The sequence below is a fragment of the Aphis gossypii genome, unplaced genomic scaffold (genome assembly GCF_020184175.1).
Source record: "Aphis gossypii isolate Hap1 unplaced genomic scaffold, ASM2018417v2 Contig00563, whole genome shotgun sequence".
NCBI classification, from domain to species: Eukaryota; Metazoa; Arthropoda; class Insecta; order Hemiptera; family Aphididae; genus Aphis; species Aphis gossypii.
In genome coordinates, this window is record NW_026083164.1 from 1 (window position 1) to 61,576 (window position 61,576).

At 29.1% G+C, this 61,576-nt stretch overlaps 1 protein-coding gene and 1 pseudogene across 1 annotated transcript; one reads left to right on the forward strand and one right to left on the reverse strand.

Annotated features, from left to right (window-relative positions):
- Positions 1-39,207: 39,207 nt before the first annotated feature.
- LOC126554632 (putative nuclease HARBI1) lies at positions 39,208-41,003 on the forward strand (annotated as a pseudogene).
- Positions 41,004-41,105: 102 nt separating this feature from the next.
- LOC126554633 (uncharacterized) lies at positions 41,106-42,693 on the reverse strand. Its single transcript, XM_050209694.1, has 4 exons — positions 42,579-42,693; positions 42,167-42,293; positions 41,683-41,891; positions 41,106-41,617 (listed from the first exon to the last, which is right to left on the reverse strand). Exons 1-4 carry the CDS (start codon positions 42,685-42,687, stop codon positions 41,106-41,108), a joined length of 957 nt encoding a protein of 318 aa, XP_050065651.1. The 5' UTR covers positions 42,688-42,693.
- Positions 42,694-61,576: the final 18,883 nt, after the last annotated feature.

Below are 61,576 nucleotides of genomic sequence, written 5' to 3' on the forward strand. Positions count from 1 at the left end.
TTCGCCAACACCGTACTTACCTTTAGTTGGATCGTGAACGGCGATGACTCGTGTTCTGAATAGGGAAGGGATGGGAGATACAAATAATATATATATAATAAATAAATAAATGAACGCAACTTATACCATAACAAATAAAAATATCATATTCAAATAAATACAAACAAAAGATAATTCGTACGAATAATAATATAAGAATTAAATTAGCTGTTTTTTAATAACAAATAATACTTAACAAATGATAAATAAATATAGTAGAATGGTACCTTAAGGAAAGAGGAATAGAAAAAACTGGAGCTCTTCAATATTGACCGGAACTGGCAAAATATAACATGTATCACTTTTGACCGGAACTGGCAAAATGTAAGATGTATCACTTAATGTCGAATAAACCTGAGCTGGTCGTATCCAAAACTGGATTGAGACGATCGTACCGGAACTGGCGAATGGTAAAGCGACGACAACGGGTTGCCAAAAAACACAATTAAAAGGCTTCTTCGGGTGAGAAAATATACCGATTTGCAAGAAAAGCCAATATATATGAAAAAAAACACGTGCTTCTTAACATAAAGAAAATACTAGAAAACACACGAGACATGAACTTGTCTACGTGAGCATCGAACAGCAACAACAAAACGGCCGGAAAACAGGTTTATGATTTCGTCGCACAGTATTGCCGGACGCCGGACGCTCCAGCTGACCGGGCGGCGCTGAACTCTCGACCAAGGGGGACATTGGTGGCATGTATGCCAACTTGCATAAACAAAAAGAGTAGCTTTTCCACTCATTCATACATATGTATAGAAATAGAATTTAAAATGTCCACAACAATATTGACTATATGAATTATAATACCTAAATGTATAACACGTCTAGGTATAATATACATATATCATATTATAATGAATTAATAATGCATCCATCGTAACTTTAAAAATCAACAAATGACTGGCGTTGAATATGTATTTATGTAATTTATATAGTATGTAATTAATTATTTAAAGACCTATAATAATCACTAAATTAGTTTGTCTGTAATTCATAAAAATTAAAAACTATCCAATATAGATATAAATTTCATAATCAATTTTTATTTGCTTAAAATATATTGTCACTTTTTAAAAATGTTATTTTAATTAATTATCCGTGTTGTAGCTTATTACTTTTGTACTTATTGCTATAAACTTATTATTATATTTTACTATTTCACTTATTCTTTAATGTTTATATTCTAATATAATATTTTAGACTTTTAATAATATCAAATAATAAAGTTCTAATTTGTGGATAACTGTTCAATTTTTATATTTTTTCCTCACATAATGTATGTTACATTATGTTTTACCTGATGGTAAAACATTACTGGTAGTAGTAGCAGACTTGGTAAATTATCATATAGGTATTTTCATTTTTTTTCTAGTTGAAGGGGTACCTAAAAAATAAAAATAAATAGCTCAATAAGTTGTCACCAATAATTCATACTATTAAAACTTTATATACTTACTAGTTGGTGATATTAAGGTTTCATCAGGTTTGTGCTGTGATGAAGAAGCAATATTTTCATTGTAAAGTCTCAATTCTTCTTCAATCTCTTTATGCAATTGATCAATCATCAGTTCAGATGTCACTAATAATTCCTCAATATTATCATCCTATGATGGATTTTCTTCAACAGTTTTGTCTAAGAACAGATCATCTTCATGATTGACGAAAGCACAAAAACTAGCATCAGAATCGCTGGGTATATCAAAATTTAAGAAAAACTATATATCTTTTTTCCTAAGATTCATACTGCCCTATGAAAACACAATAAATCGAGAGTATTAGTAAAATTATATAGGTACTAGATAATTATTATACTTGTTCACTAATTTTATTTTCAAATGCATAGTTACAATGCAATTTAATTGTAGATATTAGATAACTACATTATTATGCTTTGATCTTATCCAAAATGAATTTAAATGTAATTTCACACCATAGAAGTATTTTATAAAAATGGTACTTACCTATTTTATTAGTATTTTTTTCGATGTTACAAAAAAAAGAAAATTACTTTTGAACATGAAGAAACCGTTGATTGATATGATATTATTCGTATTACGATAACATAAGTGATAACACGACTATAGAACAGGCGCCTGCAACCCGCGGCCCACGGAACTTTTTGTTGCGGCCCTCCAAATATATTTCATGGTGTTTAAAATTTCAATTTTTGTTATTATAATATTTAATCATGATCTATATTACAGAACGTTTCGTAACATTCCGTACTTCAGATGAAAACATGATTAACAATGCACCTATGCATTCTCGATTTTATACAGTTATTTTTATTTAGTGGTATACCTACTATACCTATCATTATGATACCGCGATGATGTGCATAAAGAGATTAATGGTTATATAATTAACATTATTATTTGTATTTGTTGTTGATTGACTTTTAGTCGTTATAACTTCGAACATACTCATAAATATTATAGTATATTAAAATTTAAAACAATAAATCTATATATATATTTATGTATGAGCTGAACTTAACGTATTTATCTTTAAAAACAAACCTAAAACAAAGCAATTATTATATTACTCTCAGAATTGATAACGATATAACACTGAGATTCGAATAGATATTGTAATCCTAAATTCACAGACTTCTATACAAAGACATAATACTTTCTATATATAGAAATCTGTGTTGTAATCAGACAATTTATTTATTTATTATTAATAAGCATAAACCTTATATTTTATTTTAAAAGCAGTAAATAAAGACTTAAACCAATTCATTAACAATGTAATTCAAATTGAATGTTTGGATAATGTTAACTTAGCAATCTAATATTAATGCTTATAGATCTATGCCTAATAAGCATTATTTATAATACTCTATTTAAATATTAGTTATTGTAGGTTTATTCAGCATTTAATACGAATTAACTTTTTAATATTTATAATCTAACCTAAATCGAGTGTTTATATAGCACTAAGAATTTTCTTTAATGTAAATGTTTAGTAATAAACACTTAATCTAGTATTATTGAAACTTATTTTTCGTATCTTTCAATTTCAACTCAACTTCAACATTTAAAGAAGTTTTAACATTGGAAAATGCTATGTGGGTATGTAACACCACTAAATTAAATTAATGTTTTTATAATTACTTGAACATCACAGCTATGAACGTCCGTGAAGTTGGCACCCCAACTTTGAGGTATCGACTTCAAACCAGCGTACATATTTTGCAACTGATTTGCAACAATTTGCAACGTCCCTTTTGAAATTTGCAACTTCACCCATTCTCCGCAAAAACCAATTTCCCGATGGGAAAGATGAATGTTTTTTTGTTTGTGTCATCACGTTTTGGGAGTAGAGATAATGTGGCCCCTCTTTGAAGAGGAAAATGTATTTTGTTGGGAAAGTAAAAAATTTCCATCGCTTTTCAAAAGCGTCAGGAATAACCCTAAAAAAGTAACGGAAAAACGGGAATTTTTACAATTAATAAGTTTTTCGACAAAATTAATTTTTTTATTTTGCTGTAATTCAAAAACGAATCATTGTAAATACTTGAAATTCTCGCCAAATGTATATATTAGCGTTATCTATAAATGGTTGAATTTTCAAAAAAATTTGTCTTTTTTAATATATTTATAGACAATTGAAATTTTTGATTTTTATATTTGGCATTCTTAAAAATCTTTAAAATTAAATAGGTTTATTATAAGCTGTGCTATCGTCGTAAAAATTAACCAAAAATCGTTTATCTCAATTTTTTTTTATTAAGCATTTAAAGTTCAAATGTTGATGAAATATTTAAATATCTCAAAATCGCAAAACGTGCAAGAAATTTTGAAGCTGAAACTTCATAACGTTTTTGTGATTTATATCGAAGGTTAAAAAAAACCAATACAAGGTTCTCTAAAACTTTTTCCTCGAATAACTGTAAAATAAAAATTTCAGCGTTAATACTGAAAATTTTTTATAAGCATATGCATATTATTGTTTAACAAAATCGTGTAAAATAACGATATATTGTAATTTAAATATAGGTAATAATATAATATAACCTACTAATCCTAGACACTATCAAAACATCTCCGTTCAGAATCGTTTTTCGTTTACAATGATACTTGTCATTGCATTCAAATCTAACACATACATTATAGTGACCTACTGCACTCTCCATCTCTAGTATATAGCAGAGCGATAACCATCCTTTTTAAAAATTATTTTCGAGTTTTTAATAATTAATAAATACAATTAAATAATATAAACAAAAATAAAACATTAATTAAAAATGTTAACCAGTCAAATTCATTTTTTAATTTATACATTTTTAGATTCTGAACGAAGTGATGAATGTATTGATTTTACAATGATGTGTGTTTTTTTTTTTTTTTTGTCTGTGTACAGCATAACTAGTCGAAATAATGCTCAAATTTCAAACAATGGGGGTGGTTTCCGATGTAAAAGTGAATATCCTGGGTGCATTATAGAAGTAAAAAGTTAACATTTTCCAACAGTTTTCAAAAAAATCGAGAAAAACAAAAAAAAAATGACGAAAAAACGGCAATTTTTACGCAAAACCAGTTTTCGACCAAATCGATTTTTTTTTATGGTTGTAATTCAAAAACTAATCATTGAAAATACTTGAAATTTTCACCAAATGTTAATGTCAGTGGTATCCGTATAAAGTTAAATTTTCAAAAAATTTTGACTTTTTATGAGTTATTTATAGACCACTGAAATTTTCGATTTTTTTGAGAAGTTTTTTTTAAAGTGTTGATAAAAAATTTTTGGAAGACCAAAAAGTTTTGAAAATTTAATAAAAGGTTCCTTATGAGTTGTTTTTAATGTAGCTAAAAAAATTAAAAATCGTTAGTCACAATTTTTTTTTATAAGCGTTTTTAGTTCAAATTTTTACGAAATCTGTCGAAAACGCGAAAATTTGCAAGTAATTTTGAAGTTGAAAAATCATAAAAAATTTTTCTTTTATAACTAAGTTTTGAAAATTTGGTACAAGGTTCTCCATAAATTTTTCTTCAAATATCTGTAAAAAAAACTCTACCGGATTGAGACAAAAAATTTTTATGAGTGTTTGAAGTTTAAATTTTTACAAAACCGCGTTAAATAACGGTTTAGCCTCAAACGATTTTTGATATTTGTTATAATTCAAAAAGTATAAGTCGTAGATACTTGAAAATTTTACCAGTTATTTAGATTGGCATTTTATTTACTTGATTTAATTTTCAAAATATTTTGAGTTTTTTTGAGCTATTTATAGACAACTGACATTTTCAATTTTTCTGAAATTTTTTTTTTGAAGGGTCGATAAAATTTTTTGGCCCTATCAAAATACTTGAAAATTTTATACAAAGTTCCTCATATGTTATTCTTATAGTGATTAAAAAATTATAAGAATACATAGGCACAATTTTTTTTTTATTTGCATTTGAAGTTCAAATTTTGACGAAAATTCGTCAAAATTATGAATATTTGCAAATTATTTGAAGTTGAAAAATCATAAAATTTTTTGTGTTTATAACTAAGGATTAAAAATACAACACTAAGTTTTCCATAAGTTTACCTTCAAGTATCTATAGAGAAAACTCGAAGCATCATTATAGGAAAAATTTTAAGTGCGTTTGAATTTTAAATTTTAACGAAATAGCGTAACGATAACGATTTATCCTCAAACGATTTTAAATATTTGTTATTATTCAAAAAGTATAAGTCGTAGATACTTGAAAATTTTACCAGTTATTAAAATTCGCGTTTTCTTTACGTGATTTAATTTTCAAAATATTTTGACTTTTTTTGAGCTATTTATAGACAACTGAAATTTTCTATTTTTCTGAAAATTGTTTTTTTATGTGTCGATAAAATCTTTTTGGCCCTATCAAAATACTGAAAATTTAATGCAAAGTTCCTCATAAGTTATTATTATAGTGATTAAAAAATTATAAGAATACATAGGCACAATTTTTTTTTATTAGCATTTGAAGTTCAAATATTGACAAAAATTCGTCAAAACTATGAATACTTGGAAATTATTTTGTAGGTATATTTCATAAAAAGTTTTGTATAAGTAGCTAAGAGTTGAAAATTTAATACAAGGTTTTTTATTAGTTTAGCTTACAATTATTATAAAAGAACTTAAATTTTGTTGTATTCAGGCCATTAAAACATAAACCACCTTTTTCACCAACCACTAGAAATTATATCCTAGGCTGACAAATCATCTTCGTTCAGAATCGTTTTTCGTATACAATGATAACTATCATTGGATTCAAATTTAACACTCCTATAATATATAATAATGATCAATACGGCACCTAAGGTACAGCAGAGCGGTACTCACTTGCCCGCTTTTTAAAATTATATTGATTAATAAATTATAACTCAAACATAATTTATTATATAGATTTATTTATTGTCCATAAAAAATAATTCATTTTACCTTCTGGTTAACATTTGTTGATTGTTTTATTTTTATTTTTAATCGTGTTTATTAATATTTTAATATAAATAATTTTCATTAATTTTTGTAAGAAATCATGTATTTATAATTTTTAAGAAAAATAGCTCAAAGTTAATTTATAATACTAATTAATATTAATAGGATGTGGATTTATATCTAACCTGTACCATAATGAATATCCCATAATCCATATTTCAAATAATTATTCTTTATTGAAATTATAATAATATTTTAGGCTTACTTCTGAACATGGATTTTAACAAACACGTTTTCACATAAATAAAATTTAAAAAAAATATAAAAGGTCAATTTTAAATTAGTGTTTTCTTTAACATTCTTAATAATAATAATAATATAAAAAAGCGGGCAAGTGGGTACCGCTCTGCTGTACATTAGGGGGTTGGGTGGACCTCGGACTAGGGTAGGTTAAATTTGAATGCAATGATAGGTATCATTGTATACGAAAAACGATTCTGAACGGAGATGATTTGTCAGTCTAGGATATATTATATTTAAAAATTGTCATATATTCTATTTGAAACAAATATTTTATTTTTCAATTAGGCAGGACCAGAGGCGAACGCAGAAATTTTTTTTTTTTTTTTGGGGGGGGGGGTTTGAACAAATTAGAATTTTTTGAAGATTCATTAGTGAGAATAACTACGTTTGAAATTAATCATCCATTCATTTCGGAGGGGGTTTGAACCTTTCCCCCCTCCGCGTCCGCACTAGGTAGGACACATTGCATAGGCAGGTCACGGAAACATAGTACGGGGCAGGTAATCACATTGTGTAATCATTGTTAATCAATTTTTCCAATACATGTGAGTAGTTATCATATAATTAACATAAACGTCCTGGTATACAAGCAGATTGTAGCTAGGTATGTAGTTATCTCATATTATATTATATTATATATTATTATATACAACGTGGTTTACACACAAAAGGAATACCATAATATTATGTAGTTTGTATAGTACACGGAATTAGATATAATCACTTTATTATAATATTGTTATAGATAATAAAGATCTTTATTTTAATAAGAATCTTTATTATCTATGAATATTGTACACAGCTGCCGATATAGATAATAAACTTTATCTATATCTGTGATATTTTATGTTTTGTTTACATTCCGTATGTTGACGTTGTTGGTTGATTACGGTTTTTAAAATTTTATTTCTATTATGAATTAACCATGTATTAATACTTGTAATCGTTTTAAATTAATATAATTCTACGTCGTGTTGATTCCTTGTGTAACAATTACATATTAACATCAAGACGAGCCATTTCTTAAAGATTTCATTAATGTAAGTTTAATAAGTACCTATCATTAAATTACTTAATATTTACTTATAATTATGTATTTTGTTTATTGTTTAGATATTACTAATGGTTGATTGTATCATCAAATGTGCATATTATTATAGTGTAACCAAGCTCAGCTGATGTTATACTCAGTGAATTGTAGCACAAATTGTTATTTGCCTTCAACTGGTAGACTTTAGTATAGAGGTATTGCAAATAAATTTGACCAGATAACTATGGACTATTTACAATATTATTAATTCAAATTAAATCATTAAATAAAGAATTTTTTTTTTTTTTATATTTATTATTTCATAAAATTAACAGTGGATTAATACATTTGTTTAATTTTAAGTTCAATAGATACAGAATTGTGTAAGAGTTTTGTATCACACAGCACATTGTGTAATGACAAAGTCTTTATAAGATTCATAGTTCTTAGTACATCAACAATATCAACTAATAAAAATGTTTGCATTGTTAAACCGAATGAAGGCCATTGAAATGAAAGATTCATGTACTTTCAACCGTTAAATTGATTAATATTTTTGAATCTGTAAAAAATAACAAATTTAATGTAATAATTAATTAGTATAAACATATAATAAGTGGCTTTTTAAATATTTACTTTTTACCTTTAATGTATTATATGTATTATAATATATTCAATAAATTGTTAGTATTCGAGTTGTATCATAGTTAAATGTACAATGTAAAATATGAAGTATTATGAATAAATAAATTTAAATAAACTCTAATTATTTATTTTTAGTCACTGTATATTATTATTATATACTTGGCACAAAATTACAAAATAAAATGTCCTAAACAATTTAAATTATGTATGGAAAATAACATCTTATTATACAGGCTTAAATCATCTAAATACTTAACACTGGAAGATAGGCTTTGCTGTATAACTGATATTATATAAGTTATTAAAATATGTTATGATCCTAGGCGAATACATATAATGCATGTTGATAATCTTAAGACCGCACAATTAAAATTGTAGTTTGTATTTGGAGGATTGAATACAAACATACATAGTATAAACTATAAGGTATTAAGGTCAGAAGTGAGAATAATAATATATAGTTCAATATTATTTAAATAAAAATAAAATCTAGGTTTCAGCTTATGTTAAAAAATAACAATTATTATAAGGTTAGTGCCCTCACACTTTTTATCCAGGCTTGGGACTGGCAACTTATACATATATTATGTACCTAAGTGAATAGTTGGCGGTTTACACGTTCCCTTTTAATCCAATAACAGTCAGATTGTATACAGGTTAAGTTTATAATTTATTTTTAGCTGTGTTATGTTTTTTTACCATTGGAGAATATTTTTACAATCTTTTTAGAATGATAACATATACATCCTTGCTGTTGTTTGGCCATCTTTTTTCTGCAACTGTTGTGTCATTAGCGCAAATCCAATTGGAAGTTCCTTGTCTCAGGTATGCAATGTAATGGCCAGAGCTCGTGTTTTCTCCCATATGTAATATTGCAGCTTGAGTTTTGTATTGTGCTCCAGCAATTTCCAAAATAGAGGTGGGTACGCCACTAAGTTTTAGATCTGTTATCTTTTTGGGAACAAATTGACCATTTACAAATGTTGGAATAAATAGTTTTAGTTGAATTACTATATACTCATTTGCCTCTATTATCTGATGTTTATCTTCAGAACCTCCGATGTTATTACAATTATTGCATTTGTAGTCATTTAATGTATTCCAAACATTTTGATTTGTTGAAAATAATGTTTGCAAAGTTTGTGATCTGTGCTGTGGAATCTCAAAATGTATAATCAAACTTGTAGGTGCATGGTTGGCCGTTGTATGATTACAAGTATTGCAACGAATGGTATACAATTCTCGAAATCCAAATAAGATTCAAATGTAGGTCTACTACGGTCCATAAGTGCTTCTAAAAATTCTATACAATCTTGTTGCTGTTGCAGAGTATATAATATTGTCTCGTTGTCCAAATATTCTCTGATTGTTCGAGTATCACATGACCCACTGTTACTTGTATATTCGTGTAAGCTATGTTGAAGTGTTGGTCCGAGTTGATTATTGCGAATTTCATTTACAAGAGATTGGCAATTAAAAAGAACCTGTATGACAGAATTAGCATAACATGATACACCATCAGTGTTAGTTAAGCCACAAAATATACTACTTGATGTTATTTCAACTTTATTCTTAATACTTGATATTTTTATTGTTTTTGGATTTTTTGACACAGTTGCATTATCACTTATTGTTTCTAATAATGAATCTGACCTTATGTTGCAATTTTCTGGAACTTTGAGAGTATTACTATTGACCTGAATAAATTGAATATCATTAATTATGAATTATAATCAACTATTTTGGTTGATTTAGTTTTAGTTTCTGGAACCAAAATAGTGTCACTATCAACCTGTATAAACTCAATATCGTCCAAGTTATTATATTCAGGACCTTAGTTGATTTATTCGATTTTTTAGATTTTTCCACGGGAAATCCATCAATTGCAGGAACGTTTGGTTTAATAAAATTGTTTTTGACTTCTTCTTGTAAAATTTGGTCATCAACAGTCTCAGAATATTTTTCTATTTCCTTGAAAGTATCTATGTCCATAACCAGAATGTGATCACTTATGAGGGACTCGTACACCAAAGCTGCAATGTCAACAATTGTAATGACATTGTCAATGGTTGTTCCGTGATCTGTAGTAATACCGTCAACCAATATTTTGTAATTGAAATGTTTTAATATTTGAAGAAGTTGTTTTGGCGGTTTGTTGAAAATTATATTGAAATCACCAATAAAGATAACATTGTTTTTGGTGGAAGCTACCGATTCAATGAAATCAAGCTTCTGTACAGGAAAATTTGGCGATGAATATATCCCAATATAGGTAATATTTTCAATCATAACTTCAATTGCTTCTAAGTGTGTCTTTTTCTTTTGATCTTGAAGCAATGTTGTGCTGCAGATTATTTCTTTATGATTAATGGATTCTCCAACAAAACAAATTGAACCACTTATACCATTTGCATGTATACTGTCTGTTCTACAGCATTCAGTATGGTTCTTAATGGTATATGTGCCAGATGATTTTAAACCAGTTTCTTGGAAGAACATTATTTCAGATTGTAAAAGAACGATATCCCCATTAATGTGAGCTTCATATTTGTTTAAAGACCTTATATTGTGTGACATGCAGGAGAGTGGCATGTTGTGTGTCATAATTCTAGAAAAACGCGGAAAAATAGCACAACTTGGTGTCCTGAGTCTGCACATTTCATGTTCAACTTTTGCAGAAGGTTTTGATGGCTTTGCAGGAAAGTAATCTATACGCAAACCTTGAGCAGAAGATACTCGACTACATCCTACATATAACATATTGCACTTCAAGAATTTTTGGGGTATATGAAATGCTACAGATTGATATGTGGCACCTTGACTTTTGTGTACCGTCAATGCCAAAGCTTCCACTAAGGGCAATTGCATTCTAGTTACTTTATGGTGCTCTGCATTACCGAGTTGAAATTCTAATTTTATGATTTCAATTGGTGTCCACTTGCACATATCATCTGTGTGTTCGCCTTCGGGTTTAAGTTTGTCTCTTATCTTCTGTCTGGTTAGTGACCCAACCCCTGGCTCATCAAACTTGATCCAAACTCTTTTTGCAACTTCTTTACCTCCTGCAGTATGTCCTTTGTTTATTTGCATGAGGTCTCCGTTTGCACCGTTCACTATGCCGTCTTCGGTTGAAATGTTTACTATCACCATGTATTTAGCTGTTTCTTTTAAAACTAACCTTAAAGTTAAACCCATAGTCTTTTGTCGTGGCAGTTTCTTGGCAGATTCAATATCCGATCGTTTCGCAGACGTATCAATGGCTTCGGATATGAAACTAACTTGATTCATAGAGTTAAGCACTCTCCTGTTCATTTCGTCGACTTCGTAATTAGTAGCCCAAAGATGCATTACTTGTGGTTGAAAAGTAATGTCTAGGTGGGTTATAAGATTTTGGAAATATTTTACATCAGCTTCCTCCAACTGTCCTCTGGCCAACTTTGTTAACATTTTTGCAAATTGTTTGTCATCTTTTTGGCACATTATTTCAGTCAACTCATAAAACTTGAATGTTTCCCAAATAGATTTAATCGATAACATTTCTACAGCACTTGAAAATTTAGTCAATATTTCTTCAAAACTATCGTACAATGGTGTTGCTAATACCGGTGCTAATTGAAAGAAATCGCCAAACACTATTACATTTATGTCCCCAAATGGTTTATTTATTTTTAATATAGACCTCAATCGTTGATCAATGTATCCCAGTGTTTTTATGCCAACCATGGAAATTTCATCAATTATCAAAAGTTTTACATTGGTAAACTGACAACGTAGTGTACTTGAAATATTTGAACTTAACTTTGGTAACAATCTGGCAAATTGATTCAATGGTAATTTGAATGCGGAATGAAGTGTTAATCCTTTTATTCCATATGCAGCTTTAGGTAAAGCTTGGTGCTGTCAGCAATACGGGAGGAAGTGACAGATCATCTATATGTGGTCTAAGATTTTCTATTCGAATTACAGATTGTGCTAATGCACGTATAAGCATTGACTTTCCAGCTCCCACTGGTCCAGTGACGAATACCTTCATCGCAGGATGACCTTTTCCCTACAATTGACTTCTTATGACATTAGTTGTATGATATAAGAGTTGGCGTTGACCGTCGTTTAGACATCCGATTAAGTCTTTAAACTGTTCATTGTCTATCAGGTACACTATTATCTTACCATCATCTTTAGGTGAATCTACATCTGACGTATTGGTATTTTCAACATAATCTCCAACATCATTTATTAGTACATCGTCTGGTACCCAATCTTCATCGTCTACAAGCTGATTATTGTTACGGCCTTGTTCTCCTTCTATTTGAATTTCATAATCGTCTAATTGGGTTTCTTCTACTTTATTGAACTGTTGATACAACTTTTTTATTTGATCAATGTTTGTGTCATACACTTGTTTACAGTTAATATCTAACAAATCAGTTTTTTCATCGCGCCATGTTAAAAATAACATAATATTTTCTCTGTAAAAGTCTTGTTCATTTTATTTACATTAAACCTAACATACCGTATGATTTTTCTGATTTTATGTTTATGTATATACTTGTTTGGTTTTCCGATTAGAGTGGAGTCAATCGGATAAGTGGTATCAGGTTCATTATCAGTGTCAGAATCAGAACTGTTGTTAGCCGGTTTTTTTTTACCGCGGACTTCATAATTGGAGCCAAATTCTGCTAAAGATACATCTTCAAGACTGTGTGGTCTACATGAATAGTATTCATTGAGACCGTCAAAGAAAATGTCATCAGATTTTGGATCCATTTCTCCTCTAACTGCCATTGGTTTCAACATTCGAGTTCTTTTATCAGGATAGCTAGTGTTTATAAATATATACCCAGTTGAAGTATTGCATTGCTTCATACCTAAGCAAGTGTACACTGCTTCCTGTGCAGAGACTTCTTGACTCCCTGAAAAAGTTGACGCTATTTTTTTCAGTTGTTCTTTAACCGATAAATCAGTAGAAGACTTAAGATTTTCGACAATGTCTCTCATTAGTTTTGATATTCCACGTTGGCTTTTTCTAATATACTCGATTACATATCTAACACAAGAATAAACGTCCAATATAAACTGTATATCCATGTTAGATTGCCATAACGGAAATAATTTTTCATTGAATCCAGAAACCATTCGTTGTTTTATTGTACGTTTTAGAAAAACTGTTGGCCGTCTGACAACAGTTCGAATAATGAATTTATATTCATTAACATCTTTAATTGACAATTTTTGTAAAATATCTTCTAATGATGGATCTGAAGATGAATCACTGTCCTTGAAGTCCTTGAGGTATTGCAGAAGTTTTTCATATTGTAGTATACGAATTTTTCTTGTGTTCGGATTACTTATGTCTTCTGTTAGCGGAGTCAATATACAAGTTTCATTCATTGGCGGATATGGTGTGTTGAAGCGACACTTTTTCATTTGTTTGTCTTTGTCAGTTCTGTAACAAGTGTGTGTATGGCTATGATTAATTTTATGCAAATACTCACGGGCCGGACTGCCATCGTCTACCATACACGTAATGTATTTGTTGATAAGTGTTACACATGCACCAAAAGTTTCTGGTTTGGCTGGGTCGAAAACAGGTGCATTGTCTAACCACAATAGCATGTGTACATGTGGACTGCCCCTATGTTGGTATTCGACACGATAAAAAAAATGTTTCACACTGTGTTCTTTGAAAATAACATTTTTGGATTTGATCAATTTAAAAAGTGCTCTAAACCTATGATCAAAATAAGTAGCACAAACAACTGGGTCTTGTCGAATTAAATATGATTTTTGAGCATAAGTTAGGACAGTATCATCAGACAACGTTTTGGAGTAACGCAGTTTATACAAAATCTTTAACAGATCAGTCCAAGTTGATTCACTAGGGCTAAATGTTGACACGGTCGTGTCTCACGAATACCGCGATCTCACCCGCTAGACCCCCTTGCCTAGGTATCACCACTCGTTCGATAATCAATCGGGACACCCGAGCGATTAATCGAACCAGTTTCTGAGTCGGCGATGAGCCCCGAAGCTCCCGCGACGTGGGTGACGACCACCGAGAGCTTCGGCGGCGTTTTTTGTCTATCGTTAACCGTCGTTACGATCGATCCCCGCCCTCCGCCGTTCAATTCAAAGTCCGTGTGATTTTCCGCGACGTATTGCGTTTTTGATTTGTTTTTTTTTTCTACGTATATAACTAATACTTTGCATTTAAAAGACAATTTAGATGAGTCCGATGCAAACCTTCGATCTACATTCAGCAGTTCAGACCTTACTACTTTTGAGTAATTTTTTAAAGGTGATTTATTTGTATGTGGATGCCCACCAAATAAATCAGGAAAAGCTTAGTAACACTAAATAACAAAAAATCATCTTCAGATTCACTTTCTGTATGTTATTTAATTGATAATGAAGTATGTGAAGCAGTATGCACCTAGTCTTCTTCACCAATGTCTTCAATTAAATAATCAATTAAACGTTGCCTTATAGCTATCTTTTCCTGAGGTATTACCCAATTCAATTTAAATTTTGGAACTAAAACCGCAGCGATTTGATAATTACCACAAGTGATATAACTCTGGAATCTAAAAATTAATAGTAAAATTTTAAAATTAATATCTTATAAGTTATACATAGTTATGATTGTGTCAACCGTTTAGAGATTGCTATACTTAAAGCCCGGACTAGAGGTTTACAGTATTTAAGGTTTCCTATACTATCATAAGCTCTATTAATTGCACTTATAGTAGATAATAAAAAACCAATAGAGATTTGTTTATCTCCTTGCAAGATATCTAAACCACGAGCAATAGGTTTCATTACCTAAAAAGAGAAAATACTTAAATAATATTAAAGAATACACCTAAATATTTTAAAAATTACTGAAATAAATGCAATACATTACACATATTCCATACAATTTATTATTATTAGTCATTTTTCATTAATCAATAACTATTACCTTACAATATTCATTTAAAAAATTGATATCCTGAGGTTTTGTAAAAAAAAGGCACCTGAAGTTTAGCACAGACTTCACCATTTTTTCAATATTTTCAAACAACAAGTTTATTGAATCATAAAATGAATTCCATCTAAAAACATAGTTTGCAAAAATAGTCAGAAATATTATGTAGGCATAATAAAATTATTACTGAAAAAACAATTAAAAATTAGATTATAAACTAACAAATTTAATTATATATACCTTGTGGCATTTGGGGTAAGTGAGTAACGACCAAAAATAGCTTTAATTTGATCTGCACATTGACTAGATTGGTTTTGTTTATTAAACAGTGATTGCCATTTTCCAAACACGCGTCTATTAATCCTCTTGTAAGCCCCTTCATTTTCAGCTGCTAAAATATTTACTGTTGCAATAAGGTTCAATGTGTGTGTAGTATATCGTTGGTGGGGAGGTAAAGTTAAACTATCCATTATAACATTATCCAATATATCAAATATTTCAACGCTTCTAACAACTTCTTCATTCACATCTTCAATTGAGGTAATTCCAGTAATTTCAGAATATCACATTAAAAATATAAAAAAATAATGTATATTTTAAGTAGTAGCAACTAAGTAAATTGTTATCAAGTAAAAAATTTAAAATAATAAACACATTTGAAGTTTAATTAAAAATTTAACTAAGGAATTAAAAAATAAAACATACCTGAATGCTTTTACAAAGTTTGATGCATTGTCTGTCACAATTAACGTTATTTTATTTTGTAAATTAAACTCATTGATTATACCATCTAGAATTTCAGTTATGTTTTCATACGTGTGTCGTCCAAGCATTCGCCTACAAGCTAAAGCTTTACTGTATCACTCCAAATTGTTGTCAAGCCAATGCATAGTTACACCAATATAAGCCCTTTAAATTTTAATAAGCATTTACTATTTAGTATATTTAATAACACTAGTTAATATCGCTATAGTTTAACTAGCACATTAATAGTAGTATAGTAGGGGAACACGGGGCAAAATGATACTGGGGTAAAACCGATATAGCTTATTACGCATTATTGTATGGATGAAAATTATCAGTTTTAAATTTATATTATTCCTTATCGTGAAAATGGTTGGTATCACTGTTAACATCTACTGAAACGTTGTTATTTGAATTATTATTTAAACATGATCATTTTGAAGGTAATTATTACTATATTTATATTTATTTATTTATTTATACATAATACGGGACAGGCCCAATTTGAATGTACATTCACAAAGAGAAAAGAAAAAAAACAATTAAATATATATTTTAAAATTAACTTAAAATTGAACACAATGTGATACTGAAATATAGGTAAAACATTTATTTATAAATAACTTATATTAATAACAAAATGATTATGTAATAAAAATATGGTTTATTATAAAAAAGATTGGTCTTCGTTGGCCAATTTCATCATTCGGATAATAGGACGATTCAACATATAATTGGAGGAACAAAAAGGGATAGAGAATGGATATACTGAACGATAGTTAAAGACAGGAACATGAAAATTAACAGTCTGTAGTAAGTCAGGAGTACCTAAACCTCCACTAATAAGTTTACCAAGAAAAGTAAATGCGCTTGATCCCTCCTATCTGTTAGCGAAGAGAGGTTTAGTCTGTGAAGCACTTGCGAATAGTCGTGATGTGGGCAATCTATTTGTAGGACATATGCAGCATATTTTAAAAATTTCCGCTGTACTCGTTCGATTTTGTACTGATCATCAATAGTATTAGGACACCAGACTAAAACGCCATATTCCAAATGAGAACGCACAAATGAGCAATAAGGAGTCTTAAGTGAATTAAATAGTTTAAAATGAGATAATGTTCTTTTAACAAACCCAAGCATTTTCAAGGCCTTACATGTTATTTTTTCAATATGTAAATGAAAGCACAAACGTCGATCAAACGTGATACCTAAATCTACAACACTCTCACCAGAGGTTATCAGACTAATACCATTGACAGAATATATAAAATTTATATTTTCACGACGACGTGTAAAAGTCATTACAAGGAATTTTGAAAGGTTTAGGTCCAATCCAAGATTAGTGACCCAACTTACCATGCACTCCAAATCTTCTTGGAGGTGGATACAGTCTTGCAGGGAATCGATTTTTAGAAATAACTTAATGTCATCGGCAAATAGCAGAAAACGACAGTTCCGCAAGATTTTATTTATATTGTTACGGACCTATACTGTCCGTATCGATTATTTTATATGCATAAGATCATACAATGTCAAATTTCCTAACTTATAAAATTAATACTACAGGCACACGAGTACAGGACACGAGAGAGTAGAATATTATATTAATATAATAATTTGACAATTACATGTCAGTAAAATCACATGTCTCTTTACAAAAGTCGAAACTCGGTGTCTTAACGATTCGATAAGAATCATGGGTAAGAATACACAAGCAGTCGTTTCGGGACCCCTCATATGACGAAGTCACCGCCCACTCTTGTAAGAAATCATATATAAGAGGGATCGAGACAAGAGCTCGACAGACGGTTACTGTATAACCAACGAATAGGGATATCTATGACACTCAGAGGCCGGTCGTAACACCACTCAAGTCATTTTGATATCAGTTTCTGAGGCAGGTCGTAACACCACTCACCATCTTATTTTATATATTTTACTTTAAGCTTATAATATTTGTATTCGTGCAAGAACTATTTTAATAAACAATTAATTTATACTTGAACAACACGACGTATTCATTTTGTACGTTGATGCATGAATCGACCTAGTCGAGACGCAACAGAAAAATTGGCGCTGTGGACAGGGTTGATTTCCGAGAACGAGACAGATCAGAAATATTGCTAATATTTTCCTGTCAACTTCTTCAACCAGAGGCAATTTCACCAAGTGGATCACCATTGGATTGAGACGTCTTTCCAACAACTCTGTGGAAATCTATCTACAATCATTGTTGCAGTTCAGGCACGGCGAGAAGATCAAGCAAGCAAAATGAAAACAGCAGTCTTGTAAGCATAATTTATATATGTAATCGTCTCCTTTGGTCTATTGGTCCATCGTAGTAGGAAAAATTTTATTATTTTTATTTTGGGAGTATATAACAGTAAGGTTATTTGAGATTTTTTTTTATTATTTTGAGATTTATATGAGATTATTTGACAATTTTTACTGAGATTTATGAGAATTAATTATTTGAGAGATTATGAGATTATTTGAGAATTTTATTTGAGATTATATATGAGAATAATTTTGAGATTTATTGAGAAAAATATTAATTAATGAGTACGGGTTCTGCAGAAAAGGACGCCGAAATTATTGACGAGTTTGAAGAAATAGCTCGAGAAACATTAGATAAGATAATAGGTATAATAGAAAACGATAGTAGTATTGTAGATTTAAATGTTAGTAGTAGTGAATTAATTACTGAAGCAGAAATAAGTAGATTAATTAAGGAAGATATAGAAATAAGTAACCCAGCAGATTTAAATAAAAGTATTAGATTAATTAATTTAGAGGAGTTTGAAAAAAGTCCTATTACAAATAATACGCGTACAATAGGATTAAGAAGCAATAAAAATATTGTTCATTCAGAATATATACCAGTAAAAAGGGCGGTAAAAATTAAAAAAATGGCAACTCCAAAAATAACTACACTTAAGGTAACCGAAGCTTTAAAAATAATTCCCCAATACTCAGGTCTAGCAGAGACCACTTATCCGTTTATTTCCACATGCGAAACCATAATTGATGCAGTAGAACCCGATCAATTACCACTTTTATTAAAAATGATTGCAGCAACTAAATTAACTGGTAAGGCTTACAACGCGACTAGGTATAAAGAAATTAATGCCTGGGAGGACCTTAAACAAATAATTTTAGACGAGTTCGAGTCACCATACGGTGCCGCGAATTTACAAATAGAATTAAATATTATAAAATTAAAACCTACATATACATATGTAATTAACATATACCTATACATTCTTATAATAATAGAGTAGAGGAAATATTTCAAAAACTTTGCAATGCGGTAGCCGTAGGAAAAACATCGTCTCAGACAATGACATTACGCGAAAACATTGGAGAACAGTCTCTGATTAGCTACATTAATGGGTTAACAGGAGAAATAAAATTTGAAGTAAAAGCAAAAAATCCGACTACTCTTGAACATGCTATGCAAATAGCTCTAATGGCCGATAAAAATATTCGAACTTATAACGATGTACAAGACATTTTTAAAAATAATGAACTAATAGACCTTTTAATAAGAATTTTTCTTATAATGAAACACAAAATATGTTTAGGAATAGCGACCAGTACAATAATAGACCGTATAATCAAAACTTTAACCACGAACGGAATAATAATCCGCCGAATTATAATAGATACAATAATATTAATAACATTAACAATGGGAATACTAATGGCAACCAAAATACTAGGTACAACAATTTAATTGTTAGGCGCTGTTTTACGTGTAACCGCGAAAGTCATTTCGCATTGCAATGCCGCATGAATGTAAGACCACCCAATCGATATAATCAAACGCACGACGGAAATGGCTTCGTAACATATGCAAACGAAACGTGTTCTTATTGTAATAAACGGGGACATATGGCCGATGTATGTTTTAAAAAACAGCGCAACGAACGTGGAAATATTATTAACTCGGGAAACGGACGGGTGTCACACGTGACTCGCGGAGCGCGTGCGATAAATTACGTATCCGTGAATCTGACAGAGATTGCTTCCCAATCATACTCACAACAATAAATAATAACAACCCTGTTAAATGCATTTCACCTGCTTGTATAAACGAGTTAGAATTTCTTGTAGACACAGGTAGTGAAGTGAACGTTATAAAAATTGATGTTTTACGTAGCAAATTAACTATATACGATACGCGAAAATATATTTAAAAGGGATAAGTGATAATACAATACGAACTTTAGGCAAAATAACAATACCTTTAATAATACAAGGACAGGAAATAAGTACAGAATTTAATTTAGTACCTAGATAAGCATTTTCCCATAAGGAAGCATGGTATAATAGGTAATAGTTTCTTAACAGGAAATAATTCTATAATAGATTTAGCAAATAAAACATTAGCGATTAATATAAATGTAGACAATAAGAATATAATATTAAAACCTAGGACAGAGACTATAGTATCTATACCTATAGCTGCGAAAGATGTAGAAAATAAGGACATTTTTATTCATAGTCAAGAAATTAAGGAGGGTGTATTTTGTGGAAATATTGTAAATACCGTACAAAACGGTGAAGTAGTAATAAGTATGTTAAATATAACAGAGGAACCTCAAAATATATGGGGATAAGATCTAAACAAAATTCAATATGACCGCGAATTCGATTATAACATTCAACCGGTAATAACTAATAACAATAATAATAAGCGCATAGATAAAATTAAACAATTAATTAGAAGTGGGCATATGGATAACGAACAAAGGCAATCCATAATAGAAATTTGTGAACAATTCCAAGATATGTTCCATTTAAAGGGGGATATATTAAAGCACACAAATACTATGACGCATAAAATAAATTTACAAAAAAATCAACCACCTATATATAGGAGGCCATACCGCCTACCCCATTCGCAAATGGAGGAGATAGATACACAAATAAAACAAATGGAAAAAGACGATATTATAGAGCCATCCTTTTCACCATGGAATGTTCCATTGTTATTAGTAAAAAAGAAACTTGACGTGAGTCTAGAGGAAAAATTTAGAATAGTAGTAGATTTCCGAGCTTTAAATAACGTTAACAATTAATGAATACCACCCGTTACCTAACATAACAGAAATATTAGATCAACTAGGACAATGCAAACTATTTAGCATACTAGATCTTGCATCAGGATTTTATCAAATAAAATTAGATAATGACAGTAAGGAACTTACCGCCTTTTCGACTAACAAAGGGCATTGGCATTTTAAAAAAATGGCCATGGGGTTAAAAACCTCTCCCTCTACATTTCAACGTCTAATGAACAATGTAATGACCGGAATAGTTGGCATAAAATATTTAGTCTATTTAGACGATATAATAATATACAGGAAAAACCTAAGTGATCATAATAATAAGTTACGTGATGTGTTTAAACGATTACAAAAACATCACTTAAAAATACAACCGGATAAATGTGAATTTTTAAAACAAGAATGTTTATACCTAGGACACATAATTAGTGAACACGGCATTAAACCAGACCCGAATAAAATTAAATCAGTGTTAGAATTTCCGATACCCACCACCGTAAAACAAATTAAATCATTTCTTGGACTCTCTGGTTACTATAGAAAATTTATTAAGTCATATAGCTTAATTGCAAAGGCAATAACAAACTTATTGAAAAAGGGGGTTACCTTTAACTGGGATGACAACTGTCAAAAGGCATTTGATTGTCTAAAAAGTTCGCTTTGCTCTGAACCTATATTACAATATCCGGACTTTACAGAACCATTTATAGTTACCACCGACGCAAGTGGAAAAGCACTAGGCGCAATATTATCACAAGGGGAAGTACCACAATATTTACCTATTGCATACGCATCAAGAACATTAAATAAAAGTGAAAATAATTATAGTACAACCGAACTCGAATGTTTAGCCATAATATTCGCAGTAAAAATCTTTAGGCCGTATTTATATGGCAGAAAATTTATTATTTTAAGCGATCATCGCGCACTTTCCTGATTATTTAATCTAAAAGACCCGCTATCAAAACTCGCCCATTGGCGAATATTTTTAGAAGAATATGATTATGAAATTAAATACAAACCAGGCGTACAAAATTCGAATGTAGATGCGTTAAGTAGAATGTATACGATAACTGAAATAATTTTAAATAAATTTGAAACACAACTTATTACTAATAAAAACGTAAAGGAAGTGCACGGTACTTTACTAGAAGCACCTGAGGAATATCATTTAGTATCGGAAATAGCAAAACATTACAACTTCATGTCAGGAATAAATTATGAATTGAAACGTTTCGTCGTGTATTCCGAAGTACCGATATAGAAATTATAATTTGTTCTAAGTTCGAATTTAGTGACGATGAAAAGTTAATGATATTCAAACAATGTCACGACTCTAAAATCGGTGGGCACGTAGGTATACACAGGACGATAAAGAAAATAAAAAACCAATTTAACTGGAAAGGATTAAAAGAAGACGTTGTAGAATACATAAAAAATTGTGAATCATGTCAAATGGGGAAGGTTACAAATAAAAGGGTAAAACAACCTATGCAAATTACATCAACAAGTTCCGAACCGTTTGAAAAAATATTTCTAGATATCGTAGGCCCACTAGTCACTACGTTATCAGGGAACACATATATATTAACATTACAAGATGACCTAACTAAATATTCAATGGGGATAGCATTGCCCAATCACCAAGCTAATACAATAGCCGAAGCATTTGTAACGAACTTCGTATGTACACACGGCATACCACAAATAATATTAACCGATCAGGGAACCGATTTTCTAAGTAAAATATTCACCGAAGTGTGTAATTTATTACAAATAAATAAAATAAATACTAGCCCATTCCACCCACAAGCAAACGGTAGTTTAGAAAGATCGTATAGGACGCTTACAGAGTACCTAAGGCACTATGTCGACAACAAAACTCAACAACTGGGACGAATATTTACCTTACGCATTTTTCGTATACAACTCTACTGAACACACATCAACAGGTTATCAGCCATATTCTTTATTATTCGGAAGACGCTTAGAAATACCAGTAAAATTATCCCACGAACCAGAACCTAGATATAATTATGACAATTATTATTTTGATTTAAAGCAAAAAATGCAAGAATCGCATAAAATAGCTAGGGAAAATTTAATAAAGAGGAAAATAAAATCTAAACAAAATTATGATAGTAATGAAAATCCTATAAAAATACACGTAAAAGATCAAATATTGTTGAGAGACAAAACGCAGAAAAATAAATTAAATCAATTATGGATAGGTCCCTATGAGGTAACGGACGTATTAGATAGGGAAAATATTGTAATATTAAGAGGGAGGAGGCACGTAACGGTGCAAAAAAATAATATTAAGAAGTTTAATGAAATAAAATAAATTATAAAAAACAACAGTAAATAAATAAAAGTAGGTTAATTTAAAATATATATATATGCGTAATTAAAATAAATTTTTAGGATTATAATAACATGCTCCACGCTCCAGATGGCGTTGGCTCAAACAAAACCATATCGTATTTCAAGGCTTACCCAAGAGAATGGGATGTACTTTGAAAACCAAGGGCCACTACGTTTAACTAACTCTGACTGGAAATTACTGATTTATGTGAAATTAGATAATTTCAATCGACGTACTAAAGACACAATGAACTTTTACGAAAAAACTTTAAATGTATGTAACGACTTAACAATAGCATACGAAGGTATGTTTAAAGCTACTTGTGACAACTTTAAACTAACATCTAATAGTTTCGAACAGGAAGTTTCTAGGAAAAGATTTTTTATGTTGCAATCGATAGATGAAACAGATACAATTAACCGGGAAAAGAGGGGCCTAGTAAACTTAATAGGACGAGTACAAAAAACATTATTTGGAACATTAGATGACACTGACGCGGAACTATACGATAGACAAATTGAAAAATTACAATCTAGTCAACAAAATTTATTAAAAATAATAGAAAAACAAACTAGTGTACTAAAGGCGACAGCAAATACATTTAAAGAGGCAAGTCAGATGGAGGCTCAAGTAAATAGATTAAGTATACTATATAATCAGTTGGCAGATACAGTAAATCAAACAGTAATAAATTTAGATATAGTAGAAGCTAGAACTAATATCAATGAACAAATAAATACATAAAATCTATTATTCCAACAATTAAGTTTTGAAACCGACACAATATGTGAAATAATAATTGCTGCACAAGGTGGCATAATGCATTCTAGCGTAATAGCCGTAAATGAATTAAGACAACAATTAAAAGACATTTCACTAATAGTTCCTAAAGAACAAAGCTTACCGTTTAATTTAAACCAGGTATCACTATACGAATTAAGTAAAATATCAAAATTTAATATTGTTTATAAAAACGAAACCTTAATCTTTGAAATAATAATACCCTTAGTAAATTCAGTAGAATTAACATTGTATCACGTAATACCACTCCCCGTAGTAAAAAATGATCACTATATTCATATTATTCCTGAATACTCATACATAGCAATCTCGAAAACACACGAATATTATCTTACATTGTGAATGAACCACCTTATGTTATGCCGACTAATAAACATAGGTACTTTATGTCCCGAGACACAACCCCTAAGACTAGGAGCAAGTGAATTACCGTGTGAAGTTGAATTGTTCGTAAAACCGTCAAGTATTCCAACATCTTGTCCCATACACTATCTTGACATCACCCGTAGTATTTATCACTGATTAAAATATCAACACGCGTGGATTTATACAATAAAAACTACTGACAATGTAGCTGTCTCTTGCGAAAATAGGGACCAGGCCATAAATATACAACTAACTGGAAATGGGGTGCTAGCATTAAACGAAGACTGCAGGGGTTATACGCCACAAATGGTGTTAACACCAAGTAGACATTTAAATTCAATACACTACAAAGATTTAATCTCCGATGTAGGTATCACAACAAACTTAACAATTCCCACGACTTTAAAAAGAAAAATCAGTAATAGCAACACACACACACCAACTCCGTAATAAAATTAACTGACTTAGGACAATACTCGAAATCCATAGAGGAAATCGTACAACTTATACAAGAGAAAGACAAACAAAACAATAAAGATAATACAGACCTTCACTCATATCTATTCTATCTCATTCTAATAATAGTAGCCGGTATACTTATAATAAAATATAGACACAAAGTAAATCAATACGATCAATAAATAGAACTAGACGACATCTAATATTATCAAGAGAAATGAATGAAGTTACGCGAATATAATAAATATTACATTAAATCTTCTCATGTTACAAATAAGAAAACATTGAGAGTAAAGATAAATTTTATTGTACATTTCAAATAATTAAGTAGTTGCCAAATTAGTAAATTAGTAATAATGCCAATTCAAGAAAGGATACCCAGACGTATACTATACCTAATAATGCTACGCCATTCACTTAGACATGACAATCACGTATTCCGACACGTGCTAGACAAAAATAATACTCATAATGAGCCTACGTGTTTAACAAACCATATGTACATTGCGAACGAACAACTACAAATACCTTATACAATGATTGAAATGAATAGAATAATCGAAATTATTACGATGACACTTAATTTAATAATACTAGTGCGCGATATACGTGAGCCAACGTGTAACCAAATAGCAGTATTAATAGACGAACTAATACAAGCGTCTGGAGCAGAATAAAATATAAAAAAAAAAAAAAAAAAAAGAGAGAGGAAGGAAGGAATTAATATTATATATATTTTATATATATTATATATATTAATTATTATATTATGTTACAGTGACAAGATCAAATTTGTCATAGTGGATTTTTAATTCACTATGATAAATAGGTAGGAAGGATTTTTTTACTTGTATCGGGGTCAATGTCAAACAGTTTAGACAAATATAAACCAGAAAAATTAGAAGGAAAACCTATAGTCTTAACCACTCAAAATGCTTCAGGATAGGGAAGTTAAAAAGGTAATGCAAAGTGTTGGTAGAATATTTAGAAATAAGCCAGAGTTGTTACTACCATTATTGGGGCAACTAGAAGCTAGTCTAAAGCTTAAAGGGGGAACAACATTGTCTACTACATATATAAGCCAGTATTTGCACACTGACAACAGAACACCAGTCATAGTTTTTTGGAATGGGACAACAGACAAGGAAATATTACAAAAATTAGGACTAAACAGGAGAATGCTAAACATTACATCATACAGCGATAATAATGACAATTATTTCAACTTAAAACTTCTAGATATAAGTGGACTAACTAGTAAATTATTGTACTCAAGCGAAATAGGTTACCAAGAAAAGAATGGGAGAATGTTAAATTTTTGGAAACCCATGATCTAATTTGTAAAACCAACCATAATATAACCCATAGTCATGACCCCATAGCAGATGTAACAATCACAAAATGTCTGTTTAACTATATTATAAAGGATATGGGACCAATACAACTTTATAAGTTGTGTAAATGAAAGAAGTTAGAAATATTTGACCAATAGATTAGGGAGCGTCACATATATATAAAAAAAAAATGTTTATGTATTTAATTATAAGACAAAATTGTATTTTAGTTGTAAGACAAATATAATATGTCATATAATATATTGTTTAAATTAAGATATTAATAAATTTAATTTTCAGCAAACAATGTCTATGAACTTACTATATTAAATTTAATTAGAACTTAAGGGACTAACAAAAAAAAAAAATAATAATAATATTTTTATGTTAAAATTTTTAAAATTTTGTAAAACACTAACACTAAGTATTAAGAAATCTTACATGTAAATTTTATTTTAGATTTCTGTTTAAAGATTTAAACATAATTACATAAATAAGTATCACTATTATGATGCGTATATTGATGGTTACTAATGGACGAATTAATGTTTTGGTTATTGGCACAAGAATTTATGGTCTTAGGTGGTACAAAAATATTATTCACAAAATCAAAATAACAATTAATGGTAGAAAAAGCGCGGGTACAAAAAGTACAATCGAGACAAGAATTATTTACCGTTGTGTGGATACAATGAACAGAGATGAAAACACTCTTGATCCAAGGCGGGTGAAGTGCAAGATTTAAGATTATTTGGTTGTTGGACGTTGCTGGTGATTTCCGTTTTTTGAGTCAGAAGTAGCTGTTATAATTTTTGGAATACCATTGTAGTATCGGATCGAGATATTGGATTCTTTTCTTTCACGCCTGGTACTTAGTTCTTGATAAACCTCACGAATTGATTGGCGCTCGGATTGCGTACGGTCACGGGTGATGGACACTGAACGGAGATGATCAGGTGGATTGATTTGAAGTTTAGGGAATGTCGTGACTATAGAATCAACTGCCTCCCGTGAGGTGAGTACTATTTTCAATAGACGCGGCTTAGTATCAGAAGTTTTCCTGATTCTGTAGGCTTTGAGAATGAGTTCCACCGGAACAGGAGGATCAAGTTTACTAAAGATATCCGAAACAAATTTTTTGTCATGGGAGATTCTTTCAGATATAGACTTATTAGGAGATTCTGGTACTCCTCGAATGATAAGGTTTACAGCAAGCAGTGATCTTAGTTGTACTTCTCTAGCAATATCATTAAGGGATGGTGTAAATTCGGTAGTGGTTGGGGACGCTGTGATATTAGATAAAGTCTTTTCAGTGGCCAACATTCGGGTTTCAAGTCCACCAATGAGTTGGCCATGAGATTTGACATCAATCGTAACTGTGCTAAGCTGCTTGCCAAGTGAGGTGACAGACTGGCCAAGAGAAGATATGTATTTCCCTTGTTGAAGAACCTTATCATTTAAAGCGGCCATAGAAGGGGAGATACCATTTAGTAGCTCATCTGATTTAAGTTGATGCGATTTAATAGACTGGAGTTCACTTAGAATACAGTTGAGCTTGTCGTCAGTGTCAGACGGTTTAGGTTTGATGAGACAAACTTTGCAAATCCAAGACAGATTATTAGAAGGAAAGCTCACGTTTTGAGATAGAGGATTAGCACAGTTGGAGTGAAATAGTATATTGTGTGGCAAGGGCGGGAAGTGAGCCATTTTAGTCGCGGGCGTTGTGTGCGGCACGAGCCGTAGGCAAGTGCCGCATTTCGCCCAAGACTGAAATGGCCTTCCCGCGCTAGCCACACATACTATTTTTTGTCACGCCCCTGCGTTCATGAAAAAGGTTATGCAGGGATCTATGCAACAATTATAGACTATTACTAACGCATCGTTCGACGCACTTATATAGGAACAATGCAAATTAAATATGTTTAAATGTTTATGCGTCATGCAAGGAGGTTACTATACATTTAAGATGTAACCAAAAGTTTATGTTTTGTAAGAACCGTGGTAGGTGTACATTTTAATTTCTGGTTGTGCAGGGGATACCTACGCGCCCGTCGGCCGGCACTTTTGGGGATTTCTTCTTTTCCGCCCGGCACTTTTGGGGATTTCCTCTTTTCCGCCCGGCACTTTGGGGATTTCCACTTTACCGCCCGCTGGACGGAAAAAAGGACGCTTTCGAACGCTTCAACCGTGGTCGAAAACCAAACTTTCGGTGCAGGCGTGACAAAAAAGATTTTTGCAATTATGGCATGAAATTGATGGTTGTTCACGTTGAACTGGTTCCGAACACAGTCCACAGTTTGGTCGAACCATAATAACTTATAACACTTGCCCCTTGATATGAGGAGAATGCAGCCACAGCAACAGCGGTGTGATTTGGAGGTAGTAGTTGGATAACTGTATTGACGAGTGGAAAGGTGACGATCGTTAAAGTCACCAAGATGTAGTACGATAGTATGGAGGCAGAAAACAGCTGTTGCTAATTATTGATTGTGTACTGTAGATATGATTTCGACAATCAATAAATGATAAGACAATATAACTCACATGAAAAGCAGTAGCGACGAAGCGACGATGACAATTTGAAGGTCCCAAAAAGGAAAGAAATTTAGAACAAGTACTCTGATACGAATCGTAACTAAATTCACTGAATAATATAATTGAGAAAAACACACACGACTTTATAACATAGAGGGAGATACGTATAATATAATAAAAACAAAGCAGAGCGCATTTGACGTTAACTGTTATCACTATATTTTGTATATTTTGAATTTAATATATAACTATGATAGAGCTGTACTACAAGTATCGTACACATACAGTATGAATCTACAACTTGTAAAGATTGTTTTACAATCAATAAACTATTTTTATCTATAAGATTGTATCAGTAAACAGCAATTTTATAAATAAAACGCTTTGGTGCAAAACCGATGGGGCAAAATCGATTGTTTATTAGTATTACTTTATTTCTACTTATTAATATCTATTTATTTTATGTTTGGTTATAGTCTATAGACTTAATTTAATTAATTACAGATAAATTCAGATAGAAAATACTACTTTCGTATTTTAATTATCTAATACTTTTATTAATATAACTTATAATTACAATGGTTCGAAATTATATTAGAAAAACTACTCGGCAAAATTGGTGTGTGGATAATTTAAGAAGTGCTGTTCAAGATGTTTTTCATAATAATGTTAGTTATTCAAGAGCTATACCATACACTACTTTGCATGATTATGTTAGAAGAGTTAAGAAAAAAGAAATAAGTTTATGTGATCTCACCTCTAAAAAAGGTACCTATGTATTCAATAAAAACAATTATTTAACTAATATTAAATGAAAATTATTAAAATATTTATAGAGTTCATTGATATCTCCTTAATACTTGTAGGTATGTTGTATAATAATTTTACCATCATGATTTTGACATATTTAAATATGTGTTTTTAGATTACCTACCTATATTGAAAAATAAAAATTATTTTACATATATGTCTAAGTTCATATTTAAATGTTTTGAAATGTTTTGTCTCAAATGGTAACATTCTTGGTGTCGCACAAATTAACAGAATGACCCCCAGCCATAAGACATATACATGTCAATATTCGCTCAAATTTACTAAAAATGAATGATAGGGCACGACTACGGTCTTACAAAAGGTTGATAGTTTTAAATTTGTTATAAATAAATAATATTTATTTATTACAGGTTAGGTATATAGGTAGGGTATATACTTCAATATAATATATGATTTTAACGAATTAATGATTATATTTTAATACTCGTATTTGTAAGTTGTAACCTTTTTATAGTGACTATATAAGTGCATGTTACGGCATAAATGTTGAGAATCATTGGTTTCCGGATTTTGCAGTCCGGAATTTTATGTTCCGAGACATTACAGTCCGTAGTTTATAGTCCGTAATCTTAAATTCCGGAAATTTACAGTCCGTAATTTTTGTAGTCCGGATTTTTACAATCCGAATTTTTAACTTTCCGGACTTTTACTATTCCGTACTTTTACTTTCCGTAATATTACAGTCCGGAGTTCTACGTTCCGATATTTTACATTCAGAGATATAACGTTCCAGACATTTTATTTTCCGGATTATTATAATTCCGAACAATTAATTCCCGGACAATTACGGATTCCCGTTTTGAATTATTAAATAATAGGTACTTAATAATACATTTTAATTTTAATAAATATGTTTTAAGTTCCTATATAATATTTATAAAACCTTTTCTTTATCGTTTAGCACCTACTTATTTTAAACTCACTTTAATATTTCATCATCAGATACCTAATTAATTTGTTTTATATAAAAATTTAATTTTTAATTTTTACCAACAATGGATAAGATTTATGCACTCAGTATAATAAAATAACAGGTATTTTCATATATATAACTTAAACTAATAAATAATTATTTTATTATTACTCAGGTATAAAAAAATTAAGCAGATTTAAGCCAGTTTTTAATGAAAGCTAAGAACCAGAGTTAGTGGAATATATTAAAGAAATGTAAAGTAGAATGTTTGGCCTAACAATGATAGATTTTAAACCTGAAGTTTGTTTAACTATTTTTTATTAATTTAAATTATTTTTAAAAGGTCAAGATTGGGTAAAAGGGTTTTTGTACCGACATCCAGAACTGTTAATTAGAGCTCCAGAGCCAACATCAGCAGCTAAAGCTATGGGTTTTAACAAACCTGTTGTTCAATCATTTTATAACTTATTAATCGAATGTATTCAAAAACACAATTTTGGACCAGACCGCATTTATAATGTAGATGGAACAGGGCTCTTTTGTGTTGCTAAAAGTCAGGGGAAAATTATTGCAACCAAAGGAAGAAAACAAGTTGGAAAACTTTCTTCTGCTGAAAGAGGGCAAAATGTAACAGCCACCACTATTTGTTTTTCGGCTTCTGGACATTATGTTCCACCACTTTTAATTTTTCCAAGAAAGCGGTTTTTACCATCATTTTTAGATAGGGCACTTCCTTCCTCTTATGATGTAGCTAATCCATCTGGATGGATTTTTGTAGAATGAATGGATGCATCACTTTATCAAACACACTAATCCAACCAGTTCAAATCCTGTACTACTTCTTTTAGATGGACATTCAACACATGTGAAAAATATACCGGTAATTGATATTGCAAAAAAAAAACCATGTTACAATTTTATGCTTTTCACCTCACACAACACATAAATTGCAACCTCTTGATATAAGCTTCATGCGTCCTCTTAGTACATATTACAACCAGGAAGTCAATTTATACTTAGTTAATCACCCAGGGCGTGTTATAACTATTCATGAAATTGGAAAGCTTTTTGGTTTAGCTAATTAGCTTATAATAAATCAGCAACAATAAGTAATGCTGTTTCAGGATTTAGAAGAGCTGGTATTGTCCCTTATAACCCAGATGTATATTCTGATTTTGATTTTATGGCAGCTTCTACCACAGAAACACAATATTTACCTGATTCATCTGACACCACAATTGACCAAATTTTGACTGAAGATACTACATTGTTACTTAACATTACAAATACAGTTGATCAATCTACTAACTATGAACCTATTGAAACTCCATTGTCACCTGCTACAATTGTTGCGATTAACCAATTTATTTATGATGAAAATCCATTGTTGCTGGATGAAACAAGTTTAACTGATAAAACTACACTTGAAGCTAGTGCAATTGTTTTAACATCGTGCTTTTCAGTTTCTCCCAAAGATATTTTAAGGATTTCTCATGCTACTAGAAGTAAAGGTACACGGAATATACGCAGAGGAAAAACTGCAATTATAACTGATAGTCCTTTAAGAATTAGAAAGTCCAAGTTTAACAAATAGAAAAGAAAGTAATAATTCAAAAAAGAAAACATCTAGAAAATTATTTGATAACCCTCAAAAGGAAAAACAAAAATGTGATAGTAATACAACTAAGGTAATAAACAAAAATATTATAATACCTTATGACAAAGAAGACACAGATGAGTGTATATACTGTACTGAACCATATAACACTGGAAGCAAAGGGGGAGAAAAATGGGCTAGGTGTATTGGGTGTGCAAAATGGTGTCATGAATTATGCGAGTTGAAGATTGGACACATTTGTTTGTGATTTCTGTAGAGACATTATTTCTAAGTCCTAAATTATTATTTTTGTAATTACCTATATGATTAAAAAGAATTATAAAAATTAGCAGGACTGATAGGGAATAAGGTACAAATTATTATTTTGTTATTAACAAGAAAGTTCCTCATTATTATTTTTATTTTTATTACTATGAAATTATATTATATTATGTTATACATATTGTAAATGTTAAAAATGTTTAAAAAATTATCAAGACTGATAAGAAACTACTTATTGTTATTTTGTTATTATCATGAAAGGTCCTTATTATTATTTTAAGTGTTTTTTTTTTTTTAATTCTAGTTACTATGAAATTTAATTTTGTTATTATTAATAATTTATACATTGAAAAATCTTAAAAAATAAAATTATTTTTGTTTTGATTATTATAATTATTATACTTTAATTTTGTTATTATCTAAATATATGCAGCACATTTATTAAGTTTAAAATAATTAAATAAAATTATGAAGATTGAATAAAGTATCTATTTTAGTTTTATTGAATATTAAAGTTAATGTCATAAAATATATAGGTATTAACAGTTAAAAAAAACCTTTTATACTATAAAACAATTATAATATAATAATTATTTGTAAGTACTAAAGTACTTGGTTTTGTATATCCATCAGATAAAAAGCTTTTTATTTTATTTATTTATATAATTATTTTAATACCTATTACCCATGCATCGGTATTGCCCCATTACACATCGATATTGCCCCGTTATCGAGGCAAACCGGATAAAATGATAAAAAAGTTAATGGCTTATTAAAAAATAAATATAATCGATATTCAGTGTATTACAACTAAATATTGTAAACAAGAAGTTACTTGATACAACTGTATAAATAGATTAAGTATATCTTAAAATCCTGAATAATAATGAATGTTTTCATTTTTTCAGTCGGTTTTGCCCCGTGTTCCCCTACCTACTTTTAATAAATAATTATTTTATTTTTATTACTATGAAATTATATTATATTATGTTATACATATTGTAAATGTTAAAAATGTTTAAAAAATTATCAAGACTGATAAGAAACTACTTATTGTTATTTTGTTATTATCATGAAAGGTCCTTATTATTATTTTAAGTGTTTTTTTTTTTTTAATTCTAGTTACTATGAAATTTAATTTTGTTATTATTAATAATTTATACATTGAAAAATCTTAAAAAATAAAATTATTTTTGTTTTGATTATTATAATTATTATACTTTAATTTTGTTATTATCTAAATATATGCAGCACATTTATTAAGTTTAAAATAATTAAATAAAATTATGAAGATTGAATAAAGTATCTATTTTAGTTTTATTGAATATTAAAGTTAATGTCATAAAATATATAGGTATTAACAGTTAAAAAAAACCTTTTATACTATAAAACAATTATAATATAATAATTATTTGTAAGTACTAAAGTACTTGGTTTTGTATATCCATCAGATAAAAAGCTTTTTATTTTATTTATTTATATAATTATTTTAATACCTATTACCCATGCATCGGTATTGCCCCATTACACATCGATATTGCCCCGTTATCGAGGCAAACCGGATAAAATGATAAAAAAAGTTAATGGCTTATTAAAAAATAAATATAATCGATATTCAGTGTATTACAACTAAATATTGTAAACAAGAAGTTACTTGATACAACTGTATAAATAGATTAAGTATATCTTAAAATCCTGAATAATAATGAATGTTTTCATTTTTTCAGTCGGTTTTGCCCCGTGTTCCCCTACCTACTTTTAATAAATAATTATTTTATTTTATAATAATATATTTGGTACATTTAAATGTTCATTATCAATTATCATATTGTTACTCAAACAGTCAAAACTGAATAAAATTAATAATATATTTATACACCCAAATAAAAATTAAACATAAGTTAATACCTATTATATTATTATAACAATGAATAAATTATTTAAAGTTCATAATAAAATATTAAGAATTAGGTTTTGTAATAATGTAATGTAAAAATAGTAAATAATTACATAATAAAAATATACAATAAAATACTTAAATAGCTAATTATAAATTTTGCATATAACTATGTAAGAAGTAAGAAATAAGAATAGACTGAAGACTGAATAGTAGTATCCAGTATTTATATAAAAATGTTTGTACATATTACATAGATACATCTATACAACTAGGTATACATAAAGATACCTATTATAATATATTACATATTTTAATATTTATATTATATTATATTGGCTATTAAATTATTATCATTTATAGGTACACACATTTATAATATGTCATATATAGAATATTACAGATAATATTGTATAGGAGCTAATTAACTAACTAAATAGTAAATAGTATTAAAATATAATATAATTAATATAAATAATTAATTAAGGAGTTAAAATCTAAAAATGTATTTAACTTACCTATGAAAAACTGTCCAACAATCTGCTGTTAAACAAACATATTGCACAGTTTTGAACTCCATTTTTTAATTCTTTAATTAAACTGTTGAATAGAATTTCTACGTTTCGCATCAATGTTCTTCGAGATACCGGTACTTTTGATGATGTTACTTTGCAATAATTAATGAAAGCTGGGTGTTCTATAAGGCAGGGGTGGGCAACTGGCGGCCCGCGAGCCTTTTTTATCTGGCCCGCGCTACATTTTCAAATTGCATTAGGTATAGGTATACAATTTTAAGCTTTATCGTCTATACTCTATAATCTATAATGTCTAGTATAGTGTATACTCTATCTTATCGATTTAATAATCGTTATCTGGTATTGAACATTGTTAAATGTATAAATGTCACAATGTAGTTATATACACACGTATGGATACGTATAGATTTTAACCATAACTGTTTGTACCGATCTATTTAATTATATCAGTTTCTTCGTATCGTTCGTATCGTGCTGTCGTTGAATTTATTGTTTTCGTTTTTTGTAGTGCCTAATAATGTCCGCAAAAAAGCGTAAAATTGATAATGAAAACCGAACTTTTAATACCTCATGGGAGAACGACTATTTATTTATTATTAACAAACAAAAAAAAACCGCAATGTCTAGTTTGTTTAAGCGTTATTGCGGTCTTAAAAGAATATAATTTAAAAAGACATTACATGACAAATCATTTGTCAACATATGAAAAATACATTGGTGATGCAAGAGAGAGTGTTGTAATTGATCTCAAAAGAAAACTTCAATCACAACAAAATGTGATGACAAAAGCAACAACTTCACAACAATCAAGTTTATTGGCTTCATATATAATTTCTAACGAAATAGAAAATCTAAAAAATCGTTGAGTGATGGTGAATTTGTTAAAAACTGTGCGATAAAAATGGCTAAATCAATTAACGAAAACAAAATTGCCAGTGAATTTGAAAAAATATCACTTTCAAGACGCACAGTGACACGACGTATAGCTGACACTGATAGTGCCATTCGTAAGACATTGCAAACTATTATGACGGATTGTGCATATTTTTCGATTGCACTGGACGAAAGCATAGATGTTTCAGATGTAAGTCAACTTTTGATATTTGTTAGAGTTATATCTCCACAGTTTGAAGTGTATGAAGAGCTATTAGAATTATGTTCCTTACATGGAACTACCAAAGGAAGTGATATATTTAATGCAGTAAAAAATGCGATTGAACCATTTGGTGGATTCAAAAAAATGTCATCGATTGTGACAGATGGTGCCAAAGCCATGGTTGGCAAAAATATTGGTTTTGTTGGTTTATTACGCAAATCTAACGTTAATGTTCCTGCTATACATTGTATCATTCATCAGGAAGCGTTGTGTGGAAAAATAATGAAGCTTGACGGAGTTATGAATACTGTATTTAAAATTACTAATCTTATTAGAGGAGGCAACCGTAGTTTAAACCACCGTAATTTTATTACATATTTGGAGGAACTTGATTGTGAGTATGGTGATTTACTATTACACAAGGATGTACGCTGGTTAAGTCGTGGAAAGTGTCTCGAACGTTTTTTTGTTTTGAGAAAAGAAATACTTGAGTTTCTTACAACGAATATTAAAACTGACACTACGTATTTGGAAAACCAAATGGTTGATAAACAATTTCTTTGTTCATTGGCATTTTTAACTGATACTTCTCAACATTTAAATAAATTAAATTTACAACTTCAAGGTAAGAAACAAACAGTTTCTCAAATTATTGGATTTTTAGATGGATTCAGAAAAAAGTTGGTAGTTTTTAAAAATTTAGTCGTTGAAAAAAAATTAATACATTTTCCGTGTTGTGAAGTTATAAAAATAGAATTTAACAATGAGTTTAATTTTGAACAATGCATTACCCACTTGGATGAATTAACTGTAGAATTCGAAAGACGATTTGAAGAAGTTGAACTTATGCGCCCTCAAATAAATTTGCTTAATAATCCAATGGTAGTTGAAATTGAAAAGCAAGATGTTGAACTTCAATTAGAATTATGTGAGTTACAAACAGATCCATCATTATTATCTACAAAAGAGATTGACATAAGCTTTTGGAAAAAATTACCTATTCTAAAATATCCACTTTTACGAGAGTTCGCATTAAAAATGTTATCCATGTTTGGAACTACTTACATTTGTGAATGTACATTTTCAAACATGAAACATATTAAATCAAAACATAGAAATCGACTTACAGATGAAACATTAAGTCACCTAATTCGTGTTTCTTCGTCCGAAATAGAAGTCGATTTTGCCGCGTTATCATTAGAAGCCACACATCCTCAAAACTCTCACTAAACTTTTATATTTATTTTTAATTTATATTTAAATATTTAATTAAATTATTTTTAACGCTTTTTGTATTACCTATTTCATTATAAACAAAATAAATGCTATTTAAAATGTATATTTTGAATGACCTTTTTTTTTTTTTTTGCTTTCTATGGCCCGCTATATTTCAAATTTCTAAAAATTGGCCCTACAGTAAGTTTGAGTTGCCCATCCCTGCTATAAGGGAAAATGGTGATACTGTGTTGATAATAAGTTTTAAATTTGCATTATTGAACTCAGTTTGGGTTAATTTAATAGAATTGTGTCCAACTTCAGTGAGTTTTAATTGCTTGGAATGTTTTGAAGTACTAATGTCATCACAATTTCTTTTTTTAAATGCTTCATTGAAATCATTCAAACGATGAGAATGCATAAGCTAAAAAAAAATAAAATACAATTAATTTAGGTACCTACCTAAAGTTCAATTATTAACATAATGTCATAATAAGATTAATTTTCTCAATTAATAAAGTGTAGTCAAATAATTACATTCATTGATTAATTAATATTTTTATGTATTATAATATTATGTTAAACACCCGTCTGTAGACTTTACCTTAAAATTAAATGTAAAAATAATTATATTAACCATGGTTACGTACCTTAATATGAGTTTTAAGGTTTGCATTAGACGATTGAAAAGCAGATACAATTTTCAGTTTAGGTAAACATAATAAGCATTTAAATGAAAGACTAGTCTCACTTTTAGTTTTAACATCGAAAAGTTGTTGAAAAAAAGAGTTTATACATGACCATGCTGTTTTTTTTATGTTTAAGTAGGTACGTAATTAAAATATGGTAAACAGAATAAAAATCTGAAGAACCCCAAGAAATAATTCGCGATCTTAGAAAAAAAATCTCCAGACCTACAATATTACTCCTAAAGTTATACCTACATAAAAATGATTGAACAAATATTTTTTGAACGTTAATTAGTGTTATTAAAAAAAATTAGTAATGATTAAATCTTTAAAAGACGTGATATAATATGGAAATTAAATAAAATGCCATTTTATAATATTACGAATACCTATAATGATAAATAAGATCAATTGTAATATTAAATATTTAGTCCACATATTGCTGATACATTATTAATTACTGTAAATACTGTAGTGGTTACTTAATTGTATTTATTTAAGTATACTTCTACGCAGTGTTGGGAATAGATAACTAAATAACTATTTAGATAAGATAAGATAATTTTATCAAAATATTATCTAGATAAAAATAAAGATAACTTATAGCGTTTTCCACCGCTCTGCACTATTGCACCATGGTTGCACTGGTGCACGTTATGTATGTTCCACCTGGAAAACTGGTGCGCACCGGATGACATTTTTTATGTTTCACCTAACTACACTCGACTAGTGTTTTGCACCGAGTGCATTGATAGTTGCACGAGACCCATTCGACGGTGTCGACGGTGGGTTTTATCATTTTTCTGATAAAATTGATACAGTCTGATAATACTGATCTGATATAAAAAATTATACGAATAATTTGACATTTGTTAAGATTTTAAATTTTTTTGTCCAAGTAACTTGTTAACTAGTTAGTCACTTATTAGTTATTAGTTAACGACTTATAATTTATAAGACATAAGTTACAACTATGCTTCAGGATATTTAAGTTCCCGTGCCCAGGTCTCTACAAAGTACATCACCATTTAATACACTACACATCCAGTCTAAAATATTATATAATAATGAACAAACAACAGATTTTAACTTTAATGAGTTATTTATCGTCTAGCATCGTCGATGAATTGATTTATAACATTATAAAACAGCCTGTTATAAGACCTAACATTTTTAATTTTATTCCTAGTCGTTCACTCATACTCGGATAAACAGGTACCTAAATCAATTCTCATTACTAATTTGTGTATTTAATATTTTGTATTATAATTGGAATGTGCTAAAAATATATGATGTATATATTATACATACATGAAAATATAAAATTACCTATAAGATAATGTACGTCCAAAATATTGTATAATATATGACTGATAATGAAATAAAAAAGTATTACAACATTCAAAATAATCAATAATAATAATGTGTAAAATTATATGTTAACACTATATTTATAGCCTAATTTACTCCATAATTATTTTTAGTTTAAAGCCAGCTTTAGAATGGAAAGAACTACAGCATATTATATAATAAAAACGTTTGAAGATTCTACATTTTTCCCACAACAGCATATGTATGAACCTAGTCAAACTTCAGAAAATTATATTCTCTCATATATATGGTAATCAAAACAATTTTCTATATTATTTAACCGATAAAAAATGAATAAATATTATAAATAGGTTTTCTGCCAACAAATCATGTTTACGAGATGTGGCTGAACGTTTTGGTAATGGCTTAACAACTCAATTCCGTATTAATGATAGAGTGATGGACTTTTTGATTGAACTTTCACCTAAAGTTATAAATTTTGATGAAGGCATTGTTAATTTAGCTAGGGAGTTTCAAAAGGTAATTAATAAGATATTTCAGATCAATTTTACCCTATATATTAATTAGGTACCTATTTTTTTATTTTTTATACAAATAGATATGTAATTGTAGATAATATTGATCACCTTAAATCCTATAAAAGGATGTATTAGAAAAGAAGAAATTAAAAAAATCCACTTCCAAATATCCTTATCATTTATAATTAGTAATAACTGATTAAACTAATGAATAATGATGACTATGTACAGGGTCGGATTAAGATAATGTGATAATGACTTCAAGTCATTGTATCACAATTAAAGGCAAATAGTGCCTTTAATTTATTTAGTTTTATTAAACAATATAATATCTAGAAATTTCATTAATAATTTTATAAGTTTAGGTGTCTGGAATGCCTAATGTCATTGGATGTATTGATGGAACATCTATTCCTATACGAACACCAGCTCACAAAATTAAAAGCACTTATACAAATAGACATGACATGCCATCAATTACACTACAAGGGGTATGTGATTACAAAAAAAAATGTATTGATGTGTTTACTGGAGTACCTGGAAAGATACACGATGCCAGAGTATTTGTTTTATCTGACTTAAGTAAAGATCTACCATCCATGTGTGAAAAGAAGTACAATTTACTTGGTGATGGAGCATATCCTATTCGAGAATGGTTACTTGTACCATACAAGGACTATGGAAAATTAACTGAATCACAGAAAACATTTAATAAAACATTAAGTTCTACTAGAATGCAAATTGAAAATACATTTGGTCTTCTCAAGTCACGGTTTAGGCGACTTTTGCAGTTGGATATACATTCTGTTGACAAGATAACCAAATTCATAATTTCATCATGTGTGCTGCATAATTTATGTATAGATATGGATGACCATATTGAAATAAGAAATGAAGAAAATGAGATATTATTCAATGAACCTGAGGTTATCATATTTGAAACTGAAATGTTACTTAAGAAAAATGGTGAACTGAAAAGAGATTCTATAAAAAATAGCATGCAATATCAATAATAAAGTTATACATATATTAAATATGTACAGTAGTTTTCAAATAATACAACATAAATCAACACTTTTTTAGTTTATAACAAAAAAAAAAATAAAAATAAATACTTATTTATTTAAAAGAGATCTTATTAGCTCCATTTTTTCCTGATGGCGTCTTTCTTTGGATTCTTCTTTTTCCTTTAAAAACTTCAGCAACATTGTTTGTGTGCTATCTGTTTTAATTTTTTTTAGTTTAGGTTGTGTATAATCTTTTTTATTAATAACAACAACCTTTGTACTTCGCATGACTTCTGGAATGATGCTATCGTCTTTATTTGTTATTTGTTTCCACTCATTTTCATATTCATCATCCATTCTAGCTGCACCTGTACTTCTGTTATTATCAACAATTATTTTTTTCCTTTTACTTATCGTTTTATATCGGTTTTCGATTTGTACATGTGTAAATTTTACACCAACTTCTTCTTCCATATCTTTAGCAATTTGTTTCCACATATCCATTTTCTTTTTAAATTTCCTCATTGGCCCAACAAAATTCATAAATTTCCCATACTTTTCCAACATAAATTTGGTCATACCTTCAGTGAAAATACTTTGATGTGTAGTTTCTCTTTCACCTAAAACCCAAAAAACTAAGTGTTAAACATACAATTAAAATATATTAATATTTGTTTAACTGTACCCTGATTTTTGAAAGAAGTTTCATCAGAACATTCTTCAATGGTAGTTTTAGCATTAGCATCAGCATCAGAAGTTATTTTACTGGGTTGATCTACTTCTTCATTTTCACTATGGGAACTAATATTATCCCAATCAATAGTTTCACGACACGGATTATTCTTAATATTTTGCACATTTATTGGTTTAACTGAAGTAGAGAAGATTATACTTCTAAAAATATATAAATACAGTATATTAATTTTCAAATTTAATAATTAACTATATATTAATAGGTAGATTTTGTTAAAATTTAAATAAAATATTATAGTTTACCCTTATGATAGAAATGTATAAAAAAATTATGTGTATAGTATTAAAACAATGCTTTTGGTCAGAGGGGGCACAAAGTACTTCTTTATTGTGAAGTATATATTATAAAGAGAATGTGTTAAAATCTTATATAAAAATATATCATTATAGATCACAAAATAAAATATTTAGTTTACCTTTTTGGAATTGAAACTGTAATTTGAACACCTTTGTTTTTGAGTTCTTCCACATTCATTTGAACAATACCTTGTTCTACACAATTGGTCAGAAACTCAATTATAGTGCTAATACAATCATTAGTACCTAATAAATAATTATCAAGTATTAGATCAAAAAAGTAAAGTAAAGATTTGTAGTTTTTAATTTGTATGCATTAAGATATGTAATATTTAATACATTTTGAATAAGTAATAAATATTAAGTGTTATTGGTACATTATATTTATTATTTAAATTATATTTCAAATGAGTTCTGAAATTAAAATATTTTTCTATACATTGCAAAGCAGATAACCAGAATTTTCCAGGTTCTGCATATTATGCTGAACGTACTATACAAATAGTCATAAAATATATGTAATATGCTTACCAGCAGCTTGCTGTATATAATCCAAAGCATTTTTTTCCAGGTCGAACAAAAGTCTTTTGTAGCCCAACAAACATCCATCAATATCGATTTGTAAATTAAACGTTGCCATTTTACAATTTTAGCAAATATATTAGAGAGAGCAGTACTACAGTAAAGTAGTGGGCTGAAAGTATAGAGCAAATACATACAAAACAAATACAACGATAGTACAATATTATGAATTACGATTTACTTTACGATACCTATTACCTACCACAATTGAAGACACGTATTGACATATTATAAAAATTTGGAAGTTATAATAATATAAATAAAGCGCGGGTTTATCCAAAACATTATCAATTTATCATAATCAACTGCTATTAGTTGAAAATGATAACGGGGTTTTGTTTCATCTCCATTTGCACCGGCCTGCACCAGTGCGATTATCAGTGAGCTATCAGTGAACCATCCGAGAGTGACCGTGGTGCAATAGTGCAGAGCGGTGGAAAACGCTATTAATAAAATTTATCTAGATAAAGATAAATACAACAATACATTTATCTAGATAAAAATATAGATAATTATCATTTTTTTTAAACTTATTTGTATCGTTACTTAGTATTTATTTATTTAGTTGGATTGATTATATCAGTATAATGTCATGATGACATAATATTTATGATAACGGATTGAGCTTTTTATTTAAGCTATTTTAATACATAAGAATGAAACATTATAAATATTTTTAATAACGACTCAATAAAATAGTGTATTAGTTCTTATAACAATTGAGTGAATAAGTAACTTCCTTGTTGACTCCAAAAGTGCGAACTCAAACATTACTTGTGATCGGCGGAATTAAGCGAACCGGTCGCAGTAACTGAGCAGCTCACAACACCACTATTCAAAATTATGTAGTTAGGTTACTCTTTAATAATATAATATTTATACATTATACTCCTACTTAGTTATACAAATGCATACAATAATGAATAAATAATAATCCATACATTATTTAATACAAATTATTGAAGTAAAAAATTATTAATTTATATTATCTCAAGGAAAAGTTGGTTCTAAGTAAATCTTGTCAAATGCCTATGTATGCACTTATAAATCATATTAAACCAATTACTTTACCAAGGATAAATTTCACCTTAAATATTTAAAACATATAAATAGTAAATAATACATTATAATCAATGTCTAGTAAGAAATAGTCAAATACGAAATAAGTGTATTTTTTTATTATAGAATACAACATTTTTAATAATTCATAAAATAAAAAACAAAAATTATAAAATTACAACTGTATAATATTAATAAAAAAAATATTTTAAAACAAAAAAAAAATAACAATGTTTATTGTTGCGTGCCAGTATCAGATTTGAATCCAGATGGTTAATTTGAATTAAAGTTAAACTTAATAACGAAATATGTCTTTATTGCATATAAACAAAATACATGTAACAAATAAAATAAGTGGCTGAGTGTCGTGAAAGCGCTCAGTTGTTGATAGCTTTGGACGCTTTGGTACATCTGCCGTTGCTGGTCTTCGGGCTCCCTTATATATTGTGGTGCGTCTCTTGTTTACGTCGTGTTGTCGCCTTCTGGGCGAAACCAGGTGTCCTTGAAGTTGTTGTTGCAAATTCGGACACGAATTTGAGAATGTGCAATAACATCTCAAATGCATCATTAGTGCACTATAATTATTGGTGCGCTTACTATCCCGACACGCGTCATGGTCATAGTAGCCTCCGCATTACCCTTGACACGAGGCATGGTCATACTAACTTAGCCTTGATATCTTGTAGATATCTTACAGATATCTCATAGCCCATAACACCTCCCAACAAAAAAAAAGGTTTATGTCTGCAAGACAGAAATCTTTACAATTTTTCTTAAATGCACTCAGTTACACTTACAATTTCAGTTTTACATTGGTAACTTAATAATAATGTTAGTTATATCAAATTTAAATCAATTAAGAATACAATATAAAGTATGTTAGTATATTTTTTAATATATATATATTTTTTTTAATATTTAAATCTCCTTCACCTTGATTAATACAATTAAAATAATAAAATAAATTCGTGAATAATTAATTAACATTACACACGAACGTTACGTTCTACCCACATACCAAATTAAATAACTGAATTACTAAACTTACTCATAGGATATAATAATATTTTATTTTAAAATGCTTATTAAATTTTCATATCGTTGTTTTTTTTTTATTATTATTATTTGATTAAATATATTATGTTTAGTAAATTCTACATCCATTCTTAGATCATGAAATTGTTTTAGTATAGTTACTTTCTCTTCTTCCGAATACTCTACGTTTTTGCAGTTTTAGTTTATGCAAAGGCAAACTATAATTTTGATTTTAGTCTTACGAAATAATTCGCACTCCTGAAAGAATAGTGACACAAATCAAAAAATCAAAATATTGGGAAATCGACTTTTAATGTTTTATTATGCCACTATAAATAGAATTTTCGATTAATTTTTCTTTTTTCAATCTTAGATTATTCTTAATATTGTATAGTTTACTTTTATACTCTTAAATTAATAATTTAAGTACCATTTCACTATCGTTTTATTGGAAATCTGATTTCAATTTGACTTGTGTCATTATTTCTGCTTGGAAAAATAATATTTTTTGATTTACGCCACATAAAATAAAATTTGTATAACAATCTTATTTAAAACATTAAAAACCTATAACCTGTTTTTATCACATTTAAGATCAATAACATGTAATACTAAATAATAATTAATAGTTATGTAAATATTTGCTATTATTGCATTTTATATAACTACATGATACATTTTAGGTAGGTACCTATCTACTTAAGTACCTATGTACTTTACCTTTGCTAAGTGTAGGTTTACTAATTTGGTTATGTTCAACACTTAAATTTAAAAAAAATAATAGGTAATACTTTTGAGATAATATTTATTAATACAGACATAATATTGTAATATTTATTAATACAAGTATATGAGAAGAATATAAGAAGATACTTACAAATTTTTATAAAATGAATGATATACTTTAGGAATATGGTTACTATCACAGAGGGATAAAAGATCTCTTTTTTTGTTTTCTGTTATCTTTGGTTTCTCTGCATATGCCAACTTTATGTTGTAAGGTATATTTGATGATCTTCTTCCTTTTTTCTTCATGTTTACATTAATTTTCATAAATTCATCATTTTCATGTGTGTTTTTATAAAATATTATACCGGGATAACATTTTTCAACTTTTACAATTCTAATATTGTTCCAATAAACCTTTTGTCCATTAGTGTTTAATGTATAGTTATCTCCAATATTTTTAGAAATAACCTTAATATCATAAATATCTTCTGAGCTTAGTTGTTCAACAGTGAATGGTGTACCAGTTTTTTTGGCAATCTGGATAAGTGTGACATACTGAGATGGAATATATATAGGACCTGATTTTAATGATTTTTTTATTTGTTTTTCAATTACAGAATGGGCACTATCCCCCTCATTTTGTGTATGCCCTACAACTAAGAACTTATGAGTTATTGAAATTATATTAAGTTTTGCAATGGCATATAAATATAAGCTTATCATAAATTTATTTTTGTTTTGGCCAGCACAATTGTCAGAATAAAATATAACATTTTGATCATCACATTCTGTTGACAGATATCTTAATACACAAGAGCCTATTCCATTTACACCACGGTGAGCCTCACCTTCATGCCAAACATAACAATATGTTGATGACTTTACAATATTGGAAATTGTAAAATTAAATGTTGACAATTTAGATTTATAATAAAAGACTGATACTTCTCCTCTTGGAGTTGGTAACACAGCTTGAAGGTCATAACATAAAACAGTTGTTTTATTTGAAGTATTTGATGCAAATATTTTATCTTTTTCTTTCTCTGTTCGACTAAGTTATTTTTCGTGTAAATGTAACTGATAATTTTCATCCAACATGACTTTTTGTACTTCATCAGCATTTTTATAAGCTTCACAATGTGAACATTGGTCTTTTTTAGGAATAAAAAATGAAATATTAAATTCTCTATTAAAAATTCTAGAGTAAATATCAATTTTTGCAAAAGAAAGATTATTTTGCTTGCATAAATTTACATAATCTCTATGAATATCAGCTAGAGATTTCCCGCCATCTATTAATTCTCTAGTAGTTTGTGATCGCAAATAATGGCTCTCTATCCTTGGTATAGAATTTATGTGAGCACGAACACCATCCTTTATATCTGAATTTAGTTTTTTGTGATTTAAATGTTTTCCACGCTTGTCTTTTTCAACAAATCCATCTTTTAATTTTGACAGAATAGTTCTCATCATACGGTCATTTATGGATAAAGTATTTTAAAAAAATATTTTATTAACTCTTATATTAATATTATTTACTGAAAAATAAAATTCCTGATTAAGATCTCTTTTATTAGAACCAGTAGACTTACGATATCTATATAATGGATTTATGTTTTCCATACAACTGTGAATAAAATTTCTTTGTTGTTGCAAATCACCTAATGACCAAAACTTTTTAAAAATATTTTCTCTTGTGGCTTTATCTATGAGATGAGAACATTTATGTTTGCACTCGTCCTTACATGATGGTTGTATTGTTTTTTCACTAACTACTTTATTGTGAACCGTGATGTACTTTTTTCCTAAATTTCTTTTTTTCTTTACGATTTCTTTACTAGATCTGTAACGTGCCACGTACAATCAGTTGAATGATGTCGAATCGGAAAGGTTTTGTGCAATAAATGAAACTCTCGAAATTATTCTAAGTGTTTTTTATTTAAAAATTATTCTAAGTCCAATTATTTAATTTAATTAAACTGTGAAAAATATTCTAAGTCCAGAAGACATAAAATATTAAACTGGGTGACGTGAAGGTGCTTGCGCTAACTCTGGTGGATCACGTCTGAATTGTGCCTAATCTGGGCCCCCTTATATATCGTCCAGGGACTCCCGCGGTACCTTCAGGTCCCTGTTGGTCATCTGCACCTGCATCCGCTTCTACCCACGCTTTGCGTTATCCGTGTTGCGTGCCAGTATCAGATTTGAACCCAAATGGTTAATTTTAATGAAAGTTAAACTTAATAACGTAATATGGTTATTGCATACAAACAAAATACATGTAACAAATTAAATAAGTGGCTGAGTGACGTGAAAGTGCTCAGTTGTTGATAGCTTTGGTACATCTGCCGTTGCTGGTCTTCGGGCTCCCTTATATATTGTGGTGCGTCTCTTGTTTACGTCGTGTTTTCGCCTTCTGGGTAAAACCAGGTGTCCTTGTTGTTGTTGTTGCAAATTCGGACACGAATTTGAAAATGTGCAATAACATCTCAAATGCATCATTAGTGCACTGTAATTATTGGTGCGCTTACTATCCCGACACGTGTCATGGTCATAGTAGCATCCGCATTACCCTTGACACGAGGCATGGTCATACTAACTTAGCCTTGTAATCTCGTAGATATCTTATAGATATCTCGTAGCCCATAACATCCGAACGATGTCGTGCGTCAATAATATAAATTATGTGCTTGTAATATTCTACCGGGTGAGTGATTACGCACCTAGTATATTCTACCGGGTGGCACCTGGATTATTTGTCATTATTTTCCTGTGGGTAGAAAGCATACGGGCGATGATACTTTCGATTGGTTGTTATCATTTGTTTTTAGATATTAATTTATTATACTTGATCATTACTTGTTTGACTGCTCTCCCTAGCATAACTATATGGGTGTTGTTTGTTATGCCCCTAGTGTTGTGGTTATTATCGGCTACAGTATGTAGTAATTTATGTATTATATTTAATATAAGTATCAGAGCACGTTGCACCTCCCCACGAAAAAAAAGGTTTATGTCTCAAAGACAGAAATCTTTCAAAGTTCAGTACAAAATGGTTAAGTTACAAATTATTACAATATTATAGTGTTTACAATAATCGATTACAAGTCATTGATATAAGACATACATTACAATTCTCTGTATGCTTTTACATTTAAAGTATTTTCGTTATATAATATGAATATATGATGTATATGTTGTATATATAGTTTTGATTAAATATGGATTGATTACACTTACAAATGGTTAAATAGTTTGATTAAATATTTTGATTATAATATAATTGCAACGTGCTCTGATACTTATATTAAATATAATATATGAATTACATACCATAGCCAACAATAACCTAACATTGGGGGTGCAACAGACACTTTTTGATGAGGGTGTAACAATTATTCTTATAATTGGATTCTAAAAGTGAGCAGGTGATATCAAGTACAGATTTTCTTAACCGTGAACGATTAACACATTGACGTAGCAATTGTCGATCATCAGCGGCGGCGGAACGGCGTGAGAACGCTAGCCGCAACGAAAATATTATATTATAACAATTATATTATGCGGCGGCATCGTGCAGGGTCAAAGGCAGATCATCGCACGTACGCTTGCCACCCGGTAGAATAATATAGAAATATAATTACCACCCGATAGAATAATATAGATGTCAAAATGACGCACGTCGTCGTTCGGATAACGCAAAGCGTGGGTAGAAGCGGATGCAGGTGCAGATGACCAACAGGGACCTGAAGGTACCGCGGGAGTCCCTGGACGATATATAAGGGGGCCCAGATTAGGCACAATTCAGACGTGATCCACCAGAGTTAGCGCAAGCACCTTCACGTCACCCAGTTTAATATTTTATGTCTCCTGGACTTAGAATATTTTTCACAAGTTTTATTAAATTAATTAATTGGACTTAGAATAATTTTAAATAAAAAACACTTAGAATAATTTCGAGAGTTCAATTATTTCACAAAACCTTTCCAAATCGACATCATTCAACTGATTGTACGTGGCACGTTACAAATTTGGCGCAGTCGGTAGGATTCTTTCAAATAAGAATTCTTTGGACGAACAATTTTAATTTTTCGAACTTAGAAAATTTTCGGGAAAAAATATTTTTTTTCCACTTCGAAAATTTTTCTAAAAAATTTAAAATATATCCACTTCAAAGAATTCACGGAGGCACATTCGGCAACGAATCACTGTTGAAGAAGACAACTGCAGAACGTCAACTTCAGCGACTCCGAAAGAGAAAGAATCAACAAGTAACACCACGGCTCAGCAATCAAGAAGAATGGAAGCATCGACTCAAACCATCGTTGTGTAAGCATAATTTTTTTTCCTTAATGTAGAATAATTTTAAGCGTCTAACTCTGTTCGCGTCTCCTTTGGAATTAAAAACTCCATCGTATAAGTTACTTTTAATTGTGAAGGTGTATATATATATTATATTCCCCGTGAAACATTAAATAAAATATCTTGATAAAATTAAATAAATAATTTAAAAAGGGAAAATTTAGAATAAGCAAAAATAAAAAAAAAAAAAAAAACGCAACGATTAAATAAATTTAATATTTTAATAATACACTTAGATTATTTTACGCATAAAATTTTTGTTCAATAATAAAATAATACAACTTTATTTTAGTTATAAAATATATAAATATTCCAAATATAAATAATTTTTCGAGAAACAAATAAATAAATAAGAATTTTTTTTTAAGAAAAAAAGAGACATAAATAATTTTTCAGAAAAAATTAATAAATTAAGAATCTAAAAAAAAAAAAAAAAAAATATATTTTATTATTTCAAAAAGAAATACAACAAAGTAACATAAAGAACTTTCAGAAAAAAATAATAAGTAAAAAAAAAAAATCAAAAAAAATTAATAATAAAAATATTTTATTTTTTAAATATAAATAAAATATTTTGACATAGAAAATTTTTCAGGAAAAAATAATAATTTAAGTTTTAAAATAAAATTTTATTTTATTATTTTATTTATAAAATATAATAGCAGAAGAATAATTTTTTTTTAAAAAAAATAATAATAAATTTTATTTTTAATATAAAAGGAAAGAAAAATTATTTTAATTACTTTAAACATTTTTTTTAATTACGAAAATTAAATTATTTTATTAAAATTAAATATTTTACAAGAAAGTTATTTTTTTTATGCGGAAAAATTATTTAAGATAAATATCGTAAGAATAGTATAAATAAATTTATTTTTTTAAAAAAAATAATAATACAAAAAAAAAGAGAATGTATTGTAAAAAAAAAAAAAAATTATAATTAAGGGAAAAATATTTTATTTAGAGAGAATTATACGTGCAGAATACGGAAATAAATATTTATTGAATAAAAAAAATTATTAGTGAATTATACGTCAAGGAACACGCAAGAAAAAAAAAGAGTTTATTTTGTGAATTAAAAAGAATATTAATTGAGAATTTTATTGAAGGCAGTTAAGACCTTATTTATTGAATTATTGGGAAGGCAAGTAATAAGTCCTTATATATATTGAAATATTTTAGGCTGAAAAAGTGCCATATTTTAAAAGTTGATGAAAGGAATTATTTTGGGGCGGATTTGAGCCATATATTGAGAATTAAAAGTATTGAATTTATTTAGGCTGAAAAAGTGCCATATTTTAAAAGTTGATGAAAGGAATTATTTTGGGGCGGATTTGAGCCATATATTGAGAATTAAAAGTGTTGAATTTATTTAGGCTGAAAAAGTGCCATATTTTAAAAGTTGATGAAAGGAATTATTTTGGGGCGGATTTGAGCCATATATATTGTGAATTAAATAATTGTGAATTTTATTGGGCCGAGTAGAGCCGTATATTGAAAAATAATTGTGAATTTTATTGGGCCGAGTAGAGCCGTATATTGAAAAAATAATTGTGAATTTTATTGGGCCGAGAAGAGCCGTATATTGAAAAATAGTTGTGAATTTTATTGGGCCAAAAAGAGCCGTATTTTGTGGAAAAATAATTGTGAATTTATTTAGGCCGGGAAGAGCCGTATTTAGCGATTTTAATAATCGGAGATTTTATTAGGCAGAAATAAGCCGTGTTATAATTAAAAGATAATTGTGAATTTTATAGGCAAGAAAGTCCTATCGTGTTGAAAAAAAAGAATTACTTGACGTATATTGTGAATTTTAGAGAGGATAAAAAAATCCTAGAGAAAAAATAATAAAAAAAAAAAAATATAGATAGAAATAATTGGGGGAATAATAAAAATATTACGAGAATTTTATAATAAAATAATATTGATAAATATTTTAAAGAAATTAATGTTTGATTAATAATTGGAAAAAATAATAAAAAAAAAAAATATAATAAAAAAATTATTTTAAGAAATAAAACATATTTAATTTAAGTTATAATAAATGAATATAAAAATAAACGTATGAATAAGGAAAAAGAAGAAAATAGTTATAGTGAAAACGATAGTAATAGTTCGGAAGAGGAAACAGATACAACAAAAGAAATCGGAACTCAAGTAGAGTTAAATAAAAATATTGAAGTAAATAAATTAGTAAACATAAGTATAAATACGAAAGAGGGTAGCGACTCTACACAGGGAATTAATAAGGAAAAAACAACAGGGAAAAGTTTGTTAGATACTACTGTTAGAGAAGACTCGAATACAGGATTAGAACAAAGATTAATAGGGTTACGTAGTACACCAAATTTAGTCCACTCAGAATTAGGACCAGTAAAGAGGAAGCAAAGAACAAAAATGTCTAGTGTAAAGGCTACAATTGAGCAGGTCACTGCTATGATACCAATTTGTGCCGATGCAAAAGACGTTTGTTCGTTCATACGGGCATGCGATTATGCATGTGAGGCCGTAGATAAAGAAACTATACCCTTATTAGTGAAATTTATTAATACTAGGATTACTGGCAAGGCGTTAGAAGTATGTCGGTATAGGGAAACCAGTGATTGGGAAACCATTAAAAAAATATTAAGGGGGGCTTTTGAACAGCAATTGTCACCACAAACATTACAAATAGGATTAAATTCTGTTCGTATGAAAAATGACGAAGATGTATTAACTTATACGGGTCGCGTAGAACAGTTATATTATAATTTATGTAATGCAACATTGGCAAATAAAACGCCCGAAGAGGCGAGAATTTTAAGGCAAACTCTAAAGGATCAGGCATTAGCAATTTATATAAACGGGTTAAAAATGGATTTACAGACGATATTACGAGCTAGGAACCCCGAAACTTTAGAACTGGCAATGCAAATGGCTAGGCAGTTAGAAATCGAATTTAGTTTTAACAAAGAATTACGAAATAACGAGACTAAAGTAAATCAAAACGGAAATAAAAATAATAACGGAAATCGTTGGTCAAATAACTATCAGGGAAATAATCCAAATGGACAGAAATTCGGTTATAAGCAAAATTACAATCGTGGTCAGAATAGACAAGGTCCTAATAATTATAATAACGTTAATCGTAATAATAATTTTAATAATTTTGGTCGCAATAATAATAATAGTAATAACTATCCGCGTAATAATAACGGTCAATATAATAATAATAATCGGAGACAGCAAAACAATCCCGGATGTTATATTTGCGGCAGAACTAATCATGTCGCTCGCGATTGTCGTGGTAATGTTACACAAGTTGCGCGTCGGAATAATAATAATAATCAGCAACCGCAAAATAATAACGCACGACAAAATACTAATAATAATTTCAACAATAATTCGGCACCAATAACTTGTAGTTATTGCAATAAGATAGGACACGATAGTGTTAGTTGTTATAGTAGGCAACGGGATGAGCGTAATAATGCAAACCGGACGGGAAACGGTCAAGTGTCGAACGGGAACGGCGTCCGTTCGATCAACCAAATAACGGCCGTAACGGAGGAATTATCACCCAACGATGTTTCACCATCGTATCAGTAATTAATGAAAATCATGTTACATTTACACGGTAAAGAATGGAAACACGATGATAAGTATACTGAATATTTCTGAATTACCACAAAACATTTATGAGGACCAATTAAATAAAATATTATACGACAATGACATAGAATATAAATTACACGAAATAACTGTAGTAAATGACAATAACGATCGCGTAAATAAAATAAAAAGTTTAATACGTAGTGACCATTTAAATAACGAGGAACGTAAAACAATATTAGAAATATGCGAACATTTTTCCGATGTATTTCATTTGGAAAACGATTATTTAACATTTACTAACGCCGCGGAACACGTAATAAGATTACCCGCCAATCAACCGCCTATATATAAAAGACCATATAGATTGCCACAGGCACAGCAAAAGGAAATTGAACAACAATTAATTAAAATGGAACAAAACGATATCATAGAACGATCTATGTCACCTTTTAATGCACCTTTGTTGTTAGTAAAAAAGAAATCAGATTCATCTGGTAAAGATAAATTTCGAATAGTAATTGATTTTAGGGCACTCAATGAAGTAACTTTAAATGAATTTCATCCGTTACCTAACATTACGGAAATATTAGATCAATTGGGACGATGTCAGCTTTTTACCATTTTAGATTTAGCAAATGGTTTTTATCAAATACCTTTAGCGAAGGAATCTCGCGAAATGACAGCGTTTTCGACCGGTCAAGGTCATTACCATTTTAAACGTATGACTATGGGAATGAAAACAAGTCCCGCTACATTTCAGCGATTAATGAATAACGTATTGTCGGGGATAATAGGCATTAAATGTTTAGTATATTTAGACGATATTATTATTTATGCGAAAAATTGAGCGATCATAACAATAAGCTGATAGACGTATTCGAACGTCTACGTACCCATAATTTAAAAATACAACCAGATAAATGCGAATTTCTAAAACGCGAATGTTTATATTTGGGACACATAATTTCGGAACACGGAATAAAGCCAGATCCGAAAAAGATAACATCAGTATTAGAATTTCCGGTGCCTAAAACTGTAAAGCAAATAAAATCATTTTTAGGTTTATCGGGGTACTACAGGAAATTTATACAGGATATAGTATGTTAGCTAAACCAATGACACACTTATTAAAAAAGGATGTTAAATTTAATTGGGACGAAAATTGTCAGGTAGCTTTCGACAAATTAAAAAACGCACTCTGTGCAGAACCGATTTTACAATATCCAGATTTTACGAAACAATTTATACTTACAACCGACGCTAGTGGTAAGGCTCTAGGAGCTATACTATCCCAAGGAACGATAGGTAGCGACCTACCAATAGCGTACGCATCTAGAACTTTGAATAAAAGTGAAATGAATTACTCAACTACTGAACTAGAATGTTTAGCGATTGTATACGGGGTTAAACAATTTAGGCCCTATCTCTACGGTAGAAAATTCGTGATACTCACTGACCATAGACCATTATCTTGGTTATTTAACTTAAAAGATCCGTTATCAAAGTTGGCGAGATGGCGCATACAGCTTGAGGAATACGATTACGAAATAAAATATAAACCGGGAGTACAAAATTCGAACGTAGATGCTTTAAGTAGAATGTATAGTTTAAAAGAAATTAAGGACGAAAGTTATACGAGCTTTCTAGAAAAATCGGAAACAACAATAATAACGAATAGTAATGTGAAAGAGGTGAACGGTGAATTACTAGAATCACCCGCAGAATATCATATTGTATCAGAAATAGAAAAATTTTTTATAACTTTAAATCGGGAATAAACTACGAATTAAAACGAAAATTTGGAACGAATAAAATGCTAGAATCAAATAAACAAATAGGCGACGTAGTATATTTTAATTACGAAGAAAGATACATAATATTTTTGATAACTAAAAGTAAAGAAAAGCAACTAACCACAAGTGAAAATATGCACTTTGCATTATTAAATTTAAAGTACTTTTGCATTAAAAATTCCTTGAATAAGTTAGCCATGAACCAGTTAGGAAAGAAAGACGGGTTGGACTGGACAAAAACAAGATCAACCCAGACAACAATTTCGTAACATAAATGTTATTATAACTTTAGTACTCAATTAAATTATGAATGTTATAGTTGTTATGTTATTATAATGTTATTTAATCTTTAAAAAGTAATATTAAATCTAAAATATTTCTTAAACGTTCTTAATATAGTTTTTTTATAATTTTAAAATTAAAATTACATAAAAATCTTATAATAACATAAATTTATTAACATAATATAATATTATTTTACAAATATTCTTAGTAAATTGTAAGTTAGTCAAACTTATAATATTTTGATTATAATTTCTATAAAACATTTCCTGAAAAATAAACAAATAATTTAAAATAACATTTAATTCTAAATGTTCTACGAACGTTCCACAATCGTATTTTTAATATAATATATATATATTTTTATAAGAAAATATCATCTTTAGTAATCATCTATTTATTTTGCTGCAGTTTAGTTTTATACACGGTACCTACCTAATACCTATAATATTAAAATATATACCGTGGTTTTATATATGATTATTATTGTATTATGGTATAATTATATATTATTATTATTGTTCATAGCGAACCGTAATCTATAGAAACTATTTATATGAATTTATATGATACTTTCGTTATGAATTTTAAAACTTTTTCTTTAGTCGTAGTTAAAATTTATAGTAGAATTATAATTCATAAAATATACATTATAATGTTTATACAACTATATATGTATTGTTGAATGACTTGAATGGCATTAAGTACTTGAATATGTAAATAATAGAATGAATAATGATGGAATATTTTTGGAATCAACGCATTGCGCGTACAGCGTAGGTATAGGAACCTACCTATACCTACTAAATATAACACATTATTAATACAAACTTATAAGTATTGTCCTATTTGGCTATTTGTTCAATATATATTAACAGTATATATGCTGTTGAATTTTTTTTTTATGTAATGTATCGCACTATAACTGTTATATGTTACGCAATGGTAAATTTACGGAGTATATTATATTATTATAATCAAGGTGGATATATAGAGGTGTAATCACTCTGATTATAAATTGATTGAAAAATGTACACCAGTTGTGATTGCCACCAGGAGCGCTGACTACCCGATGAGGGCTCATAATGTTCATAGTTCATACTTCCATTGGCGCAACTATATAGGAACATTTTACGCAGAATCATTTTTTCTATGTTTTTAAGTAATCTTAGAGTAATATCACTCATTACAAAAAAGATAGAGAATAATATTTTTGAGGGAATGATATATCGATTGATGTGTCTAAATATTGTCTCAAAACAATTTAAACATAATTTAAATTTAAATCATTTATTTGTTTATTTTGAAAGTCGAATAAAAAAATCAAATAACAATAAAATATAAAATCGATATGTCATTCCCTCAAAAATATTATTCTCTATCTTTTTTGTAATGGGTGATTTTACTCTAAGATTACTAAAAAACATAGAAAAAATGATTCTGCGTTAATGCGTTTTGTCTGTGTTGCGCTGACATCCTCTTAACTAAATACCACGATTAAATAAGTAAAAACAAAAAATTATTAAATTACTGAAGAATAATTAAAAATTTGAACTAAACCATTTCTTTACATCATACAAAAAAAGCGTGCTGCATCGCCTGTATCCTACAGTTTAATAATAAAAACATTTTTAAAGAAATTTTAAAAACACTGTTAAATTATTATGAAGGTGTTTATCCACCTTTAGATATCCACATTTTTTTTGAGAATATTGATTTGTGGAGTAGATATAGACATGTTGCCTACCTATTTGTGTTATAATTAAAAATTTAAATTTATGAATTTGTTGTAACGATTGTCATATTAAAATATATGAATTAAAAGTACCATATACGCATTAACATACATTATAATAAATGTTTTAAAATATTAATTATTAGATCATGAAGTCCACAGTCCTTGTAATTACTAAATATACAAATTAGTAATTAGAATAAAATACTAAATTGCATAATGCGCCATTCAAACGTTAATGCGTTTGAGCCTTCATCGGGTAGTCAGCGCTCCTGGTGGCAGTTACAAGTGGTGTACTTTTTTCGGCCCACTGTCATAATGTAAAAGATAGTAAGTGGTTACACCTCTATATATCCACCTTGATTATAATAATATAATATGCCATAGACCTTATACTAGCTGTTATACGTGTTATACTAATAAAATTGTATTTTTGTCGTTAAGACAGCCTACATCACTGCGATATGTTTGCACGACGCTCGTAATGCTATTATATAATTATTGTTATACACAGTCTGTTATCTTGTCTATTAGTATATATATTATGATAAATACTAAATATAGCCGTAGTCCGTAGGCCGAGTTAACATATTATTTCAAAATTAATGGAAAACCCATATCTGTGTTATCTGTGCATTTATTGTTGTCGGCGTTGTCGCATACTCACATTACATTTCCAGTGTTCCAGTTTCTACTGTTTCTAGCAGGCTTGCTTTTACACGCCAACGGGCAACGGCTCACTAGTCACTATTATAGTACTATACAAAGTTTTATTCCGTTACCGGCGTACTACCTATACACTAACTTAATAAAAAGTAAATTTGTTACTGCCAACGGGTAAGTAGTAAGTACCTATAGATAATATTAATATATTATATATTAAATACTTTATAGTTTATACCATTTTTACCTAATGTTTTAAAGATTTATATTACTTAGAGACTCAGTGTTAGTCTGTCATTATGATTTGTGGTTAATGCATGAGGCCCGGCAAGTTATTTTTATGGTCCCTATTCCCTAATTTGAGCTTTGGTTAATCTTTTTTTCAGTGAGCTTCTCTTGTATTTGATAATTATTTAAGTAACTATATTAAAATCGCCGAATAGTCCGTATATTTATTATTATAAATTAATATATTAGTTTTATATGTGTGCCTGTTAATAAATAATTGATTTTAACATCAACTTTTGCATTATTCGATCATTAATGGTACCTACCTATCATTTTAATATCTGCCATTTGAGACTATAAATTATAAGGTTTACTTGAGTGCTTTAATTATTATATGTTGTGAAACAACACTGGCTTATTTCTTTCCTACTGAAACTTAATTTTATTTATTTTTGTAATTTTAATCAACGGCATACCTAAATAATTTAAATGAAAAATTAATGATACCTACCTACCTATCTAATTTATTATTTTTGTTTATTGGTTGCAGTTATATTTTATATTAACTACCTAGTTTTAATTTACGAATACAGTGAGCTGTGAGCATTATTTTATAGAGACCCAATTGTAGTATAACTTTTAAAGTATATTATATATTATTTTAATGTATTATTACTATTATATTGACACAATAAGTATTAACTCTTAAGTAAAAGTAAAAATGAAATTGAATGTTTTTTAACTTTAATTGAGTTTGATAAATTGGATCATTAATTAACAAAATAAAACTGTATCAACTGATAATAACATTAAGATAATACCTAACGTATGTAAAATATAATATTTTTGTGCCAGTAATAAATCCTCGAATACATCTATAGCATAATAACATTTATATTTATGTATGTGTTAGGAATATAACTCAATCAAGTCCAAGATTTTTGTATAATAATGTCATCAAATATTAAAAGTCAAAGATCTAAGAGAAGAAAGTTGAACGCAGAATTAAGTTTAATTCAAAATATTTATTCAAATGATATCTGTAATGAAATTATTGAGGAAATTCCTGTATTTAATGATGATATAATACAAATACCTTCATCATCAACTTGTATTCATCAGTCAATAGCTGAAGCTCATCAAAACAATACTGTACTTCTAGATACTAACGCTGAAAATTCATCCCTTTATTCAACTTTATTCAACGAAAATATTGAACAATCATCTTACTCAGTTTCTATTGATGATCAGTCTAAAAATATAGACAATTTTCTTTCAACTTCCAATGAAAAAATTACTCATGAAAATGCTGCTAGTGAAGATTTTATTAATAATTTAAGTATTTGGGCATTAGAGTGTAATGTTCCTCAAATAACATTGAATAAGTTACTTAAATTAATGAAAGGACATGAAGTTATTCATACCAAAAATCTTCCTCTAGATAGTCGGACTCTATTAAACACACCAAAATCAAATAACAATCAAATCCGTATTGTTGAACCAGGTCATTATTATCATTTTGGTTTGGTTCAACAAATTCAACGATTTGCCCCTCACAATATGACTGAAATAAAAGTTGTTATTGGTATAGATGGTTTGCCCATTGCAAAGAGTTGTAATAATCAATTGTGGCCAATTTTAGCATACATAGTTAGTTCAGATATTAACAAAACTGTCTTTCCTGTCGGTATATATTATGGAAAGTCTAAACCCAATGACAGTAACGATTTTCTAGAAGATTTTATTGTAGAAGCCAAAAAACTTTTGACTGATGGCATTGATGTGCATGGTCATAATAAAAAAGTTTTAATTCATGCTTTTGTTTGTGATGCTCCGGCCCGATCATATATTTTAAAAATTAAGGGTCATTCTGGGTATTTTTCTTGCACACGATGTCTTTACGAAGGAGAGAATTGTGAGTCTAGAGTTTGCTTTCCATACTGCAACAACAAATCGGCAGAAAGAACTCATGATATGTATGTAAATATGTCAAATGAAGAGCATCATGTTGGGAAAACAACTTCTAAACTCACTGAATTACCTGGCGTTGATTTAATTCGAAGTTTTCCATTAGATTATATGCACCTTGTTAATTTGGGTATAGTTAAAAAACTTATTCAGTTGTGGTTGTTCAAAGGACCATTAAATGTTCGTTTACCAGGCCGCAGTATAAATGCATTATCTACTGCACTGCTAGCTATTCAGTCCTGCATTCCTTCAGATTTTGTTAGAAAAACTCGTTTAGTACAAGAAGTTAGTCGATGGAAGGCAACAGAATTAAGATTATTTATTTTATATGTTGGTCCAATTGTACTTAAAGATATTATTTCTTCAGATGCATATACTAATTTTATGTCTTTACATGTAGCCATGTTAATTTTACTTAGTCCTAATTATCAACATTTTTTAAATTATGCTAGAGAGTTACTAGATTACTTTGTTAAGACATTTGAACAAATTTATGGAAGTAAACATTGTTCTTATAATGTCCACGCATTACTTCATATATGTGATGATTATGAGTATTATGGACCACTTGATGAATGCTCTGCCTTTGTATTCGAAAATTACATGAAAAATTTAAAATCAAAAATACGCAAGCATGAAAAACCTCTTGAACAAATTATTAATAGATATTCAGAAATGTATAATAAGCAACGACCAACATCATTACAACGCTCCACACCAAATTATAAATTATCTTTGCCTCATACATGTGGACCATTACTTGAAAATATTTGTGGATCTCAGTTCAAAAAATTTACAACCTACACTAATATAAAATTAAACGTTTCAAATAATTCTGATTGTTATATTTTGACCAAAAGCAATGATGTTTTTAAATGTTTTAATTTTATAAATACCCATGATGACAATGTTGTAATAATTGGTAGAATCTTTGAAGAAAAACATACATTTTACAAAAAACCAGTAGAATCATCTATATTTAATATTTACATAGTTAAGAATCTCTCTAGAAATTTTATTTTTTTAGATAGTTCACAAATTGACTGCAAAATAATGTTATTGAACTACTGTAATTCTTTAATTGCTTTACCAGTTATTCATACTAAATCAAAAACCAATTTCTAATTATAAGTAAAATTATTATTTAATAAATATGTTATTATGTAAGAAGTTGTCTTATTTTTATTATATTAGTTTAAATAGCGATAATCTATAAAGTCCTATAGAATATTTTTGTTGATTTTGTCAATATTTTTTACTGTGTCATAATAATAGGTATATGTATAATAAATAATGTATATAATACCTATTCTTAATTTATTATTATAAACAAACTTATTTATATTTATTTACCTACATTTTCATTATTTTTCTAGTTATTATTTTTTTTTTTATGAAAACTTAATTAGAAGTACAAAAAACTATGATGTGGTTTGTCGTTCATTTTTTTAATGATGAATCAGTGGAAGCAGTCCCTGACACGTGGCTAAAAAAAAATA

Coding starts and splice junctions, on each gene's coding strand:
- LOC126554633 (XM_050209694.1), bottom strand. CDS start 42,687: ATGGCAACGTTTAATTTACAAATCGATATTGATGGATGTTTGTTGGGC. Junction 42,294..42,578: donor TTATATACAGCAAGCTGCTG/GTAAGCATATTA, acceptor ATTATTTATTAG/GTACTAATGATTGTATTAGC. Junction 41,892..42,166: donor ACAGTTTCAATTCCAAAAAG/GTAAACTAAATA, acceptor ATATATTTTTAG/AAGTATAATCTTCTCTACTT.